The sequence below is a fragment of the Lagopus leucura genome, unplaced genomic scaffold (genome assembly GCF_019238085.1).
Source record: "Lagopus leucura isolate 7727_CA_CO unplaced genomic scaffold, USGS_WTPT01 Super-Scaffold_73, whole genome shotgun sequence".
NCBI lineage: Eukaryota > Metazoa > Chordata > Aves > Galliformes > Phasianidae > Lagopus > Lagopus leucura.
The window spans coordinates 88,538,545-88,610,633 of record NW_024962252.1 but is presented as its reverse complement, the minus strand read 5'-3'; the positions used below and the strand labels follow the sequence as shown (position 1 = coordinate 88,610,633).

Genomic DNA, 72,089 nt, shown 5'->3' with positions numbered 1-72,089 from the left:
TGATCCAGTACCCGCTTCAGCAAAACTCATGACTCAGAGCATTTCATTTATGCAGGGTTAAAACAAAGGTCATTAAAAATGTACCCAAGAGGCCAAGACTTGTTTAAATACACATTAAGGGATGTAATGTTTGAGGGAAGTGTAATTAAACTATTCAAATCTGATAGGAGACTGTCACTGTAGGTTTTTAAAGTACTCCTTGGGCTTCCAGAGTATTTGTTTATTGGCTGATCGATAAACAGGCTTGGTTTTGCTCTAGCAGAAATGATGAGGTAGAGAGGGATGGAGGGGGAATGAAAACAGTTATTTCAGGAAGCAGTTTCATGTAAGCTCAGCTTGTAGGAATCACAATGAAAAGTTCACATGACTGGAAGGCAAAAGCTTCTGGCTGCATGCCAAACAGGGAAATGAACAGAGTTTGCTGTAGGAGCTTAACCCCATTTGTGGATGGGAGGAGTAGCTGTCGGGGAGATAAGCATGTACTCTCTGCACCCTCCTGAGTGTGCGTCTCCACTCTGAACCCACATCACCACCTCATCCTCCCAAGGAGGCTGAGCTGAGGAAGATGATCCCAAAGGGCATGGTTTTGCATTGCTATTTGGGGCTGCTTTCTCTAGTGGAGATGCACTTTTGAAGAAGTTGCTCAAGGACAAATAATCCAGGGGCTTATTTAACTATTTGAGTGTGACCCTTTCCAGGTGTTCCAGAAAACAGCAGGCTGTGTTGTGCCATTGGACAGCCCCATTCAACTGATGCTATCACAGCCCCACAGTGCTCCAGCACCCTGAGCCAGAGCCAACAGAACTGTTGGGATGACGTTGCCAGGTCTGCATGAAGTCAAACCTTTCCCTGGTCACTATCATCACGTAGTACGTGTGGCATCCTATTCCTGCTTTAGCAAAGAGAGAGAAAATTTGGAATGGCTGGAGAACAGAGGGGCCATTCTTTCTCCTTGTCCCCTGGAGGATATATCATTTAATTTAGATACAAAGGCTGTTAAAATCAAAAGATTAAATTGGAAAGCTACTTAATGTATAACGGCCTCCAGCAAACATGAGGGGAAATCTCAAATGTTTTTAATCTTTCAATCCTTGGTGGGACAGGAACAAAAGAAAAACTGAAATTAACTTTATGCATGAAATTCAGTTTGCATTTAGAATTTTCACTTTGGGAATTTTGTTTTTGTTAACCTCTCAAAATCATTGCTTTAAGTCGAAGCTCCAAATGGAAAGGAATTAGAAGCCGGTTACAGAACATTCAGAAAATGTTTTTTTGTGTGTGTTTTCTTGGCTTTTTTTTTTTTTTTTTTTTTTTTGCTGTTATCAGTAACTTATTGAAAAAGTATTCCTAAAAGAGGCTGAGTGGGTGGGTATGTACTTACACACGTTTCAACTTCCACATGAAACAAGTGTGATTTTCAGCTAGTGATACTCTAGCTCTTGGACTGGAAACAGTTTTGCTTTTTTGCCCTGGATTTCGTGTATCTGTTAATACAGGAATCCATCTGACAGGTTCAAGCTATAAAATACATTTAGATTCAGGTTTTAATTTTGAGATTTTTGCATGCGTTTTGATAGGGAACTGGGTCGAGCCCCAAGCAATATCTGCTACATGGAAGTGTTTGTGGGTGTATATCCAGGAACATAGGGCTGAACTGTAGCAGGACTCCTCAATTTGAAGCTGCATGTTGAGCAAGCTTGGAAGTCCAGGGGTTTACTCAAGTAAGATACCAATTTCATAGATCAGAAGCATTCGTAGTTTGGCATCCAGCTGTGGTGGAAAGTCCTGGAGAACTGGTTGCCTGCCTGCCCTTTGACACTGAAATTGTATTCCAAAATAACTGAATTCAAAAGCTTTTAAGTTTGGACATGAAGATTGTAATGATTTTGGCCAAGGTCTCTTGTAATGAAGAAACCAAAGAATGTCCTTAGTGCAAAAGGTAGGATTAGAAAGTAATTTCTCAAGATGTTGCAGTTAGTTGCTGCATCAGCATTTGGTTCAGCCATAGCAAAGTGAGCCTCAGGATGTGTGCTTGTCCTGCACAAAGCACTTTTTTTTCCCCCTGCATCTACAGGAACTATTGGTTCCCAGTGAATCTGGGAAATGCAAATTCTTTACCAGCAGAGAACCTCATTCCTACCCTTCTGTGTATATCCGGTTTTGTCATAAGCCAATTGTAGTACATCATCAGGTACTTTTTCCTCTCTTTCACTGTATATGCTGGTTAATTTACAGATACCTCAAGAAAGTGCTTTAGGGCAAGGTTATTGAGTATGTTTTGGTTTGTGAATCTTCGGAAATGTACAGGCCATGGGTACTTCTAGAAACATCAACTATTGTTGAACAGCCTACATAGACTTGCTTTTTTAGTCTCCATGTGAACCCTGTAGCTGAGTTCATGGATGCAGACCCTGGCTCAAAAGCTGCTGCTACAAAGCTGTGATATGAGATGCTAACCTGGCAGCATGAGGGGTTCTCTAGGAGTCTGCCCACCTGAGCACACCACGCTTTGCAGAACAGCTTGCGTAAATGATTCCAGAAATATAGGTTGAATATTATAAATACTGCTCCAAGAATGTGCCGAGACTTTTTGATGCGGAAACTGGTACAAAGCTGCAGATGCACTGCTTAGGTCATGCTTGTGCCTGCTTTAAGTAATCAGAGCTGCTCTGCAGCAGCTGAAAAAATGAGTTTTCATAAATGAAGAAGAATGAAGAATTAGACCTTTTGGCTACCTTCACAGCTAAACTGCCTTTCAGAAATCCCTGGCTGAAATTCTGAATATAAGCGATGCTAGGACTTCATATAGCACTTGGGCATGTCTTTTAAATGCACAGATAGTTGTTTGTAGTAGAGGAGCCCCCACGCGTTTTCACACTTGTATGTAAAATTTCCACCCCTTTAGCAGTGATTAAACTCATGCTGTTTGACAACACGCACAAGCACAAAGTCACTGCATACTGTGCAAAACTGATCGGGGATGCCGTTTGTGTCTGGTGGAACGTATTTAATCATTTTCCCAAAGATATCCCTGTGATATGAATGGTAACAGGATGTTTATAACAGAGATAAGGCTGGGATGAAATCCTATCCCTCTCTGGGAGCTAATAAAAGCAAAGATTTGGAATTAAGTATCACTTTCTCTGAGCTGCACACTAACGAGGAAATGGGGTCAGAAGGGCAAGCTGCAACATTGTAGGCACTTTATCTAAAACATAAACATTACTAGAGTGCATTCTGACCAAATTAACTCTCTCAGATCTGCAATGTTAGCATTCCTGTAGTACTTAAGCCTGCCAGCTTTACTGCTCCTCTGACTGAGGGTTGAACTCCAAGTTGGGGCTGACACTTGCAAATAGGGCTCTTGGTGGGGAAGGTCATTGAATTACACAATTAAATTTCTTCCAAAGGAATGCCAATGAAAAGGAGAGAAGGGAATTTAAAAAAAAAAAAAGGTGATGGCAGTGTGGAAAGAATCTCTGCAGAGCCAGAGAGAAATCTACTCCACTTGGATGTGTGCAAAATCCTGAAAAGTAAAGCTTTCTTTGCACAAGCAGTAAAAACAGAAGACTTTGCTCTTTACTGTTCACTGCAGAGCACTTGGATCAGGAACGTTGGGCTTGAAATCCCAGCCCTCTTAAGTCCAAAGTGAACTGTTTGATTTCGAGCTGGGTGTTTTGTTCCTGTGCGATGCCAAGAGCGTCTTAAAATCAGAATGCAGCTTAAAGGGGAAAGCAGTTTGTCAAGGTAGTTGGGCAGCTATTCTAGGTCAAAATCTTTCTCGTTTCTTGAAGGGCATTGTGATTCTTGTAAGAGCTGCTCACAGATGCTCAAACCAAAAGCTAGATACCATTGTTCCAGGCATCACCCAGACGTCTCATCACAAAAGGCAGAAAGGACGGGAAGCACATGCTATCTCTGTACTTGCCACAAGGGATCGGTGGAGCTGATGCTATCTCCGCTGTGAGAAGAACAGCAAAGGCCTGGAAAGAGAAGGAAGGTATGAAGGGAGGAATGTGATATTAAAATTAGCACCTCCTAAAGATCAGGCAAGCCCTTGGGAGCAAAATTACTTCTCTGCTCCCTCCCCAGAGCAGAGGAGAGCAGTATGTGCCCCACACCGTTCTGTGGAGCAGATGGCTCCCCGCAGTCCTTGTGGATGTCAGCCAGGAGGTGTGGGAAAGCTCCAGGGCTCCTCCCTGGCCTGGCTGCAGCTGATGGAGTTTGGCATCTCCGACCTACTTGAAATGCTGCCCAGTTTTCGTTTAGTTATTTATGTAACTTTGCATTATGGTCCAAGGTAAAAAGAGGAGGATTTTCAAAATGTGCTCTGGTAAGAATTTTTTTGCTAGCAGCTTGAACCCTTAGATTTTGGTTGCTTTTAGTTTTGTTGTTGTTTTGTTTTAGAAGGAGCAGACCCTCAGGGTCTCCTAAATCCATCTACAGTAGCTGTCAGATCTCAGATCTTTCTGGGATCCCTGAGAACATCACAGCAAGGAAGTTGATGCCCTCCAGGGCAGGGTGAGTATGGTGAGGCAGCCCTGGAAGTATGGGACCGAGGGCACTTGGTGTCCTCATGTTTTTCCCACATAGGTAACCTAAAAGCATGGCAATTCCCCCAGTCCAGTGGTAGGAAAAAACACCAATGTGATTTTTGTGGGTTGTTTGTGATTGATTTTTTCCCAGAACCTGTACCAAATATCAGCTTGAAGTAAAATGTCCTCGTCTCAATGGTTTGAGACTTTTGTGATTATGAAAGTATCTATTATACCACCATTCTTTATTTTCTCAGTTCTTTATCACAGACGTGAGCTGCAGCAATCCAGTCACGCTAGCAACCGGGGAGAGACAACCTGGATCCAAAGTCCCTGTCCCTTTTAAAACACCAAAGCTACCTTTTTTTTTTTCCCCATCTCCTTCCTGAGGAACCTCTTAAGTTTGTAAACCTCCTGGTTTTTTGTTTTTTTTTTTGTTTTTTTTTTGTTTTTTTTTTTTTTAACACAATCACTTGAATTCTTATCGTAATTCTTCATCTATGGCAAAGAGCAGTGTAAATACCTAGAGTGAAATCTCAGCTCTTCCGGGAACAGTTAGTCCTTTTTTCTTTGTGGTATTTTGTGTTGTAGATAGCAAAGCTATCAGAAGAGGCTTTGCACAGCAGTGCGTATAAACAAGCCATCCCTTTGTTAACTGATGTCCATCAGAATCTTCTTTACTGCTGCAGCATTCCCTGACCGGGCATTGATGTGCCCTTGCAAGGTGCTTTGGCAGACTCCAGGGCAGCAATCACGTTGGAAGCTGAGTGGTGCTGTGGATTAATGAGAAGCACAGATTGCCAAGGGATTACCCTGCCAGTTTACTCTTTTCTTGCTTTGTTTCCCAGTGGCCCAGCTTGGACCAGCTTCCAGCTGGATCCTTTCCTTTTGGAAAAGGAATGGGGCTGAGAGCTGAGATTTGCTACAAATCAAGTATTGGGAAGGGGTGGAGGGGGAATGGGAGCAAGCTGAGAGAAGTTCTTCAGGTAGCATAAAGCCATGTTGCTGTCTGGAGAGAGTGCTGAGCACCAAAGAGTAGGACCAGGGGAAAACTAGCCATTTCCTCACATTGCTCCCTCTGGTACAGTGTCAGACAATTTTTCAAGCCAGGTCAGATGGGTTGTTTCACACTGGCCTTTTATATTTTCAGGAGCATGGGAAGTTTGAAACTGAACTGAAACATGAAAGCTTCTTAGGCCTGTCACAGGCAGTGTAACAAAGCTGTTTGTATTCAAGAGGAATTGCGAGTGTGTGTTAATCCCCAGCACTCGCAGGGATCTCACTAGGTGAGATCTGCTCTCCTTCCAAAGGTTTCCTTTCAGTTTTCTTTTCAAACCGCAATCAAAACTCTCCTGTATTTTGAGATTTAAAACATCCAGTGGTTCACTGATTTCATATAAAGGGCCTCTGTATGGGGTATTGTACACACATTTAAATGCTTGGGACTGGATGCCCCTTCCTGAGGTGAAGCTTGTGGTAGGAGGCTGTGGGGTTTTACTCTGGCCCCTCTGCAGAGGGAACAACGTGGTGCTGGGGCTTCTGACTGTGTGGGGGCTTGCTGAGCTGCTGGTGAGGCTGCTCAAGTGAGGAGAGCCAGGGCAGGCGTTGGACTGGGGCAGACATTTGTATTGCTGCAGCTCTGTGGCTGTGCAGGGAACTGGTCTGTCAGCCTTGCACTTCTGAAGTAGCCACCTTCTGCCAGCAGCTCATCAGGCTGCAGCGTGTCTGGTGCTTTCTGGGCTTAATATCTGGTGCTGGAGGTGAATCTGGGGGATGCAGTTGTTACATTGCTCTTCCAATATTCTGTAACTCACTTTGAGGGAGGATATAAATAAGGAAAGTATAGCTTCCTGCTTGTCTGCAGGGTGAGGTTCCCCATGTCCTTGTCATGCTGCTCTCTGCCTTCGCTCTCCCCTGGGCTGCCCACTTTCTATTTGTGTTTGTGTGGGTTTGAGATAGTATGGTCTTGCTGGGCTGGGGCCAGAATCATGCTACCCTTTCAGCTCTTCAGAGCAGCTGTCAGAAAATTGTTTCAGAGCTTGGTAATGTCAGAGCCGAGCTCAGCATCTCAAATAATCAGGGTGTCCTGATAAATAGATATGTCTGATGGCGCTTCTATACTTGGCTTTCTTTTCCTCATGGTTGCGAACAAGCACAGTAAAAACAAGCACAGTACAGATCAACAAAACATAAATCTGTCTTCTTAAAAAATTGCTATTGGTAAGCCAATCTCATCCTTCAGTGTCTAAGCAATAATTTTTGAATGCATCCTTCTGGCAAAACTAGATAGCTCATTATTACTTCAGTAGTTAAGTTATGTCCACTTACCCCAAATGACTGAGTGGGCACACAGGTCTATGAAAACTGCCTTTACTTTTTTTTAATAGTAATTACTGTGCAAACAGTGTTTTTATCTAACTGGACTATGAGCGGTTTCCCATTCCCAAACACCCTTACACAAGAACAGTGAGGTATTTCAGTTTGAAAACAACTTGTAGGTATTTTTCTCTCCTCTTGAATTGCACTCATATAAGAGTTAGTTTACATGGTATGAATTGTGCATGTAACCCTTGAATTCTAAACAATATTTGAAATGCCCATGTATTTATTAATTTGAAACCATGTAGGTGCTGTGGTATTCATGGAAATTGTTGAGACTGGCTGGTTTCTTTGAAGCCTGCTGAAAGATCCAGTCCTAAGATCGCTCTCTTCTGCAACTGTTACAGGCTTGATGTAATGGTAATTAGTGCTAGTGTCAACTGGGATCTGCTTTGTTGTCATTTCTGCAAGAATTAAGGAGTAACTTGTGCTGAGTATAGCTATACTTGACTGAGAATCTGTTTCATCCCAACCCCTTTGGGGTATTTTCTCTGCAGTAATTAAGTCTTTGTTAGACAAAGGAATCAAGTTTGGCTCTGTGCTGATTTCTGCAGAGAAGTTTAGTCAGGCAACTCTTACCCACAGCATGCACCCATAGGATCTTATTGCTACCTGACACCACTGGTGGTGGTACCAAGGCTGTCCAGCCAGCAGTCAGATGACTTTCACACAGTTAGTTTGCATCCGAAGAGCCTGAGATCCCCACAGTGAACTTGGAAACTGCTTATCTCCTATTTGGTTGGCTAGGCTGAAGATGCACAGCTTTCCTGGGCTGTAATAGGCCTGGGTTAATGCAACTCTAGGGAGAACATACATTCATTGGACGTATCTCAGTGAAGATCGTGGTACTGTTCGACATCATGTGTATCTCCCTCCTGTGGGACAGTTTGCCATAGTTAGGAAAATGAGGCCTGGGCTCTATTCCCACTTCTGTCATTGGCTTCCTGTGCCGCTCTTCATGTATTATCAAAGGTGGTGTTCCTGAGGAGGCTATTTGCTTAGCCCTGAGCTGTTGGCCTCCCTGGCCTTTGGTTACCCCAGTGCAAAACAGGACCTCCTAGACCTGGTGCTATTCAGTTGTACCCACAGTGGAGTGTTTGAGACTAGGACACTAGCTTTCTGATTTTAAAAAGCCAAGCACAGAAGAGGTCTAATTATGGCTGAGGAACCTAGAACATTGACATTAATGGCAGCAGTAAATGTAACATAGAAACTGAAACTCGCCTTCTCAGTGGTTCCTTTCCTGAATTATTCCTATTATTCTGACTAGAAAGAAGTCATGAGTATATACGCTGTACATACCATATATTTTTGCCTAAATTTAGTTAAAAGTTTTTTGCCTAACATTTAGTTAAAAGTTTTGGTGGGGTTGAGCCAAAACCCTGGCATGTTCTCCGAGTGAATGTGATGTAACATTTCCCTAATACTCTCAAAGGCAGAAAATCTGAACTTCAGAGCAGGTAAACTTCCTGAAAATTATTGTAGTCAATGAATTTCTACATTATGAGATCCTTCTCACACTCTTTGCCTGTGTGCCTTTTTCCTTTTGAAGTAGAAAGCATATTCATTTTCAAAGTAGATATGTGCAGTCAGCAATGATGAAAATGAAGGTAACTGTCAAAAATACTGCCAGAAGGGATTTCTCCACTTTAATTTCTGTTTACATTATTAAGACAAGTAAATTGTCTTTTTGTGGAATGTTTCCTTTTTTTCTGGAAGCACTGCTGATAAATGATGTAATATTTAAGGCCCTTCTCCACAGCTGCTAGAGGCCCAAAATTTCTATTCCCTACACTACAGTAGACACAGATGCCAAGTAAAACCTTACGCTGACTTTCCTGATTAAATGTTATGGTATTGCAGAAGGAAGTATGGAATCAACAAATATTATTCTGAAAATAATAGAGCTGTCCCACACCCCAGTGTTTTTCAGGCCTGTTGCTGCAACAGAGATTGGAAAGAAGTCATGTCATTTAATTGTTGTCATTGGTTGGAGCCTCCTTGTTCGTCTCTCTTTTTTTCTGTCTGGATAAGTAATATTTAAGGGAAAGCTGATTCATAAACTCACAGCATTTTAGATCCAGGATGCTGTTATGGCCACTGAACAATTAATAGATGTGGGATCACATAATAGCTCTCATTGACATGAAGAGAGAATCCACCCATCTTCAGTTGCATTGGTGTTTTACAGTGACTTCTGGTTGGATCTGCAGAAGGCTTGCAGTAGGCAGAAATGCTGATTTGAAGCATTATATTGATATGGTATGATGAGTTTGGGTTTTACTCTGCAGATCAGTTCAAACGGGAGAGGAGATGTTAAGTTATTCAGAAATTAGCTATGAACTTTCAAAGTACTTGCTTATCCAAACTTCAGTTCTTCATAAGAAAAATATCATTTCTGTGAATGCAAGAAGAAAGGGAAAGGAGTTGTTGTGATCAGCCTTTCTGAAAACACCCAAATCCTCACCCATAGTGTTCAAGATTCCACTAAAAAAAAGTTACTGCATGAATTCAAACAGAAGCAAGCACTGGACTTCCCCGTGGCACAAAAGAACCAACTTGTTACCATTAACATAGGTCAATTATTGTGCCTCGGGATGCAGTGTACCTGAAACGTATGGTCTTACATGAAATACAACCAAGTTGAATTTAACAGCTCCTTCTCAGGTAGCAGCTGCTCCAAGGAGAAGCTAAACGTGTGTGTGATTCATTGCACTGAGGGAGCCTGACTTAGATTTTGGTTTGGATGCAGCCAGCCTAACTTCCTGGTGCGACAGTGCTTCCCAGGAAAACTTTGCATGTTCTAGGTGGAGGTGTTGACTTCAGCACATGAAGTCAAGTGATGTTTAGCAACAGGCTTTGATGAGAGCAGGACCGCTTCTATCAGATCCTGAAGACATTACCTAACCATCTGCTTTCTAAATTCCTGGGAACTGCCCAGCAAAGGACTAATGGAGCCAGCCAGAAACATGCTCACACCAAAATGAGTTTTGCTGAACACCTGGAGCCAACACCTCGGCTGCTGAACGTGGGCAGCAATGACACTAAACTAATTTATAGCAGCTGAAGATTTGGCCCAGGAATGCTATTATATTTCTATTTAGAGCACTGCTAGCAATTTACATGAGTTTGTTATTAGGAATGGGCCAAATATTTTAGAGGAAATCATGGAGTAATAACAACCACAGAAACTAAATTAGTTGTTTTTAAGTTATGAGAGCATAAAATAATAGCATCTGACACCACTAGCCGCCATTCTTTTTTGCGCTGCTTAAAACTTCAGATGCACTTTGCCAAACCAATTGTTTCCAAATTCTGTCAAAAATATTGTCCTTGGGCAGAAAGCTTGGATGCTAAATTTCAACCTAGAATGATTTTTATGGCTGAATGACAGAAACCTTGAAAAGGGGATTTATAATGAATACAACCTTAACTACAGTGGAGCGAACAGTGCTGCAATTCTCATTAGCTGAGCTTTTTTTCCCTTTTTTCTCAGAATTTCAGAGGGTGGGGCTGACTATAGGAAGTAGTTGACTGGCATGTACTCTTCTGTCATGGCAGGAAAGGAACTCAGCAGCTTCGCTTCCTCTTTCATCTTTGGACATCTGTGTAGGTTCAAAGATTGTTGTGGGTCTGAAGCAATAGCGTTTCAGAACATTATTTGGTGCTGTGGCCACAAGTGTGGGCAGGCTGTGTGACTGTGGCATATGAGCTGAGTGTTAACTTCTGTCCTTTTATTAAATGAGGTTTACTCACTAGAGGCTGGCAGAAAGCTTTGGATTTGAAAACGAGCCTTACCAAAGAGGGAGTCAGAAAGACCTGAAAGCGCAAAGGATCTCCAGGTTCATGTTCTGCTCAGTTTTGCTGCTATACTCCATATTTTTCAGGCTTTGGGAAAAGTCTGTACTCTTTGAAAATGTTAAACACAAGTGTACAGGGTTAGAAGTAGGAGTGGAGAGCCAGCTGGAGGATTTCTTCCTGTTTATTTGGGCTTTTGCTTCCCATGAGTAGTGAGTGCAGTCACAGAGCTCTCACAAGTGGCTATGTGAATGCATCTTCCATCTTTAAGGCATTTCCTCAGTATGGCACAGCATTCAGTGCAAAAAAATAAGGCCTTTAAAAACAGTTTGTTATAGAAACACAAGGTTTTATGGCTCCATGTAGCCCTGAAGTAGGATTGTGACCTTCCTTTGAGATGTTCCCAATGTAAATAGCACTGTAGTTATTGAGCTTCACAACCCTCTGGTTGGGACCTCAGCTGCGGTGGCAAAAACCAGATGGAAACTGCAAGCCCGTAAGTAAGAAATGAGTTATATTGTCTGCTGGGTCTCCCCAGAACTGTCTCCTGGGATGGGAGGATGGCACATGTGGTGAGTAATGTCATAATCATCACAGAGCAAAAAACAAATCCAAGCAAAAGGTTTTAGAAGTCTTTCATCTCTACTTTCCCAAGCCACAAATGGTGAAATCCTCATACGGCTTGCTCAGATTGCTTTTGAAAGATGAGAACTTCCATCCTCAATGGGAGAGGTAGAATGGGACTGAAATTGCCCTGTTAATGAAGAAACCATTAATAATGACTTCTGCTAAAAGCTGTTCTCATGGTACCTTTTCTTACTGCCTTTGGTAGGAAGGGAGAAAGTTCAGTTATCCCAGAAAATCTCTCCCATCTGACTATAAAAATTATTCAAATTCTTACAAGATGAGAGAGGGTTTCCCCAGAATGAGTGGCCCAGCTCACAGTTTCACAGTATGCATGTACTCTGCAGTCAGTGGTTTTAAATGTTTTATCTGGCTGCTGGCAAGCTGCCTTTCAGGAACCGGCTTTTTTTCTGAATTGCTTTGTTGCTGTTATTAAGTAGAAAACAACTTTCTGGTGTTTATCTTAGGAAGAAGTAAATGAAATCTAAAATATTTAACTGTTACCTGGATTGGGAGGAGGTAAATTGTTCAAAGTGAAGACTAGAAGTTGAGTGCAGTGAGGTGTCATCACCCAGCCTTTGGTACGTAAATATGTTAGAAGCATCAAAGTAATAGGAGACTTGAGCTGGGATGTATTTCAGCAGCTCGCTGTAGGTTGTGCATACTCTGCTGCCATCTGGCTAGCATCAAGCCCTTCCATCCTACCTTGGCAGTACAACAAGGAAGATTTCCTTGCGTCTGTTTTGTGGGTAGCTGGGCTATCACTTCATGCTATTATATGCAAACACTTGCAAATTTTGCTGCTGTGCCACAGTGCAGAGACTCTTGCTGCAATGTATTTGGTTCAAAATCTGTGACTTTATTTTTTTTTTCTCACCTGGGAACGGTCCTTTAACACATTTGTGCAGCTCTTAGTCTTGAACAATTTTCTGTCTTCAGGGTTTGACCTGCCATTGTGGAGTTTGTGTGTGTGACTTCCATTTGACTGCTAATACGGTCAGCTTAAGAGAAAGCACTTGCTAGCATAAAGGTGTCAGTACATGCATTTTGCCTTTGGACCTCCTTTTCCATCTGCCTTGTGCTTGCATAATCCAAAGAAGCTGCACCAAGCCTATGCAGGGCAAGGGGAAGCGACTAAACACAGCCGTGTTTATTTGCTATTCTCTTACTATCAGATGCAAAGAAAAACTTCAAAGCGATACATAACTAAGTTAGGTGATACACCAACAATAATTAAAACGCCCCTGCAGGAAGTCATGTCATTGAAAAAACAACTGCTTCAGAAAGCAAAAACATTTTTCTGCCAAAGGCATGTGAAACTACTGTATCTGGGCCTTGACTCAAAAAAATAAAATAAAAATAAAAAAAATAAAAAATTGGCACTTGCTTCAATCCAACCCTGCTCAGGACAGTTGAATTTGATTCTGAGTCTGCACTGCGTGGTGCAGAATTAAAGCCCAGACAGTCTGGGACAGCGTGGTTTTGAGACATCTCTGAGCAGAGCAGGCTCAAGGAGGAAGAAAGGCTGTTGGAGGCCATCACCATGCGAGATGCCCTGCGGGGGGGCAAAGCAGAGCATTTTTATTGAATCAGATGTTACCTGCCTTCTGCCTCCTGGTCTTCTGCCCCATGTGAAGGAAATCAGGGTGCACTATTACCGAGAAGTTTGTGGGCAGTGAAGGGGTTCTGTGATCCCTGTCTTGGCTATCTGAGCATAAAGGGCAGTAACAGTGAAGTGCTGTTAAGACACTGCTGAGTGCTTACAATGTAAATCAATGATGTTCAGGTGGAAAACACAGATGGTTGCCCATCATGAAGCATCACATTGAGGATGGTTTGCACAGAGACAAAGGCAATAGCCGTGTCCCCACACTCCTCTGCACTACTACTATGTCTGTTTCAATTATGCCAACTTGTTCATGTCCTCAACCAAGAGTAAGACCCAAAGCCCAGCAAGCCAACAAAAAAAATGCCAATCAGGCTCTGGATCACACTGCACTGCATTTGTCATAGCTAGAAGAAATGCTCTTTTCATAACTCTTGTTTTTGTTATTAAAAATGGTCTTTGTCACTTGCTTTATGGCCCGTATAGCTGTAGTCCTCTGTAAATGCCATAGATGTAGTGCTCTTTTTGTTTTCTTGTTTCTAATTGTCAGGATTGGAAAGAATAAATGTTTGTGAATCAGTGTTACACAGAGTTTGGACTTAAAGTCAAGTTGCAGTCCTTATCTAAAAAGTAGCAATTGTAAAGAGAAGCAAATCATAGAATCACCAAGGTTGGAAAAGACCTAAAAGATCATCCAATCCAACTGTTCACTTATTCCCAATAGCTCCCACTAAACCATGTCCCTCAACACAACATCCAGCCTTTCCTTGAACACCCCCAGGCTCGGTGATTCCACCACCTCCCTGGGCAGTCCATTCCAGTGCCTGACCACCCTTTCTGAAAAGTAATACTTCTGATTGTTGAGATGTACCTGTTAGAAAAAAAAGAAAAAGCGATCGCTGCTTTAAAGCTTTAAAATGTAGATGCTTAAAAAAAAAAAAATTAAAAATTAAAAAAATAAAAAATTGAATGCATGTCACTTTGAAGAGAGGAGTTATTCAGAGCTTGAGCATTAAGCCCCAACAATGAAGTTAAGTTACAGACAAAACCCATGTTTTATCAATCAACTGCTACTTTTAAGTTTGACAGCTTTTGTAAGCAGGAAAATGTCAATTACATAAGATATTTGAACCTGTGGAAATAACCCATGGAAACACAAAATGTCTGTTCACACATCAAAATGATCCAGACTTGAAGGAAGTTAAAAACCAGAATGCACTAAGGAATTATCTGACGGAAAAATGGAAACTTTGTTATGAATTTTCAAGAAATATTGGCTAATTAATTTCTTTGGTGAGTTTATTAGGTTATTTAGGATTGGAGAAAATGAGGTAACTTCCCTATTTTTCCTGATGTGTAACAGCTATGGAAACACTTTGAAATGAGTGTCCCATCATTATGAATTCATTTGGTTATCCTTTTAATAACAATGATTGTACTCAGGCACTTTATATGAATGTTACATCCCATCTCTTTCAGGTGCTGCTTGGTCACTTCATTGAGCATCAGCTGGGTCTTATTAAATAGCCATTAAGGAAGGAAGAACTAACTACCTAGTAACAAAATTGAAGGGGAAAAAAGCTCTAAAAAACACATAGTCTTAGAACTGGAAAATTAGTTTTTACGGAGTAGAAACTTTTCTATTTAAGCTAACAAAAATACTGGAATTTACTGGTATTGTGTATTGATGGATGCAAAAAAAAAAAAAAAAAAACAACCTGTCAGGATCCTAGTTTGACAAAGCCCATTCAATTCGTTGAGTCAGTGTTCATTTTCCGCACTAAGACTGCCTCTGTGGGATGTAAACAAGACAAGAACTTGGTAATGAGTTTTATTAGATGCAACTGATGTAGCTGGAAAAAGTAGATAAACTTCCAAGCTTATGATCTACTCTTCAAATCTGAAGAAGTGTGTGATTTAATATAACATGTTTTGGAAAGTGTGTTAGAGCAAACTACCAACATCTAATAGAGCCAAAGTAGACTGACTATGTGCAGATCAAATAACTGGTTGCAAGTTTGCTGTGAATTCAAATGCCACTTTACAATGCCTTTAATTTACATATCAAGCTGAACAAATTAGGATGACTGTATATCTGCAGTGTAGATTTTTGATGCTGTTTTACTGCACTGATGAAAATAAGCAATCTGCTGTTAAAACTTTAGACATATGAATGCAAAATTGGTGCCTGAAATTGTATAGTCAAACAAATACATTTCCAGCAATGAGGAATACAGCTTGTAGCTTATTAACATCTCTGGGAAACATTTCTTTTTTCCATGGAAAATTTAACATTGTCACTAAAGACTAAACATTTTTAGTCTAACCTGGAAAGTTTTCAGTGTGAGGCTGAAACAAGAAAGTTTTTCAGCCAAAATCTTCCTTATGTTGTAGAATTTTTTTGTTTGTTTTCTGTGAAAAGTTTCAATTAGCTAAAACAGACTTTTTTTTTTTTTTTTTTTTGTCTTAAGAGCAAATCTGGTAGAAATATTTAATAGCCCAGATAAAATTCAAGTTAGGAGGAAAATAAGTTCTACAAGTTGAGGAGCCTCATCTTGCAACTGGCCAGAAGACGGCATTTCTGTCTTTCGCCGCAAATTTCTCTTATTCCAAGGGAATGGTGATGCAAAGCCAAAATCTTTTGCAAACCCACTGCACATCAATGCTGCACAAGTTACTAAATGTAAAGCAATTTTAATTCCAGCCCCATGCTTGGATTTGTCCTGCCCAGAAGGGGTGGCCATGGTTTATGAGTTTATTGAGTCATGAGTTACTCAAGAAGTAACTCAGAAACAATCTGGGAGCCTACAGGCTAGTTTACAGGAGTGAAGCAGCAGCACTGACAGCTCTGTCATTATCTCCTAATGATAAAAACAAACAAACAAACAAAAAAACCTTTGTACTCCCCCTCTGTAACCAGGGTGAATGAGATGTGCCCATGTGTTCTATTGAAAGGGTGCAGCTCTGCTGAGCGCATGGGAGGATAGCCACAGGCGTGTTTTGGTGGAGGGAAGGACCCAGGTTATGTGCTTGCTGTGGTGCTCAGTTGCACGAGCAAAGGATCCTCTGTGAAGCAAACCCCAAGAGCTCAACAAGTCTTAACTTTGTTGATGAGGTTTTCAGAATTAACTCTGGCACTGTGAACTACCCTCAGTAATTGCTCTTGTTCATGACGACACTAACTAGCCTTCGCTCCAGCCAGTGAATGTGCTGTGAGGCTCTGGCTACCTAAAGGAGAGCCTTTTTATGTTTATGGAGTGCTGTCTCCCTCTGATAGTCATCTTAAAGCAAATTCCCATCAAGCTGCCTGACATCATTGGATATGATTACTGACACCTGTTTAGTAAATAATAAAATTACATCAGATCTTTTCAGCACCAGGTTGTTAAAAGAGCCTAGTACAGATGTAACCTCCAGTATGAATAGGAGAATTCATTAGGCATCAAGGTCTTTAAACTCATTGGGACTAAACAGCACTTTACCTCACACCATAACTGTTAGCAAGTGATTTAGTGACAAGGGATTGATGAGGTACATTTCCCTGGAGGGCACGGTAAATAAATTTTTTTGTCCTGAAGCATTTTTGCAGAAATGTTTATGTATTCAAGTATCCAAAGTTAATTCATTTTCAGTAGTTTGACAGATTTTTAAATTTTTTTTCCAATGACCAATGAAAATCTTGTGTGAGTTCATCTCTTTTTACGGTATTATTTTGAACTTTTCCTGCATGATCTAATCTCACAGTGGAAAACTAAATAAAAGTTTATTGGTAAGCAGGAATGAATTCACTGGCTTCCTCAGCTGGCATTATAGATGAAAACAATGCTTTGACGTTTTGGAACAGTACTTTTCCATGGTTTTGTAAGTCATGATGGTGATGCTTAGCAAATCATTTGCATCATTTCCCTAATTGTGCCATAGCTCTTCTTAGGAAGACCATCAGTATGATCTTAGCTAATTTTCAGATGCCTCATTTGTATTGCTAGCTATTCTAGTTATCACACAGTCTTTCTGTTTCTCTTTCAAGGTTTCTTCATGGTCTCTTTGGTTTTGTTTCTTCTTGTTTCTGCAGAGGCTCATGAAGATGTGAGTGATAACATGAGGCGGTTATAAGGCAAGACATCTCCAGACATCTTCCAAATGGACTGAGGTAGGAGGATTTGTGTTGTTCATCTTGAGTAGTCCAAGCAAACAGCCTAACTCACTAAAAAAAAAAAAAAAAAAAAAAGCGTTTCAGTATTTGGCACTTCAGTTTGTATCAGGTAATATATCATCATAAATAAACTTTCCTTTGTGGGAAAACCTGAAAACTCACTCTTTTTTAGTTAATAAAATGGAAATTTTCATAGAGAGAACTCTTGAACTTTAATCATATTTTGAAACACTCAGGTTAGGTTTGGTGCTGGTTAATTAAGCAGCACTTTACTGTGTGCCCATTAAACACAAATACCACTTTAGCTGTGCTGATCTAAGGCTTCTAAATGGCAAAATGTTTATTCTGAAGCTTGATATATGATTATTATGACTAAATTTATCACAGAATTAGAAAGATACAGATTTGAAGGGTTGACTGTTCAGGTGGTTAAGGAATTGGCTGGATGGCTGCAGACTGAGGATTGTGATCAACTAATCTATGTCCAGTTGGAGGCTCGTGATGGGTGGTGAACTTCAGGGGTCTGTCTTGGGACCTGTGCTCTTCAGTATCTTTATTAATGGCATAGACAGTGGGATTGAGTGCATCCTCTGCAAGTTTGCTGATGAAGCCAAGCTGATTGGTGCACTTGACACAATAGAAGGAAGGAATGCCATCCAAATGGACCTGGATGTGTTCAAAAAGTGGGCCCATGAGAACCTAATGAGTTTCACAAGGCCAAGTGCAGGTCGTTGCATATGATTGTGGCAATCCTAGATATGGGTACAGACTGGGAGAAGAACTCATTGTGAACACCCATGCAAAGAAGGACTTGAGGGCGTGCTGGTGGATGGAAAGCCAGACATGAGCCAACTTTGTGCATTTGTGGCCCAGAAAGCTACAAGTAACTTGGACTGACTGGATCAAAAGAGCGAGGCAAGAGATGTGATTTTTTCCCCCTCTATTCTGCCTTCCGGAGTCCTTAGGTCATATTTCCAGGTCAGTTTTTCTACCTGTGCCAAACTAATACACCAGATCCTATGCTGTAAGGACACAAATTTCTCTGCTTATTGTTACTTTTTGCAGCACTTTTTATTATAATATCTGCCAGAATACAAGTCTTGTTGTGCCTTTGATAAAATGTTGATGTAGCAGCTTCACCCATTCGCAGCAGATGGGTGGTTAATCTCTTGTGATTATGATGGCGAAAAGTGAGAAGATTGTTTCAAACAAGTGTAGATTCCATGTTAGAGAAACAGTCTCCTAGACTAGGCCTGATGCAATACATCCTTGTTGCATGGTTCTAACAAAATGAAAGAAAGCTGCAATCCCATCTGGCCAATGTGCACTGAAGCTTCTCAGTCTCTATTTGCTCACTGAAACAAGAATGTTTCTGCATTATGTAAATGTCCTTCTTTGTTGTGGGTTTGTTGTTTTTTTTTGTTTTTATTTTTTAAGAATTTTGCATGCAAGCCTCAGAAGGTATATTGTGTTTTTACAGGTGAGAAGTTTGTGTTTTAGCAACTTCATACACATGTGGGAAGTTGCCCACTTCCTATAACAGAATAGCTCTTCCCAGCAACACTCTCTGATGTTGCTGCCAGATAGATATCTCCATGTGTACCACCTCAGCCTTTCTTAGCAGATGTAGGATACTGCTGTTGTAGCTCTTTCTGGCTTCAGTGCAGGTGTAGAGGTAGTGCTGGAGGAAAGGTATTTCACAAGGGCTTTGATCTCCCCCAACAGTCTGTGTAGTAGGAATCTCATACTTTGAAATTTGTGATCAAATGTTCGTTTCCACTGAAAGTTGCACTTTCAATAGTCAGAATCTCAAATGTACTGAGATGTTCAAATCACTTTGTGATGACTAAGCCCCCTCTGAAAGTGGGATTTAGACTTTTTAAGTCACGTAAGCGTTTCTGCAAATCACATGTTGGTTCATGAAGTAATGGGTGCTGATGCTTTCTTTGGCAGTCACGCTGATGTTCAGAAAGCTTCAGCCAGTTGTTTTCCAATCCCTCCTAATATTTTGAGTCAACGGTCATGTCTGTCAAACCTTTCCTATAGCACTTGCAAGCCTGAAATACTTTTTACAATGTTAATGAGGATGGGAGAGGACTTTTCCTGTTCTGGGAACAGTCTTAGCACAATAGTTTTCTTGTGTCCGTTTAAGATCTGTTCTGCCGACAGGGTGGAAAAAAAAAAAAAAAGGCCCCAGCAAAAAGTTGTTTGATTTTACTGTTTTCTGTACATGCATCCCAGTGGCAAATGAACTTTCATTTGGAGAGAAGTCCTGGTGAAAGAAGAAAGCAAGAAAAGCACCAGGATAACATAGAGGCTGTGAGGGAGACATTCCTTCTTCCATGAGGCCTATCTAAAACCCTGTTTGAAACACAGCATATCATGTTTTAATCCCCAAAGATTTCCTTCTGCGTGCTATTTGCTCAGTCTATTTGTTTCCCACCCACAGGAAGACAGAAAAAGAACATGGGGTCCTGCTCTTATGCATGGTGTCTTTTCCCAGGCGTTAGAAGATTTTTGACTGCGACAAACTTCCCACTCAGTTAACACCTCCTTATCTGAAGTCCAAGCGTTTGCATATACAGACTAAGCTGGAGCGTGACTGCGAAGCGCAGTAATGCCCAGAGTGGATGCTCTTGCTCAGCTCTCTCCTAGGGATTATTTAATGTCTTGTTTCCCAAGTGCATTAAGCTGGGCTTGGTAAATGCACTATCAGTATCCACCCATGCAGACATTGATAAGTATATATTCAAAGACAGCTGGCCTTAATTTCTTCACAAAGTTAGACAAGCTGTAGAGCAAAGATGTTTGAAAGTGTCCGAGAGGCTTAGCAACACATATGCCATCTGACTCTTCACAGGATTTGTGGTCCTCTGAAGATCATTTCTAAAGACAGCCAGAGTTGACAGAGTGTTTGCAAATATTAATGCCAGTTTTGAACAGCTGTTTTAGTCAGCCTAACTTTGTTCCCCTCTTTCTTGCCTGTGAGGATGTTTCTGGTTTACATGGATGTCTGTGGAATTCACACCAAAAGCCATGCATTCGCACCAGCACCTGTGCTGTCATGGGCCAGCCGAGAATCAACAGCTCTTAATGATCAGCGAAGCTGAGCAGCTTATTAACATCTCATAAACTGTAACAGATAATATCTGACAGCTATGACTAAAATAAAATTTATTTTCTTACTTTTCTAGGACTTACAAAAAAAAATTAGAAACACAAATGAAATGTTAAAAATTCTTGGTTATCCCCCACCCCACTTGCGTTTTTTTTTTTAAAGCAGCTCTCCTAACTCTAAATCCCTAGACTTGTAGTATCAAGTACATGTGTTCATGTTTGTTTTCACTCTGAAGAGGAAAAAAAATTGATTTCCTGTTGCAGCTATATCATAATAATGCAATTACAGTATATTTGGATTTGCATAGAATTGCAATCAGTCCAAAGAAATGAAAATCAAGCTTCTTAGATTTGCTCTTCATAGGCATCATTTTGGAAACCTAGGTCCCAGCCACAGTGCAGCTGAGCTATCATCACTTTGCTGTCTGTGTTCCTGCAGAAAGCAATGACCCTGGCTTAGGATGTATCCACAATTTTTCTGCATAGCACCCGATGCAATGTGGCTGTTGTCTTTGGGATATTTGTCTTTACAGTATCTATTGCTCACAATTTTCCTCTTGGTTTCAAGATTGGGTGTAGGCCAGATGGAGCTGCAAATCACAAAGGCAATAAATTTTGAGATATTTGTTTGTAGGGGAAGAAAAATCTGTAAAGAGACAGCTGAGAAGCAATATGGCATTGTGTCATCCAGAATACCTGGAACCAACTGTACTGGTTGTATGTGGCAAGAGTGGAACCATGGAAAAGCAGAGAGCGAGCTTTTGTTTACTTCCTGGGGCTCTACATCTGCCATATTTCTTCAGTAATCAGTCTATAACTGAACCTGGTTTAATACAGCAGAGCTTGATCTTGCTCATTTTTATGCTGTCATAAACAAGTTTTGATCATTGCTGGTTGCAGCCGCAGTCAAGCATTTGCTCAGCTATTGGCTTTGCTGCCTCTTTGTTCTTTTTATATAACACTGCTGAGGTTCAGTGCTCACATGGGTTATACCAGGTCAGCTTTTAATTTCTTTCTTTTTTCATTCTTTCTCTTTCTTTCTCTCAATTTTTTTAATCAAAAAGATTTTTATTGGTGCTCTGGAAAAACAAACACAACACCGCTGCTGTGAGTTTTGTAACTGAACCAATAAAAAATGAAATTCACTGATGGATTCTTTAATAGCAACAAGCAAGCCCAGTTTCTAAATGGATTTTATATTGTGCTGCTGCATATTTAAAAATAAAAATAAAAAAAATAGTGCAGTAACCCAGTACTGAGGGGGCTGCATGGGAGAGGGCACCCCCAGACCTCTTCTTCCTCATCCACAGGGCCTCAGGAGGGGTTTGGTGCTAAATATAATGAGGAGTGGAAGTTGATGAGCCCAGGTGCCCTAAGCCTGCTCTGAAGTACACAATTGACTCCATTTGGTGTCACTTTTAGTGGTTGTTTTTCGAATGCTCCACTTGCATGTGCCCAAGGTATTGCTTTCAGAGCCTCAGCAATTTTTATAAAAAAACATTTTAAACCCTTCAATTTAATGAAATGGTCCTAAAGAAAACATTTAGAGCAAGGTTTTCAAAGTCATTTAGGAACCTCTGGCTGGAGAAAATGCCAGCTTGGACTCTTGAAAGTATTGTAGCTTTTTATGTTCCCTGTCATTTCTTTTGGAGGTTTGTCCCAGAGCCTGGTAAGAACAAGGGGTAAGCTTACTTCAGGGGGAGAATCGCTCAAGACCAACCCAAAACAACACTGTCACCTGATAGCAGCTCCTCTTTCCACCCTGAGGATGCCCATGGGGGGTGCCAGGGCCATCCTATGGAAAAGATGGCTCAGCCTCCTACCAAGCACTGCAATGCAGACCAGAGCACGACAGTGAGTTCCTGGACATGTGTTGTCTGGCTCCAAAACAGAGAATTTTGTAGCTTTTCAAAGCCAACCTAAGGTCTTGCTCCACAAAGTGCTATGAAAGTTGCAGAAAGCACTGACTGGCTGCTGGCAGGGTTGGTTTATAGGAAAATAATCAAGGATAAGCACAACTGTAAAGTCCATCTGTTTCTGTGGTCTGGAGCTTGACAGGGTCACCTCAGAGACCATGGTTTTAGGGCTTCTGTCTGTGCAGGGAGAGAGCAAGGAAAAGACCAGAACAGTGCTGCACATCCTTTCCAGCTCACCTGGGGCTCAGCTGGGACCTGGAGAGCAGTGGGTGAATGGCAGTGTGCTGAAGACAGCATCTTGCCCCAGACAGATCATTCTGGAAGGAGACAAGGGCCCCGAGAAGGGACGGAGATGCTCATCTTTCACTGAGCTCACAGACTGCCAGGATGGGGAGAAGCCGGGAATATGCTGACAATTTGGTTGTGTGGGGCTTATCTATTCAAATTTAGGGTTATTATCTGCACCACGTTTTGCTCTGATTTGGTCCAAAAAAAACACATAGAACAGCTGTGGGGCTGTGAAAATTATTTTCATCTGTTTGGCTTTTAAAAGTGAATTTACATCAATCTTTCCATGCTTCCTCCCACCCACACCCTCCCCTCTCATTTTAGCAATTCTTTTAGAGAGGCAAAGGAGGAGAATTGGTCCCCATCCTGCTCTGCTCCTGTGGCCCATAGCACACCTAGGAAATGCTAGGTAACTAATGAAGGTTGTTGAGACAGAAGCTGCACACAGGCTCAAGCAGAGAGGTAGCTCCTCTCTGGGAGCATGCTGTGGTTTTTTGTGCCTTTTAGTTTGCCCTGTGCAGAGAGAAAAGCGGTGGATGCACTGACTTACAGGCAAGAAGGGACCAGGGAAGGCAGTGCCATGGCTTCCACTTCTCTCTCTTATCATTAAGAAGATCCAAAGCAGAGAATGCAATGCATGTAGGAGTGGCTTCAGCCTCTCCAGCTCCTTTGACTCCTCTGTTCCCAGCATGTCTGTTCTCTGGGGAATAGCTTTGGAGGGGAGAGGCCCCACTTGGGTGACATACATGCTCTGGTGTACGCTAGGGTCCCTCCTTTGAGTCACTGTGCAGCAGCCACTGCCAAACCCAGGGTTTCTGCAGATCTTTTAAAAGGCATGGTCCCCATGGCTGTGGATTATTTCACAGTATTGATTTGTCTTTTGTTGTTTTGTGTTTAACAGCAGTTTTTTTCTTTGTGTCCTTAACAAACCAGTGAGAGGAGAGCTCTCCTCCCAGGCTCCTGTGAAGGATGGATGTGTGTGTGCATGTGCATTTGTGTGTGTGTACGTAGATAATCATAGCCTGGGGAAGTACTTCTGGCTTCAGATGAAGCTACATTTTTGATCATGGCACTATCGAAGTTCATCTCCTGTGGACTCTAATTCCTAGAATCCAAAGGAGGGAAAAGGAAAAAATAGCATCAGGGGTTTTTTTGGTGTTTTTTTTTTTTTTCCTGTGCTAGAAGACCATTTAATCTTTGTTGTAGGGTGAGAAGGTGAGGCACCAGACCTCAAAGTAGAATCCTGGCAAACCTCCCACTTTGTAAACTCCATCCATAGGCAACACTCATCTTGTGCCAAGTTTGCTTAGCTAAAAAAAGTTTCAAAAGTGGCTATTTGGCAACAACTAGCACTATATTATTTTGTCTTAGCAAGGAAAAAAAATTGTATTGTGAATGACAAGGAAAAAAAAGGCTGGGGTCCCTCCTTCTGGGTAGGCTGATGCAACTTCATTTCTGTGATATTGCCCTCTTGTAAAGTGTTTCTGTATCCAGAGATGGAGCGCATCAAATAACAGACTGGTATTGCTGTCACAAAGCAGTAATAGTAGCATGCTCACATTCTTTATGCCACTCATCACCCGGTGTCTAAGATCAGTTGAAGTCTGTGGAGCTGAGCCAATTTTCCTTGGTTATCTGTCTTCCTATCTTGTTTCTCAATTAGAGGAAGTAAACGATCCTTTTGTTTTCATCTCTCCTTTCTTTGGGAAATGTTAAAGATGGGCTCAAATTGCAGTGGAGCCAGATGGCCAGTGGGGGTAAGGAGGTGATGCAGGGCCTTGGAACTGATGGCCTGGCATTCCTGAAGTCTGGATTTCTGGCCTGTCTGCTTTGCTGTTGGGCTCAGCTTTACAGGTCTGCAGCAAGCTGGAGTACTGGGAATGGAGGAATCAGGTTCAACTTCCATGCTCTCCCTGTAATAGCACCTGTTTATGATATTTGGCAAGCTCTGGGAATTAAGTTCTACTATTAATTATGTTATCTCTAGTTTGCCTTCAGAAGTACTTTTAGTTATTTATGAAAATCATAAATGAATAAGAGGAATAAGAGAGTAGGTGCTGGCCTTTACCGCACTCACCCTCGGGTTATGCCATCTTCTAAAGCATTCAGTATAAACTGTTGTCAGAGAACCTCTCAGCAGGTTTCCCCTTGGTGATAGCTGACTTAGATGAGGTAAATGGGAAGCAGAATAAATTAGCTCTGAGCTGCCGTGGCCAGATCGCTGCCAGTACGTGAATGAGGCTGTCTGCAGTGGAATGGTGTGCCCCATCGCTGCGTGCGCTCAGATTGCAGAACGAGGCGCTTGCACTTGCGGTTTTTCCCTGTTTTTAATAATGAATGACATTCCTGGTAGGCCAACATATTGTGGTGAATGACAGCAGCTTTCCCACTCCCTTCAGTGGGATTTTACTCTCGATGCGCTGAAGAGAATGTGAAGGCCAAGATTTTCCATGAGTGCAGATGTGAAGCGCTTTAATTTTAAGGCACCAAAAATCCCAATCTCCAAAAGAGGCATAACCCAGGGGGAGGGAGGGCAGTTGTTCAAATCTTGTTAAAACCTCATCCTGCTGTAGGGTCTCAAGTTTGGCATTCAAAATCATTAGCACTCTTTAAATTTGGCCTAAAAATCCCTATGAAAAGTTACAGCACGTGCTGAGTAACTACTTTTCACAGTGTAATAACTTGGCCCTTTCAAAGCATAGGTTTTAGAAGCGCATATTACCGACTAAAGGCTTGCCAAATTTCTTTTTTCCTTTCCATGCTCCAAGTAATGATTCATGGAGGCTCATCAATTTTGTCTCTAATAAGGTGCTGCTATCCTGTTCACAGAGGTAAAGGAAACTAGAGCAAAATTTTGAAGAAAGATGTTTTGTCTGAGAGGTTTGTCATCCAAAGCAACGCAGGAAAAGTGTTTTGAGGTGGAAAGAAAACCAGCATGTGATACTACAATAAAAATTGTATTTTCATGTGAATTTTGCACTTGCAGAAGTACCAGATTGATTGCATTGATGCCTGGCATACGGTTTGCAAAACAGTAAATAAACTGTTTGCTAACATGTACATGATGGACATGTATATCATGTTTTTGCATATGTGTGCACATCAAACTCTCCTGAATAACCTAAATGGAGGGCTGGACCAACTACTGTGAATTAGTGGATTCTTAAACAGTGAGAGTTCATTCATGGTTTGCTTATTAGTATAGAGTAGCTCATTAATAAAATCACTGTTGCTTCTGGTAGAGCACGGATGTGCCTGTCCTGAATGAGTGTGATGGCATGAAGCCCCCGGTGCCCACTCTTAGCAGCATCAACCTTTTGGGATGTTTCTTGGAAAGTCTGGTGCGTGAACGTTATGTCTCATTGGGTCACGTTTGTGTTCACCATGGCTTGGCTTTGTGCTCAAAAACAGAATCCAGAAACCTGAGCACAAAATCCAAGGAGGTTAATTAGGAACGAGGTTCAAAAGTCCCTTTAGCTCCTACAAGGCAGCCTTGACTGATTTGAAAAATTTCTCTTTATTCTGGTGCCTTTTCTGATTTCTGTAAGAGCAATTACATGAGATACGAGCTCAGCTCTTCATCTCTTTCTGTTTCCTTTCAAGGCTCTGATAACAAAATCTGACCCAGACCTCCACAGCCTAGTCCTTTTTTTTTCTGGAGTCTGAAAAAGGCCAAGTCTACCTCGCTAGAGACCTTAATTCCTGAGTCTTTGACCAGCCAGACAGTTTACTTCAGGGTATGATCAGATTCCAAGCCACAGTGTGAAAATGTCAAAGGTCCCTGGAAAATATGTAATTACATTTGAGATTTGGAGGAAACAATTAATGAAATGGAATTTCTTGGCCCTTTGCTCCATTGGATGATATGTAGTAGCTTGCCTGTGAGCTGAAGCCTGAGTACACGTATGGCACAAAAGAGTTTTTATCATTTTAAAACTTAATTATACAGGCTGTAATTAAGCTATATACAAAATGTCTGGTTCTTTGAAGTATATTAATTTTGGGGAAGTTCTCAAGCACCCAGTAGCTCCAGAACAATCATGAAAGAAGACAAGGCTTGAATAATGATGACAGTTGCAAGCCACAAATAATAGGAAAACCTTTCCAAAACAAAGGGCTTCACATTTTCCAAAAGTAGGAGCATTATTATTTGTGTGTATTTGCAATTTGTACATGCCTTGGAGGGACTAACCTCAACTATAGTGCTTGAAATAATTGTGGGATGACATAAATGGGCACTTTTCTATTGAGGCAATCATTTTTCTCGCAGCATGCCAGTTTTTGTTTACTATTCAACAAATGAAAACGAATAAAAGTCTAAGTCGAAAATAACCAGGACAGGGTAGTTGCATAAGATAGTGTTTTTTGTCTAAGAAAAAGAAGAGGGAGGTCTAAGTGGACATTTAGTGCATATATTTCTGTATTCCTTGCAGAGACTGAGGGCAATGTTCTGCTGCTTATCTGTGCAACACCTAGCAAGAGCAGTGTATTGCAAATGACAGAAGTATAGATCATGAATTTAGCATTGGTAATGAAAATATCTTCTTTGTTTCAGCCTTTCCTGTATGGCCTCTACTTTAATAACAGGTTTCTGAAACCATTTTCTTTCAGGCTCAGGTCTATATGCATTCAGAGATGAAGAGCTGTATTTCTTCATTTGAAGGGCTTCTGTGAGCTTTGAAATAAACACACTTCTCCTTGGACGTTTTAACTCTTTCAAATTCCCTCAGATCATTGACATGCTTTATCTGGCAACATGTGGTCCTGAGTCAGGATTTCGGCTTCTCTATCTTCTGCTGCACTCAGGTGACAGCATACTTTTGAGCACTTCTTCCTTCTTATGAACTCACTGACTCTGGTAAAATTTAAGCTGGTTTTAGTGTGCTGATGCCTCTAGGGAGCAGAGGGGAGATCTGTGCCTCTCTGAAGGAGGAATATGCACTGCAGGCAGGCATTCATTTTGCAAATAGCTATGCTGCTTGGGACAAGGCTTCTCACTCCAGTTGCTTGTTCCCACTCACCACTGGAGGTTTCCAATTTCATGAATCTGCTAGTAGAAGAAATGAGTTGTGTTTTTCCTACGCTACTTCAGGTAAAATCTCTGAACTTACCTTGTTTGGCAGACAGTGTGATTTGCGAGCCCTCAGATGCCTCTTCTGGCACGAAGAGTCTTCCAAAGCATGCCCACAGTTCTTCCAGGGATTCAGTTTCTAGTCCTTAATATTCCTCCTGAAGACTTTTCTTTACTTAGTGCTCTCAATAAAGGTTGACTCAAAATAACTTGTTTTCATTTGACTTCTTCTGAAACTACTGGAAGAGTTTCATTTAGCTGTGGTCTTTATAAATAGTTCCCACTGTAAAATCAAGAGCGAGATTCTTAGCTGAATAGGAATCTCTTTAATACTGACTGAACTCAGGTATGGAGTACAGAATTGTTCCTCTTTCCTTCTGTGTGTGAGAACCATCCATTTGCTGTTTATTCACAGCAATGTGGAAGTTAATGGCCTATTCCTGGCTTTCTTAGCCACGTTTCCTAAAGGCAAGTTATAGTCTGGGAAATTGGCTGTCAAGCCAATAAAATCATGTGGTTGCATTAGACCCCTTTACACTTAAATGGGCTTAGAAACAAAGATAAGCCTGGTTAAGTGGAAAACTCTCCGTATTTAAGTAACAGCCACTTATGTTTCTTTATTTTTCTTTCCTTCTCTCTTTTCTGAGGGAGTTCTAGGACCTGCCTCAATGAAGGAAAGCCAGATACTACCCTAACATTTGACTTTAAGGTGGAAGGGTGAGATCTTGAGGATACTTATGTGAACTCAGGTCATTTCCTTAAAACATTCATGTCCAGAGAGGAAGAATGTTCTTGAAGTGGAAACTTAAATAATCTTTCTTCATCCAAAAGCACATGTTGGACATGCTCCTGTGTATTGCAAAGTCCATGTACGTTTAGCTCTATTAAAACAAGCAAGTCCATGGTACCACACTGGAAGTTTATTGTACATTAAGAGTCACATCAGGGCAGCTGTCTGCATGTGATCTGAGTAGGAATGCACTTTATGTTTCCAATTACAGACAATGAGCAATTAATGTGCTGAAATGGAATGAAAGGGAGGGACTATTTACAAAACCCCTGCTTCTTTCTCTCCCTATAACCCATAAATCACTTTGAAAAAGAATGACGAACAATTCAAAAATTGCTCATAAGCTGGACAAAATTAATAATAGTGGATCTGTGTGCATTGCAACAAACCTCTCGTTTTCATAGTAGCAAGCAGGAATTCTCAGACCCAGGTCCATGTCCACCAGCGGCATCCCGCAGTGTGTCTCGGGCTGCAGCAAATAATCCAGTCTTTTAAGGTGAGTGTACGAAATCCAAACCTTTCTAGCTCCCCTCCTAATTGGATTTATGAAATTTTGGTTCCAGTGGGGGAGGCTCAGAAAGGGACAAATGGAAGGAAAGAGCTCTTTTTGGTGTGTTTTTAATTGCCCTCCAGTATGTTGTTACTTCCAGAGGTAAGAATTAAGCTTAAAGTCTCGCTGTGCCAGGAATGTCTAAAAACACAGTTAAGGCAGTGCTGCTGCGGTAGCTTGGACTGTCTATGGACATAAGGCAGACAAGGCTCACAGGTAAAGGCAGTCTTGTTTGTTAGGTCAGCTCCTACAGCTGGAACAGCTTTTGGGCATACAGACCTACACAGAAAAGGCCTGTGTGCCTGAAAATGTGATTATTTTTTCCAGCTGTTCTACCTGGTCTAATTAGAATTGGTAGGGAGAGTTAGATTCATTCTCTGGCAAACAGAAAGTAGAAGTAAATAATATACTTTAAGATGTTAGGAAATGTCTATTTGAACAGACTATCAGTTCTGGCCCACAGAGTTTCATTAGATGTTGTACCAGTGCATTTGGCTATGGCATATTAACCAGAGATACTAACCTTGATCTTGCTTCATGTCTCAGGGATCAAGGCAATGAAGGCTGTCGGCTGTCTGCTTGCATTGCTAGATACCCTTGCCTTCATCTGAAGGGATCTGGTCTTGCTTTTACACACTGCTTCCCATTCATCTCAATGACAAGCATTAGTATATGGCACTTAGTAAATGAGAACTAAGCCCACGAAGAGCATGCTAATTTCTCGTGCTTTCTTAATTTTCAGTTGTGTTTATCGTCCTCCTTGTATTGTTTATTGAATGGCATTGGTGAACTTGTGACTTTGCAGATACTTGGTCTGAACGTAGAGCTAACTTGGATAAAAACATTCTAATCACTAATTCTAGTGATTAGAAACAAGAAACCAATTCTATAGACTTTACAGCAGATCATTTCAGGTATTTTTGTTAAGGATTTTGGACGACAGATCCATTTTGGTAATTCCATCAAGCAAAAAGCTATAGTTGATTAGATGTGAGATGGCAGCTTGTGTGCAGGTGTATAGGAGCTGTTAAGTCATGGCCTGAACCACTGATTGAGCACCTGGGGAAAGGACCCCCTCAGCCCTGGGAGCACAGGTGAAGGCAGTTCAGCTGTGTGAGCAGAAGGGGTGGAGCCTGGCTGCACCTCTCTTGGATCCTGTTTAAGGGCTGACTGCCACGGGGGAAGGATCTTTCTCTTTTGGAGTTCTTTACTGTGAGCCTAGGATATGGGTGAGCATTTCATTTTTGATTGTTTCTTTCCACCATGATAATCCTTCTAACTGTAAACCTGTGAAACGCTATCCTAACCACTCCGCTTTTCATTGCAACAGTCTAAAGTGGTTGAGATCTTTTTCAAAGTAAATGTGCTGTGGTTGGAAAATGTTGATGTGTCAAATCTGAAATGCCTTAAAGAAAGGGTCAGTTTAAATCAATTTTTTGTCTGAACAGAAAACAAGGTAGGAAAGCTCAAAATTGTCAAAGCAAAGATTTGGAATATTTTTCAGTAAAAAACTTATAGCTTTCCCATCTAAAACAACATACTGTGTAGAATCACACTCTCTCTGTAGTAAAAATATTGGAAAATGTTATATGTCCAAATCCTAATGACACATTACAGAAATTAAACATTTCAGTTATTCTTGATTATTTTCTATTCTTTCACAGCCCACAGAATTGCTAAGATTTTCATCAGCATTCATGATGGGATGTATTTTCAATGCATTAAACATGAAGTCTGATTCTCAATGTGTTTCAGTCTTCTTGTGATGTTATTTGTTTAAATCCAGAAGTGTAATGTTTCTTCAAAGCTGGCAACATCAGAAGCTTCTGACTTGTAGACTTTGTTTTGAGTGTGGTCTGGCAGCTGGAAAGAGTCTTTGTCCCATTCTAGGGGGGGTAAGCCTGCTGATTTTAAGCCTGCAGTTCTTGCAAGGACAGTGCTTCAGAATCCCTTTCTGATACCAGGTAGGATGAGGTGTAGATCATTTCTCATATGGCCAAAGAGCTACAGTTGCAAGTAGAAACCATCACACCACAACCTTTTCCTTTTCTGCTATGTAGACACTAAACCTGTGACACGTGGTTGTCATCCGAACTGCCAGTGAGCATCCTCAGTGTCCTAACCAGGAAACAGATCTCTTTCCTGTGGCTAATGTTGTTCATGTGAGAAATAAAAATTTGAGAAACGCATAGGTTTGAAGCACTCCAATTGGCTGACAGCTGGAAGCTGAAGTCAGCCAGTGAGAGGAAGAGGCACCAAATGGCCTCAGGCACTGCATCCCACTGTAGCATGGAATGTGGAGAGGAGGAGAACCATCCTGTCCACTTATCAGGATGTGGGGAGATACATGAGGGCCCTCTTCTGTGCCCTCAGAACAGCAATGTGACCTCAGTGAGACGCTGTTCTGTACAGAGAGGAAGTGAAATACAGCTGCAAAGGCAGGCCTCCGCTCTGTTGCGTTTTATACCTGGCCAGGTAGCATAAGTGAACCTGGTTGCTGGCAGGAACTGTTTGGGCTTTGCCTGCTGAGCCAGGCTTTCACCTGGGTAATGCACACCAAACTTAGGTTTGGAGGTTCCTCTTTGCAATGTCTTCTCCAAATCTAGATTGCCAGAGAAGGGATGGTTTTGTTCCACTGATAATTTGGTAATCAACAGCTCTTCTGAACCAAAAAAATAAAGGTTTAGTAAAGAGTTTTGGGGGTTTTATTTTTGTTTGTTTCTTTGCTTGCTTTTCTAATTCGAAATTTAGCTTGGGTAGGTATTTAGTGGTTGTCTTAAGGAAAAATTCTCTGTTAAAGTACCTCAGAAATGCTGATTTACTGTAATCAGTTACTCAAGTTTAATAGCTAGAAATGGTTTCAATATTACAATTTTGATTTAAGTAATAGACCCATATGTTAGTGGGATAGCATCATAAGGAGATAATTTGGTGCAGGGAACTGTTACTTTGTTTTGGAATTCGATTAAGTCATAAATAAATACTGCTTTGTCTTAGAAAATCGTTCTCATCCAAACAGCCTCTTAAGACATTTTCCACCTGTTAAAGGACATGTAGTATTGGGAGTCTTTCATAACAGTGGAAACTGGCTCAAACTTTCAACGGGTTTGTAGAAAATAAACCAGCGTTGATTTATGAGTTGAACTATGACAGGGAACATGTAAGCAAATAAAAACAATGAACTGAGAAAAAAGCAAATATACTGTTGATTTGGCACCGCATGAATCATGCAGGCAAATCTGAGAGAAATAGGAGGAACGAGCTTCAGAGTGATGGATTGGGAAAGGGGATCTGATCCCTGGGTAATGAAATGTGAGGGGGTCTTGCCTTATGCTATTGACCTAGAGCTAGCCTGGAGGAAAGTGATTCCTTCTGACTATACAGTGTTAGTTAAAACAATCCCATGGGCTCAAATATCAGCTATTAAAATAAATTCAGGAGACAGAGGAAGCAATGTTTATAAGTTGGAAGTTTGAGCTGCTTTTTAAACAATTGTGGATCTACAGATTCTGAACTGGAAACATGATATGGCGGGAAGAGGGCAAGAGGAAATGACAAGAGGGTAAACTGGGGGTGAGGTGGTAGGAAGCATGGAACTAGGAGGAAAAGTTGCCTTTTTGGAGGTGGAGGGGCGAGGAGGCATTCCTACAGGACGAGGCAGAGAAGCTCTACACATTCTCATTTCACCTTTCTCCTTCCTAAGAACCATCACATGAGGACACCACAAAGACTCAAGCTGCTCCAAAGATAACATGAGCGTACAGCGCATCTGGGTGTGTTTGGGTTTTGAACCATGATTATGAGTGTTGGTTGCTATTTTCCAAAAGAATCTTTTTCATCCAGAAATTATTTGCACTGAAGCTCAGGTATTCTATGGAAAGTGCATGTGGCTTTGTCTGGAGAGGAAAAATAAACTTTAATCAGTAATAAAAACAAGAATGTCAATGTCATAACAGAAACCTTTCAATTTAATTGCTGCAACAGCACCAGCAAAAGAAATCTTTAACAGCAAAAATCTATTAGCTGACCACTGAGCAATTTTGGTTTTGGAACAAGCACATTTTTGTAATTGTGGCATTTCCCTTTATGATCATTTGAGTTTCTGTGCTGCTCCATTTTGGAGAACTGAAACTCTAATTTGGGTAGAAGCGTGACCCACGCGTACAGTGATGCTCTTGAAACGAATTCTCCTCTCTGGCATTACTCTGTTGCATGATATCCAAGCAAGTTGCTTTTCTGCCTTGCTTGGTATCTTCTGGCCTGCAAGCTGATTAAAGCAGGGGATCTCTCTTCTGCTGACCAAATGCTCTTAAGCAATACTGATCTCCCTTTGGTCTGTAACTACTTTGCATGTCTACATATGTGTACGGGTATATATATGTGTGTGCATTACATAAAAATACAAAAATGCAGGTAGGAAGAGTTTTGGTCTGTTCACAGCTCTTCTGTTGGTTCTCTAACAGGTGGATTTGATTGTTGTCCTTGGAGCAACAGAACTTTCTCTTTCTTGATGCTAGAGGTATTCTGGGATTTTTTCCAAATGATCTCTCACTATTTAAGATGTCATCCATGTCTGATAATGACACACAAGCAAATCCTCATCTGTTTGTATGCATATCTCTAGCACTTGTACTTAATATTTCCACACAGTAGCTTCAATGAGACTCTCATCATCTGCTCTGCAATTTATGAGCAGGATTCATCCTTGGAATTTCCCAACTAGCTGGATGAACGACGGGTTCAGAGACTCTTATATGAGATTCTTCCCAAAAAAAAGTGAAAGGCAATGAAATCTGAGCTCTGGCTTTCAGAGACAGCTTGACAAGTCAATTGCCCTGTAAGTAGTTGACAACAGTGACCCTGATAGTAGAAATGGTCCATTTCCTGTTTTAATTTATCACCCCATGATTCTGAGTAGCTGCTCAATAGCACAATCTTCAAATTCTGATATAGCATCAGTCCAAAATGGGTTGGTTTGTGAAGGGGAAGTTTGCAGTCCTAAAAAAAAAAAAAAAAAAAAAAAAAGCCCCAACAGTGTCTAGAGCTGAATCTGTTATATGTGAAGTCTCTTGTTTTAAAATTCCTTGCAAAATATTGGATGGCTGAGCTCCAAGGATGCCAGAAGGGCAGAGGGTATTTTGGAGTTTGCCTTATGCTTTCAGATTAGAAGCCTCTACTCCTTGTGTAGCTGGTAAGCGCACTGCTCCTGAGAGTCCTTTGAATCAGCCCAGCCTAGCTCACTCAACTGACTGTAATGGAAGCCTGAGCTCTTAACATAGGCATTGAAATTAGATGTTTTGAGTTAGATAAGTGAATACCCCCCGGTGCAATGCATCCTGATTTATACAGGAAGTCTGTGGCAGAGGCAAGAATTGAACCCAGCTTTCCTGTGACCATCTTTTTATTCCCAAGCTTCCAGTTAAACTATAATCCATCTTGAACCACTTACTAGAAATAGTTCCCTAAAAATAAATTGAACGTCTAAGCGATCAGGAAGTTTACCTAAACTTTAGAGGCAGGTTAATATGAAGAGTACTTTGGATTGACTCGTTGACTTAGCTCTTCTCACAGATTGCACAGTAATATGGGCACTCTCCTCAGAATTACCTCATTACTCTGTTCCTGGAGGTCAGTTGTTCCTGTGAGATGCGTTCTTCTGCATTTCACCCATCTGGCCTCATGAAAATCAGGCACCAGTGCGATTTGGGCAAATGATTAAAGAGGGAAGAAGATCTCAGGTGTGAGAGGTGTACTTTGTGGACAATACCTAAATGCTACTTATCTGAATGGCATAGCAAGCTCAGTTGTCATTCTTCTGCATCTGTGGGAGAGGTTCACAGCCCTTGCATGGCAGCTGGTGGGAGAAGCCTCCTGATAGTCAGCAGGAGAATGGTGTTTCTCAGCAAGCACTTGTGGACAGAGGGGAGGTTTGCGGCCTTGTGGTATCTTCTGACAGTGCTGAGGAGGGACCGATTTCCAGACTGGCTTTTTGTGCTGGTTGTGCTACCCATAAGGGCTTTGTTTGCCTGGGGAAGTCAGCCCATATCAAATGTCTAATAAATCTGAGAAGTAATTTGGCTTCTCATACTTGAGTTGTTTTACTTCTGAGTGCAATGCGTGTGCTACTAACAAAGATTAAACTGTTTAACACGGTGATAAGGCAATATTTAGCTACATCATTAAGTTGCTATAAATTTTCACCTTTTTTGTTGTTGATATTAAACTTAGCTTTGTGCAGACTGAGAGCAAATGCTGAGAGGTGTACATTAACAGCAGAACAGCCTGGTTTGTTTTGGAAGGTGCCGGAGTCACAAACATGTTGCTGCTGGTCCCAAGACCTGGTTGAAGGTACTCAGATCTCCCACACAGCTGTGGTATGAGCCTACTGCTGCTCCTGGGACCAGCGCTCAGTTAGGACTTTGAGCGTCAGGAAGCCCAGGGATCTGGTAGAAATCCTGATGGTTACCAAAGGTCTGCTGGTTGTCAAATAGGTGGAAGCTGGGGCTATGCCATTGTTGTGTGCTGGTTGGCTTTGGCATGTGGTTCCTGCTGTGGCCCACTGATGGGAATGCAGAGGGAGAGCTGCAGCACTGGCTTCGGGCAAAGAAAGTTGCAGTAACCTGTGTTCTTGGCAAGTATCCATGAGTCTTGGTGGTCTTCTGTGTTTGCCTCCATGTAGCAAACAATGTTGTTACAATGTGTATTTTATTTAGATGTTATTCACCTACATAGGTTCATGCTTGTGTGCACACGTGTGAGTGCAACATATTAAGAGTGTTGAATGCAAAATATATGAAAGAATTTAAACTCCAGTGAGGACATTGATTTCATTGCATTGAATGTTTTTTTAATCTGGAAGGGAATTGCAGATATCAGATACGTGGGAGGAAATGATCACTTGTGCATCATCCAGAAGCTGTCCTTTTTAACAGGAAGATTCATAAATCAACTCTGTTGGCCTAAGTATATAAAGCCAAACATTGCTTAAAAGCTGTTGGAAAACAGCAAAGGGGCTTTTTTTTCCATCCTAATGAAATCTGCGTGGGAATGTTCACATTAGGCAAATGCCTGCTATCTTTACAAGAAGAGCTAAATCCCTGCTGGGGACTTCATATACCAGTAAACCTGTAGATGCAGATAAGGTCTCACCAAAGTGTGACGCAGAGCCTGTTTCTTACATATAGAAATCAAAGTGGCCTTGTGTTTAGAGATGCTGTATGTTGCCTTCCAAGGCAAATTGTGAGCGTGGAGCATGAAAGTGGGAGTTTTGTACTGTATTCAGCAATGCACGATGAATCCAACCCCAATAAAATAAAAGCCTCACTCAGTAGCATGGGACACCTGCCAACCAGGAAACCTCTGAATTTGAATAAAAATAATGCCATTCAGCAGTGTCTGTCTGGCTGTGGTCCTCTGTAGAGTAAGTCTTGCTATCACCTCCAGAAAGCAGAGAGTGTGTTAATATATGCCTATTGCCTGGTTTTCCATAACACTCTATGGTGCCACACCTTCAGGGCAGGATTGCAATCCTTAGATGTCCAAAAGACAACAAAAGCATTATCACTGGGATGTATGTAGGTATGTTGATAAAGGAGCAGGCAGCTGACAGCATCTGTGTTTCTAATCAAAGGCTTCTTGGAGAATATCCCCTGTACCTGGCAGATGACTGCACGGCTCAAGTGTGTGGGCAGCCTGCAGGAAAATCTGTGTGAGAGAAAGATGGGGATGTGGGCTCAGCGGAAGAACAGAATGGGTAAAAAAAAGGCATGAGGGCACTGATGTGAACTCACGCTGTGGGAGCTCTCCAGAGACAAAATCCTCTTTCTAATCTTGGGCTTCCTCAGGAGATATATATGTATATGTCTGTGGGAATGCACATGCATAGGTACATGCACAAAACCACACATGCATAAAAAAGAAAATAAAGCACCCACAGTACTTACTAGCCCTTCAGCTAAGAGCTGCACACAGCTCTGTTCTAAGGCTTAAACCTGCCAATGATAAATGTGCTGTTATTCTGGCTGCAGATTTTTATTTCTGGGGATATCGATTGAATTCTTATTATGAAAGCAGAAAATTGGAGTTACATCTGGCGACTGACGCATGTGACAGTATCACTGCGAGGAATTCCAGTTTCCTGAAGCTTTTCAATTAACTTGGTGCACTTTTCCTCAGGTGCTGCACGCTGGGTTTTTCAGCGTGTGCCTGCTTCCAAGTTGTAAATCAATGAGGAGGTTATTGTACTTTCGTAGGAGCACTTGTGCCAGTAAAATGAAACAGCAAATAATAAACCCCAAGGAGATTTATATAGCCTGAGTTGATGAAACGATTACTTTCTCATTCCTAGGCTCTCTCAGAGAGGTGGGTTAAAAATAACTGAAAATTTACAAGAGACTAAAGCCAAATCTGAAAAGTACAACCTCAGCAACTTATTGGGCTTGGCCTAGCGAGTGCCAGATTTACTATTTGCAATTTCTTCAACTTGTTCGGTCATTTTTATTATTTTTTTTAATTTTTTTTTCAACTGCCCCCTCCCCAAGTTGATGACAAGCCTTGGCAAAAACATCTGTGCAAATAAAGCAGGGGAAAGAACGAAGGAACTTGGCAAAGAGCCCTGCGTGTCTGCTATGGCAAAAATGTATGATAAAAGCATCTTTTCCCTCAATAGCCCAAAGTCTCCGGGGGTCACTTCTCATGTGCTAGATGAAGAGCCAGTGAGGGTTACAGCTGCTGGGGACCGTAGCTGGGTACAGCTGTCTCCCCAGTGCGAGTAAAGCTTCAGGTATGGCTGAGAAACATCCATGGCACTTTCTGGGGTAAGCTAGGAGCCCGAACCTAGATAGAGTGGTAACACCAACCCCAGGACTCCAGTCCCTGTTCACAGCACTGCTTACTACTTGTGCACAGTGGCTTTTTTCTTGCTGCACAGATCCGAGAGCAGGGATTGACCCTACTCCCATCTCAGGGAACCTCAGGGTCTCTGCAGAGCGCTCCCAGTGCTGCGCTCAGAGCTTGACCAGAAGCATAGAGTGGTGGCTGTTTCAACAGCTGAGCCTGAGCTGCAGAGCCCTGCTGCAGCAAGGACTTGACACGATCAGAACGTGTAAGGCTTTACTGGGGCACTTGTGCCCCAACAACAGGAGTGAACAGCAATCAGCCAGCAGATGCCAAGGTATCAGCAAAGTGCTTGTCATCAACATGCCTAGGCCCAAACCAGGGCAGAGAGGGGTGAATAGTGATTTGGGCGCAATGGGGAGCACTGACTGTGTTGCTCTGAAGGACACGTGTTGTTTTTATCCCTACCTGATACTTTGGCTTGATAAATGCTCTGCTGACAGCGTTAGGATTAAGCTGACAGCACTTTTCATTCAAGCACATGGGGAGTTCCCAGGTTCAGCTGGAGCTGGGGCACTTGGGGTCAGAAAACAACATGGTGGCCATATCCTTCTGTCACCGCTGGTGATGTCAAAGCAGTGATGAAATACAGAATTCCCCTTGTGTTATGTTCTGCTAGTTCTCATGAACAAACCTAGCACAACCTCTTGCACAACAAAGATGCCTTCATGTTCTGATGCTCCTATGTTTGAGCTTCTTGGGTGCCTGAGAACAACTCACTCCTGACTCACTTCTGTGCACACCAGGGTCCCGCACACCTGGGGAGCAAGCAGAGGCAGTTGCCCCTGCACAACCCCTCCAAGGCCACCTCGCTCTCTGCCTACTGCCGAGACTTCCTGTGGTGAACGGTGACACGCTGCAAAGCTGTGCTTCAGGGAACAGCCCCTTCAACAGTGTTTTTTTTTCCTCCTTTTCATCTTCTCCTGAATCATGGGCAGGTGAACAGTGTGTTCCAGGTTGGTGTGTGAACTGCTGGTGAAAAAAGCTTTCATCCATATTTTTCTGTATGAGTGTTATCAAGTTCACTGAAAAGACAGGTGGTAAATGTAGAGATTGGTTTGTTTGCCCATCACAGAGATATTTTTGTCATAAATCAGGATGATCAAAGGAACATAAAGGTGGAACATAAAGATTTTCGTTCTTCCAATTGAAATCTCTTCTGTCGCTTCAATGCAGATAGCTCTATAGGCATGTTTGTTTTTTAGAAAATCTTTGTTGTTATTTACTGATAGCAGTGTCAAGGCATGGCTTTCAACTGGCCCTGTGACTTCCCCCAGGCCTGAGGGTGTTCCCCAGCAGTCACCAGCCCACATCTATCAGTGCTGCAGATCTTCAGCTTGAAGATGGTGGCTAAGATAAATGACGATATGCGCTTTAATGGACCAATTACCCTCTGAAGGTTTGCATGTGATTCTTATTTTCTACGTTATATAAAAGCTAAGGGTGGGATTTTCAAAACCACCCCGTGCTGGCCTAATTCCGCTCCCACTGAAGTCAATGGGGTTTACTTACCCTTGACTGTAATAGAAGCAGAGTTAAACCAGCGCTGAGTGCTTATGAAAACCACATCCTAAATATGCTTCCAGACCTTACCCATATTTTTGCTTTCATGGCACGAAATTTGTTTTCATCATATTACACGTGCTGGAATGCTGATGTCTAAGGGAAGCTACTAGGGATTGAGTTTGATATTAAACGTGTCTGGGCTCGGCTTTGTGGGTCACAGCTAAAGTGTTCCTGTAAGCATAATGCAGAGGCTCATCACACAAATAACACCAGCACTGTCAGGAGAAGTCATTGCTGCTAAGGCCCTGACTTGTCCCAAATACTCAGGGCTTAGGGAAGACACAGGAGGAAGTACCTCATCATCCAGGCAGACACATCAGGCAAGGACCAGACTCTTCCACCAGCCTTGTATGTACCCATGTCCTTGCTCCTGGAAGCAGCTGGGAGGAGAGTCTGCTGGGAGCATTTCTGAGTGAACTATACCAAAATGGTTCTGCTCATGGAAGTCAGTGTTCCCCAGTCATCCCCTTCATGTCACTATAGCACATCACCCATCAGGCTGACTGGCAGAATTCTGGATTTTGTGCTCAAGTATGAGGGTTGTTCCAAAAGTAATGCATCCCATTTTATGATGTTGTCCCACGATGTCAGAGGCAGGTGTTGATGGTATTTCAGGAGAGGTTGAGCCTTCTCACCAATATCCTGTCACATTTTGTTGCTGTGTGACAGATGGCAGCAGAGGGGCAGCCTGGCACAATTGCATTTGACATGAAAATGCATATGGAGAAAAGGGGGGGGAATTGAATTCTTCCATGTGGAAAAAAAATGTGCCCACTGACATTGCTAAATGCTTATGGAGACCGAAGAGTGGATGTCACACAGTGAGGTGGTGGGTGGTGCGTTTCAGCAGTGGTGACAGTGACAGTGGGCCACCTCCGCTTGTGCAGATTGTTACGAGTGCAGCATGCAAACTCTTGTTCATCACTAGTGAAAATGCATAGCTAACGGTGATGACTGTGTTCAAAAATAGTGTTTTGTAGCTGAAAAGTTTCTCTGTCAAATACTGCTACTGCACTCTTTTATCTGTTGTAGTTTCCATGGAAATAAATAGAGGCATTACTTCTGGGATGACTCTTGTAAAACAGGAAGTAACTTTGGGGCAGAAGAGGTGGCTGTGCCAGGGGATTTGCTGTGCTCAGCAGCAGACAGTTTGTGATGGGTATTATCCCAAAAATCTGTCATTTCAGAATTTTGTCAGCAACCTGATGGAGGCTGCAATAGCTCCACCAGTGGAAAGTCAGTGGAGGAAAGAGCTCCACCCAACCTTTATACCCAAAGGTGAAACCAGTTGGAAAGAGCTGCAATCTCTTTCAGTGTGGCCAAGAGAATCATTTTGTGTTCCCTGCTGGACTGAGCTTGGCTCATAGCTGATTGTTGCTGTCGATTCAAATCTCCCAAAAGGCCCTTGTATTTTCTTGGTAATAAATGTCCCACAAATGTTCTGAATTTCTGCACTCATTAGGGCTTAGGGAGGTGATTTGTCAGGACGAAAAACGTCTTCTACAATAAAGCAGCAGCTGTATGCAAAGGGTGAGGAGACATTTGTTGCCATGAGTTGAGTCTCCTGTCAGCAACCATGCCTCTCACCAGTCCTAGTAAATGTTTTATTGATTTAATATTAAATTAACTGCCCGGGCATAAGGAGTGCATTATTTTTAATGACATTCTGATATTAAGGACTGCAGTTTGCTAGAATGCACCTGTAAAATTAGTATCCCCTAGTATTCTGCAGGAGCCATAAAACGTAATGCTCTTTGTGTGCAGCAGTCTAAAGCTTGACATGGGTAATGTTACATGGCATTCCCTTGCAGCCTCTGATAGCTACATCAATTTCTGCTAGGAAAGGAAGAGGATTGAAGTCATCTTGGAAGGCTTATTCCAAATTCATTTCTACCTTGCTGTGAAAGGAATAAACAGCGCATATGATGATATGATCCTAATTTCGGAGCACTTTGTCTAACCAGGCATGGTAACACACAGCTATATCTACACAGCCAGTATCTACTTGTAACAGCAAGGCACCTTTTGTAGGAGGTCAGTGTTGGAGTCAGTGATTTTCTGGTGTTTTATTTTCTCTGTTAATGAAAGAAAGGAAAAAAAAATACAATAAAAAACATGAATCCAGTCCCAGATGGACCATTCTGGAATGTGGCTTTCTTTTAGTGAAAGAGAAAGAAGTATAAGAATGAAAACATTTCCAAATTTCAGAATTCATGCTACTTTTTTTTTTTTTTTTTTTTTTTTTTTTTTTAAACTGGGCTACAAAATAGGCAGAAGAAAATTTTTAGTTATCCAGAATTGTTTTATTTTATTTTTTTTTAACAAAACCAAAGAAGTTCAAATAACATCACCCGGCTGTAGTTCATTCCATACTTCTGTAAATTGGACCATAAAGAATCACTGAGAGCACACAGGTCATCTCCCTCTGGCTATGGCATAGCAGCCACCACTGCCTCCCTCCCACAGCTGTTCTTAGCCTATGCTTATTCCTACAGCAGTCCATTTTGCTTGAGGAAACACATCGTGGATATATCCATGAATTAGCTTTATCTCTTTGAGTCCACAGTAATTCTAGGAAAGTCACTGGCATTCAGGAGAGCTGAAGATCATGGCTGGTGGGGGGCATTTTTGGTATGGGATTTGCTATGCAGTAGAGAAGTGACTTTGTTTTTTTTCTGAGCACTTCAGCCTGTTTCTACACGGTAATCTCTTGTTTTTATCTAGTTCTGCTATTAAAGGACAAAGACAGAATTTTTCTTAGGGCAATAACATGCACCTTGCTGTTCTACAATTACCATCGGTTTCACTTAAAATTACCAGGATTGCTGTTTTGCTGTGGCAACCTTTTTCTTTTTGTTAAAGTGCATACCTAGTAAATGTTGCATTTGGTTTTATTAAGGTTGTAAAAATGCCACATTTGAGTTGTTTATATTTTTAACTCCCTCAGAAACAGTTAATTACAAAGCCAAATCTTCTTAAATGACATTCAGATGGGGATTCTAGGAAATCCCAAGATTTCTGAAGAGCTATTTCATTTTGATTTCACAGTGATGAATCACAAAGCTGAAACAACAACAAATACAGGACAGACCAGCAAGAATAAAACCATCATCTCAATACTTGTAAGTACTCAGTTATAAAAATAATAACATTAAATTAGATGTTCATAATGTTATGGAGTGAGGTAGGGTGAAAATTTTGTATTTTTTGTCATTAAATTAAGGAGAGAAGAGCTAAGGGAGTTCTTATGTAATTAAGTTATTGAATTAATTTCAAGCAGCAACTACAGGTAGCACAGCAGTCTCAGCAGGTGGGTCATGGTTAAAATGGACACATCTGATATAATGCCTCTTCCAATTGCTTCCTCACAAAATCTCTCTGTAAATCTTGTTTGTAAAGACCACTGATGTTCTCTCTTCTGCTTGTTTGCTTGGGCACACTAGTGGATGAAAATCAGGTTTTATCACTCCTAAGGGAAATGTTGACAAGAAGTGGTTGTTTCCGTTGTGGTTTCCACAGAAAATGCAGATTTCCTTAAAAAAGAAAGAAAATGCACTGAACTTACTACTTCCTTTTTTAACATCAAATTTTCCAGGGAAAAATAATGAAGACAACACAGAAAATTGAATCATAGTTTACAAAACATCAAACACTGTATGCAGATATTGCTGATTCAGTAGGCATAGTTTCTGTGGAAAGTCTCAGAAGAAAAATGTTCTGTGAGAGATCCTTTGAGCTGTAATAGTTGTGACCTAATTATAAGGAATTTATCAGAAAGCTACTCAGCACCTTTCCATGGCCCTGAACCTCCGTGGGCAAAGAGAAAGCCATGTAAAGTGGATCTGTGTTAAGGCTCCTTCTGACATCAGAAGTTATTAGATACAATCATTGTGGTTGGAAAGGACCCTTCAGATAATCAACACCAACCACCAGCATAACTACCAAGTCCATAAAGCCAACTTCTAAGTTTTTGTATCATAATGTCAATGTGCTCTTTCTACCTGCTTTCCCTCATGTTGTTCATGACACAAATTTGCCACCTTTCTTTTAACATTCAGATGCGAACACTTTGCAAGAGGGCACAAGTTTTGCATTTTGTGCCATTTGCACAGACTTTGCAAAGATACAACAGCTTAGCACTAGTTCTAGCAGGTCTTTTTGTGACTAACCTGTCCATGTTGTGCTGGCTCTCAGCTCAGCTTTGAGACTGAGGATTAGAAAATTGTACCAAAAAGATGGATGATTGTCGGTTGATGGCTTTTTAGTTGACAAATATAGATAATTCATTGCCCAGGCAACTTGAGTTGACAGAATCAAACCATACTTTTTTTCAAAGGATGTGGTGGATTTACTTATTCCTGGTTCTGTGTTTGATTTACTACCACATGATTTCATTAAATAAGAACTTTGCATGAGGATTCCTGCCAACAACTTCAGGCAAGGCCCGTATTCCCCACAAATCCCTAAATTTGAGGGTGGTGGGTGGGGGAATCATCGTATTTTTTTAGCAGATGTCTGTGCTGCCTGTGGACTAGAGTTTGGGGTGGTTTGTTATTACCGCTGTTGCTCTAAAGCCCTTGTAAAATGATGCTTATTTTCCTCCCATTAGATAATGAATTTGAATTTTTCCATCTAGTAAAGATGATGATAAGTTTAATACGTATTAATTCTCTAATTAATCACAGCATTGGAAGGAATAAAGAAGAAACCTTCAAACAGGCAGTATTTCAGGCTTGAACTGACTTCAAGTTCAGGCAGGGCTGCTTGGAGCTCTGTCTTAGCCTTGTCTAATACGAGAGCACACAGCTCATGTTTGCTGGCATTTGTAAGTAGGTAGAAGTGTTTAAGAAGGTTCCTCCCCCTAATGTCTGGATAAAAAATCGATGTCCTGGTAGCTCAACTGACCAGATCACATTAAATTTTGGGGGAAGAAAATGAGAAAATGCAAAGAAGAAGATGCCAAAGAAAATGCAAAGGGATAAGAAAAAAGTGATGTAAATTGGCCAAGAAGTCAGTTACACTTCTTGGCCCAGGTTCTGAGGTGGTATAAATCATTACCATCCGGCTTCAGTGCAGCCATTCTACTTCACAGAAGTTTTCAAATTGACCTGTTGTTATGTTTGAGCAAAGATACCAACAGTTAAACTTACAGCCCCATAGAAATTTAGCCCACTTTCGTATGCTGATTTTTGCCCTCAAATGCTGTCAGGAGGACTTGTCCTAGTCTTCAGCATTGGGGTGCATTAGGGGCAAGTTGAGATCTGCTGAAGGTCTAGTGTGGAAGAGAGACATGTCTGGGACTGATCTGGGTCTCCATTTCTGAGCTAGGTCCTTTGCTCCAGACTGATTTCTAGATAACACCTGGCACGGAGAGGTTTGAGGTGTTTTTGTGATCCCTGTTCACTGTAATCATCCTCCACACACTTCTGTTGTTCTGAAATGCTCCAGAGAGCCTCCAGAGACATTTTGAGAGCTGTTCTTTAGTGTCTATGCCAAGTGTATCTTACCTGAACCTAGGAGGCTGGGCCAGCACGCACAGCTCTCTGACTAGGCTGGGAAGGCCACCTGCTAGCAGTTAGCTTCAGTACTTCTTTTTCTTCTTTATTCCACTGTCCTTCTCAGCCATTTCAGATCTTGGCATCAGGTGACAAATGGCACCATCGACTGACTGCCATCCAGCAACCCATGCTGTTACTCCAAAACCAATTAAGTGTTCTGTTCGTTGTCCCAAGTAATTGTGATTACATCATCTCCAAGTGACATCCAGAGTGAAGAGAAAAAATGGCCAAAACAGCTTAGTGCTTTGGGCTTATTGTTTAAATGTTTAAAGACTTTGCATCTGGAAAGTATTCCATTAATTTGTGGCTAGCACCCATATATCAAATCCATGAGCTTCCAAGTAAACAGCTGTCACTGGAGCTGCCATGGAGGGAAATTGGCACTACTAGCTTGTGGTGAGTAGAGAGGGAACATTCTGGTGAGGACTAATTCAAGGAGGAAACATTAACCCAAATGTGTAAAGGGCAATGAAAGAATTGTTCCTTGCAGCTCCTCAACTTTTCATCTACGTTAGCGTAAGACACAATTGAGGCCTCAGACTATTATGTGTGCTCACACACGTACGTGGATATATATATATATCATCATAGCCAGAAAGATGGGATTGCATGCTATAACTAAATACCGTAAAACAGCCTCCACATCATCCCCTCTGAGCTTTGGGTTTCCTAGAATATCAAAGTTTTCCTTGTCTAGCTTTCCTCTAGCCATAGGAAGGGGTCGTTCCACTCTAGCCCTTCCCCATCACTTGAACAGACTATCTGGGCATGCACAGGACATTTCTTCTGTATGTATGCATTAAACTGATTATTTTGATACCTTAAAGTATCAAATTCACTGTGTGTATGGAGCCTGGCTGGGGAGAAGCAGGAAACTGTGGAGCGCCTGCAAAAGACAGCAAGCAGAAGCAAGCTAGAACTCATCTAGCCTGCATTCTGCTCCCAGAGGAGCGCCCAAGACTCATGTTTCATTGATAAATAAAGCAGTGTGCTTCTAGGGAGGTTGAACCTGCCTGTGGGTTGATCGTGGGTCCTAACTTGAAGATAGATCCTGCAAGACAGCAACAGCTGCTGTTTATAGCACACCGTATAATGGATCAGCAGCACTGCTTCGATGTGACTGTGGCATCATAATCACTTGAATTGAATGTATTCACAAACTGATCTCGTCTCACAGCAGGCTGTTTCCCACCAGAAGCTGTTGTGGCCTGGCAGTAAGTTGGCCTTACCAAGCCTTGGGAACTAATTCAGCCTAAAATGAGATCCACAAATTAAACACAACAAGATTTGTTCTCAGCAAGTACAGTTTCCTGAGGCTGCGTCCGCTGTGTCTGTGCATACAAGACATAGATTGTGTGTGTGAGGAAGGAGACTGTCTGTGTTGGTCACCACCTGTTCTTAGGTTGCTTCACATAGCCATCCTCTGGTTGGCACTCAGCTGGGGGAAAAAAATAAAAATAAAAAAAATGAGGAGCCAAATTCATGCTTTCCTCATGAAAGACATGGTAGAGCAAGGATCTGTCCAGACATTGGTGTAGTGGGGAGACGTGTAGGTGTTTGGCACAAAATCTGAGCTGCTTTGGGGCAGTTGGCAGTGTCGGTGCCGAGGGCCCAGGCTGGAGTTGTGAGTTCATGTAGAAGCCACAGTGGCTCCAAGCAGTGTGAGAATTCCTACCTGAAGCCAGGTGCAAAGCTGAAATAAGGACTCTGCTTCTGTTCTCAAATGGTGCTGTTGTTGGCAGAACCGGTTGTTGTGCAGCCTGAGGCAGGGGGGTGGGGGCCGGTTATTTTCAATTACATGTTAGATCAGTGTGTTTTCCACATTGTGCTCCAAGTACATGAAATAATTCATTAGGAGGAACTGTGCACACAGATGGGGGACAGTAGTGATATTGCTACTTAGGTTTTCCTGAGAGGGAGGATACAGAAATATTTAAAAACACCGCAGCAAGATGCCATTGAAAAAGGGCAGCAAGAAGAGCAGTTTCCCATCCCATTTCCAGAAGGGAGGATCTGAGGCCAAGGAATGTATGGTGAGTCCACAGAAGAGATGGCCTCATCAGACACAGGGGAATCATGGATGACCTAGGATGCAAAGAAGAAAACAAAAGGAACGCACTTTCTCACTTCTGCCCGACAGATGCACTGGCATATACCGTACTCTGGCTCTTCACTGGACTTGGGATTTACCTTCTGTTTACTAACTAGCCCAAAGTGGGTTTGAACTGGTGACCTAAAGGTGAAAGGCTCTGTACCTTATTAGAATTACTGTGAACTGCTGAATGAGTCCCCCGTGGCAGTTAATATTTGATTATGTTTCTAGAAAATGTTTAGCTTTTACAATTAGTGTCAAAGCAGTGGTAAGCCCCTCTTTGATTCCTGGGTGTAGGCTCGTGCTTTTCTTAACCTCACACATATGCTGGCATATTTACAGTAAGTGCTCAGGGGCTTGGGTTTTTTTATTATTTTTTATTATTATTTTTGAATTAAAAATGAAAGTTCCCCAGGGAAATTATGCAATGGGAAATAGCCACTTCAATAAACTTGAGTCACACATTTTATTGATTATGGTAAATTTAATTAGTCCATTTAAACGTTGCTTACATACAAAAAAATTTATCCTTCCTACATGTTTTTTCCTGTTTTTGCATCCCTCTCTTCAGAGCCCCCTGCCCCGACCCCCCCCCCCCCAAAAAAAGTGCTATAAATTATTCTTAATTTTTGGTGGAAAAATAATCAGAGCTAAGCTTATAATTCTAAATTTAAAAAGAGCAAACATACAATAAATCTCATTCAAAACATTCTCAAACAGTACTACTAATTGTTAAGTAGAAGTAATTACTACTTTAATATTCTTTTGCCTCTGTCATATATTATGCACACTTTTTTTTTTTTTAAAGGGAGACAATTACTTAAGTACAGAAGTTAAAAAAAAAACAACCCACAAATAGATTAAAATAGATGTTTCTCCAACTCAGTGCTTTATTAGGTGATATTATTCATATTCTTTGTACTCAATACCTAAAGACCTCAATCTTTTTCAGAGGCCACTGTACTAGGGTCCTTAGAGGTAATGGTCCAAAGCAAAAGAGCTTCTGGTCCCTGGGTCATCCTTGGGTTTTAACCTTTTTTCTTTAAAAGAGATGTGACTGGGTTTGTTTCCTTTTTTCAGAGCTGTTGTTGCTTCTTCTGATCTCCTGAGCCACTTCCAATCCAGGTAACCATCTTTTTTTTTCATTCTTAAGCTTCCAAACAGTCTCTTCTTCCTGAGGGAATTCATTCATTCATTCCCATCTTACTCTTTCTGAAGATGGGGATTGTTCCCACAAATAGGAATCTCTGGGACTGAGCTCAGAGCAATTCACTGTGGTTAGAAATTGGGTTGCAGCAAGGGGAATTACTGTTCTCTAATACAAAAAAGTGAAAGTAATTCACAAAGTTCATCTGTCCCTCAATCCCATGAAGGGACTGTTCGGAGCCAACCCATGTCAGCCTGTCATACCATGACAGAGGCCTATAATGGTTTGTTCCTTCTTGAAGCTTCAAAATTCAATCTGGAATGCAGTATTTAGGGTTCTGGATGCTGAAGCTGATCTGTTTTAAAAGCTGAAATAAGGCTAGGGTTTGCACAGGTCTTCATTACTTCTAGACACGTTTTTCATCTAAGTGCTTTCTCGGGGCCGTCTGAGCTGGGTTTGTGTGATCTCGCAGCTAAACAAATGCACATCTAATGTAATCCAAGAGGAATACATTTCTCTGAAGGTAGGTGCACCTCTTCAGTTAGTGAGGTGAGCCTGTGAGAAGCTGGTGAGAGCACGCAGATGCTGAAGGAGATGCAGCAGGGCTGGGGCACAGGAATCTTGGGCACTGCAAGTGAGAGGTGTCTCCTCTCTTCTCCCCTGGTTTCTTCTCCAGTTTCTCTCCTGGTGGCACATTTGGCTGCCACCACTGTTGAGCACTGTGATCAGTCCCACATACTTCTGGATGTCCCTTCTTGGCAGAAGATGGGCTAGGAAATACTCCCCAGAGGCCTCAGTGCTCTTTCTACCTTCCCACATGACAGTATAAGTGACTCAGTGTGTCTGGAGCATCTCCTTTATGAGGAAAGGCTGAGTAACCTGGATCTGTTCAGCCTGGGGAGAAGACTGAGGGGGTATCTGATTAAAGCTTATAAATACCTAAAGAGAGGTGACAGGCAAATGGATGATGGTGGACTCTTCCCAGTGATGTGTGGTGATAGGACCAAGAGCAATGGCCTAAAACTTGAACACAGGAAATTTTATATAAACTTATGGAAGAGCTTCTTTACAGTAAGGGTGTTGGAGCACTGGAACAAATTGCCCAGAGAGGTGGTGGAGTCTCCTTCTATGAATATATTTAAGACCCAGCTGGACACCTACCTATTTGATGTATTGTAGGGTACATGCTTTAGCAGGGGTTGGACTGTGATCTTGAGGTCCCTTCCAACCCTGCAATTCTGTGGCTCTGTAATATATAGGACGTTTGTCCCATGACTTGAAAAAAAAACTACTGGATAGTCTGTATCTTGGTAGGTTTCTGATTTATTGCTTTATTAAAAAATATAACTGGATTTAAGTACTTACGTATTTCTGAACGACTTACCTTAAGAATAACCACACTTTGATGTAAACTGGCTAGGTTCCCTTGAGTTTAATGGACTTACTCCAGCTTGTGCTAGATGAGGATTAGGCCCCAAGATTCATACAAGCCCACTTGTGATGACCTTGAGATGAGTTTAGGTTAAAGATGAGTTTGGAAGCAAACCGAATCATGAGCTTGACTGATTTAGTTTGTTTTGCTGGCAAGTTCTAGTTTTCTGAGAATATGACCTTGTTATAATATGTATTACACTGAATCCTTCACTTAATGAGCCCATTGCCACAGATGTCACTCCCCATGCCATAACTTCCCAAAACATTTCAATTTCCTTCCCCAGAACTGTCACCACGCTTGCTCTGGCTGCCGTGAGGAGGGAACTTAGCCATATAGCAGATCCCAGGCTCGGCTCTCAGCCTAAATGACATGCAGAAGAATTATTTTGCAGACGGACAAACGTAGGACATGTGTTCCTGCTGGGATCGGCACTCTGCTCTCCCCTCATGGCCTCCCTAACAAGAGTGCGAGAGCTCAGACCAACAGCCAACTCCTCAACAACAAAAGCTTCCTTGTCAGTACCTCTTACTCAAAACAGAGCAGAGAAGGAGATTTTTTTGACAGAGCTGTGGATCACAGTCTCATAAGAACCAGCTTGTCACCTAGTGCTGTCAGCAAAGCTCTAGATGAAGTTAAAAATTCACATACTTGCTCCCTGCCTCAATTCCCAGAGCTGTGAGGATAGTAGTGTCTCTCTGTGGTCCATCGGTTCTGTGAGGATTGTTAAGCCAGGAGACACGATGTGCAGCTGCTATGGTGATGGTGGTGATATAGACAGGAATATAAGCAGTGCTCGAAATGATGTATGAGCTTGAAACCCATAGCAAGAAAGAACTTTGACATTTCACTTTAGAGATTAGGAATTGCCCCAGGAAAAAAAAAAAAATCTTCCTTCTGTCCTAAGAATGGAGCCCAAATCTGATGTCTCTACTCCTGCTTTTCAGTCTTGCATAATGATCTACATGAAAACTTTAGAGTAAAAAAGCCAAATGCTTCATGCTCTAAATTCTGAAGTGGAACGATTGCGGTGCTCTTGACATTTTTCATTTTCCTTTGGATGTTTTCCTTTCAAAGCAAAGTGTAGTCATAAAGGGATCTGCTGGTGGAGCTCCCTGTTTCAAAGAAATACATGTATATTCCTTATATATACCTTACATAACCACATATGGATATGGTGCTTTCATATGGCTCTTACTAAGTTTTTCCAAACATTCCTATTTACTGCTGCTTCAAAGAAGACAGAGTCAAGTGCCCTGTGGAATCCTCACTCTCCCAGCACACACAGGTCTCACGGTTGAAAGGAAGCTGCAATATTATTTCTTCCCCTGCCCTCTATTATTATTATTATTATTAACAATAGCACGTGATGATCTGGTGAGGAGCCTCATACCTTCAGCTCCTGTGGGAATTACTGATGAACAATATTCTCATAAAGGTTATTTGTCCACAATGTACTAGTAGTATGGTCAGTTCTACCCACCTTCCAGCTCTTCTCCAAGTGCAGGAGAAAGGTCAGGATTGTCAGAGGAGATGTCTGGGAGGAAAGTGTTCCTTTTGGGTGGGGGACCCTGGGGTTCTCTGTGAGCAGGCTTAGATAGAGCATGTTCTGCCATGCCTAAATCCTGGTTAGTGCTGAAGATGCACAGACACCAACATGCTGACATGTTTCATTGCACAGTGGCATGGTTGCAGTTCTCTGTGAATAAATATCTCTTTTCCCTTTGTTTACAAGAACACCATGGTTTCACAGTGGGGGGAAGACTTCATTTTTCCACATCTTTCTCTTCCTTTTGATTCACTAATTTTTTATGCTCCAAGATAGGCTCACTTTTTAAGCTTTGTTTCCCTTTTTTTGGTTGATTTTAGCTGCTACTGATTATTTCAAGAAAAAAAGTTTGAATGCCTTATCTAATAGATGGCATATGTGCATGGCTTTCATCACTTTGCCATTCCTCCACAAGATTTCATCACATTTGCCTGGAATTTCATCTGTAACACACACCATAGAGCTGGTCCCAAGGAAAAGAGACAGTGGCTCACTACATGACATCTTTCTCTTAAGACACCATTTCCTTCTGCATGGCCCCCACTTGCCAGATTGGCAAGATGGGTTCCCCCCTTTGCCACATATTGAGAAACATGTGGCAAACAGCTTTATTGCCAAGACCAGCCTAGCAAGCTGGGATGGATGAAGAAGTGGTTTCCAGCTGGAATGATCCTCAATATTTTAAGTTAGACTTTCTTGGAGAATGGAAGAAGAGATTGGGTTTTGTTCCCTGCTTATGATTCACCGTAACTGGCAGTATCTCCCATGGCACAGAAGGATACCAGAAATCTGATGTAAAAGTTTCTCCTCCAGGAGATCATAATGGTTTCTTAGTCATTGAAAAAGCCTAAGATGTCTTCAGAGTCTAACACTTCTTAGCAGCTAATCTGAAGCGAACCTGAAGAGGGCAACTGCGTAACCTGAGAGTTCTTACCCAGCCCTGTTGGACCACATCACAGCAGAGTTTGTGGTCAACTAACAAGTGTGTCACTGCAGAGTTCAGGCATGCCTTGAGACAAGAGTAACTACTCGTGCTCTATCTATCCTACGTACTCCTTTTTTGAGCACCTCCCAGACATTACTGTGTTTATCCTCTTAGCACCTCTGTAATTATCTCTCTTGTAACAGATGGGAAACAGAAGAACATGGAGATTTTGCAATTTGAGCTGAGCCAGGCAGGAGCTCTTTGGCAGAAGAAGAGGCCTCCCGAGGGGTGAGTAATGTTCTTTTGACAATCACATTAGACTTCTGTTTGTATCTTTATGTACTTAGATACGAGCCCAGAATAAAGCGCAAAGCGTCTTACAGACAGCAGTCAGTCTTTGAATGTGGCTCTTCAGGGAGCAACAGCTGGGCTCTCACTACTGTCCTTCCCAGCATTTGTCATAATTCCCAGAGACCAAACCTGCAAAACAGTTGCATTCTATTTCACTTTGAAGAATCAACCCTCATTTATGCAAGCAATATAAACATCTTTTTAGCTTGACATACACACAGAAAATTCAGAACAGATGCAATCTTTTTGTACGGTATTTTTCAGAATCATTTTGCACACTCTATCTTAAGCACTGTAACTGGCAGAGTGAATCAGGTGGCACTTGGCTTTAAATATATGCTTATGGTCAGCCCTGTTTCCAGTAATATCAATGGGAGCATTGCCAAGTACTAGAATATAGCACTAAACCTTAATCAGCAGCAGTGGCTGAGTGCAAGAAGTGCTGAGTGGAGATGCAGACCAACTGGACATCCTTCAGGTGAGGCACATACTTAGCTGAATGGAGGACTCTAGGTAAAATCAAATGGAGCAGTGGAAATCAGATCAGCAAGGCTACATCTGCCTAACAAACATCCTTCCCAGCATGTGAGTCAGTGGCAGGTTAATTAGACATAGATAGGCAGGGAGCAGCAGTTATGACAGAAGCTTTAATAGATAGAATCATTTTCAGCACAATAATATTAATTAGCAATTGCGATAGAGAACATGAGGGCAGGTGGAGCACTTTCTGTCAAGGTATTTTTATAAAGAATTAGTGTATAAACACCCATTGTAAATACATTGTTCTTGTCAGGTATAATAAATGCCTTGGCACGTACCAGCCCTTCTCACAATGGAAAGATAATTAAAGACACAATTGCACACTACTGTGTTTCTCCCAGATGCTAACTGTGTCACCAGAGAGATCTAAACAATTATGTTTGGAAAACAGTGTGTGACTGTTAATAGCCATTTCCAAAACGCAGACAGCAGATATATTATGAAAACCACTGTGAGTATTGAGCCAGATGTGGAAAAAAATAAAGAAAAAATGTATTTCTGAAGCAAATGTGGAAATGTGAAGTGGCAGTTATGTGCCTAAACATTGTGGAGGAACTTACACCTCCAGCTTACTGAAGCCAAATTCAACCTCAGCCTCCAAATATTTACATATTTCAAGAATTTTATGTTTTCTTCATATATATGTTCTTCTTAGAAGCTTAGATAAGAAGAGCTGAATCCTGAAGACATTACTCATGGGAAATTTCTATTCATGTCATTGAATATTCACTACTGATAATCCTACTAATAATTGTTACGAAAACTGTGTTATATGACCTGTGGTATTTTATTATATATAACACATATCATACATTGTATAACTATATTACAGGTCTACATTACATACCTGTAATATTATATTCTAGTAATTAAACCAATTAAAGTGCAGTTATGATCTCACTAAACCCCAGAAATATGAGATGTCAATCGATTCCCTTTTTATCTAGATTAGAAAAAAAAACACGTTAAGTGTTCTTATGTCTGTGTCTTCATTTCTGACACACAGATAAATACAATCCAGAAGATGACTGCAGAGGGAAATGTGACCTGCAGCATGCACAATCTCCACTGTGAAACAAACTGCTGCTAGACCTGTACGCCTCTTTAGTTCCCACGGTACGTCTGAGCAGGCTTTTCTGTCACAGTCAATGTGTATTTAGTAATATTGCATAGTTCTTACAAATTTGGTATAAGCAATGCAGAGCCCTCTGTCCAGTATGTAGATTTTGCACATCGTCCCTCAGAGGACACAAGAACAACGTAGATGAGCCAAACTACCTCAGTGTGGTCACATGCCTTTTTCTTAGGTGCTGAAGTCCCTAAACTGGTCCCTGCAGAATCAGCAGGCCCAGCTCTCCCTCTTGGCTCTTACAGGTTGAGAGATGATCCTGAATTAACTCTTTTGAAGTTACCCAGGACTACTGTGTGCCTGCCTGGAGCATGACATTATATTCTGAAATGAACATACTTGGGGCAGAAATCTTCATCCTACTCAAATTCTCCCACGGTTCTTATAGTGGGGCAAGATATTGGGCAAAACCCAGTTGCTGGGAGCTTGTTTCCTGGGGCTGAGTAATGGCAGTTTTGGGGTTTGTGCCTTCTATTAAAAAGAAGCACTTGCTACAGCTGTGTTCATGATCACTAGAGGATGCATAAGAAAGAATTCAGATTATACAGAGAGACATTAGAGGAGTGGCAGGGACATAGGATTAGTTCAGCTGGGCTCTGGTTCTCACACTGAGAAAGCATTTCTCACGATGCCATGCACTTTCATGCAGCATTGGTGTAGTTCTGTTCCAGGCTGCTGGGGACAGGACAGCGTTCACACTTTGTCTGCAGAGCATCTGCCCTATCATCAGGCCTTGATCTCAGCTATCATCTTTATGGGGGACTCTAAAATAAGCAATAATAATAATTAGGATAATATAAATGACCGACTAGTGGTTGTTACCTTTTAATATGCTCCAGAAAAGCTCCACACTTCAGTTTCAGCTCATCCAGAACTGTTTGTATTTTTATTGTCTTTCTGATGGGAGGAGAGTGTTAATGCCAAGAGCTGGAGACCACAGGGAGAAAAGAATTGTGAACTGATTTTTCTATTGAGACCCACAAGATTATGATCAGAAAATGAGGAAGAGAGGAAAATGTGGACAACATTGTTATTACTAAAATGAAAGAATTTGAATATAATCATAGCAGTTAGGGAAATGTGTTTTTAAAGACCTTGAGAGAGGTCATAATGAGAGTTTACTTTGTAGATCTAATCACAGTTTACAAGACCATATGCCAGTTCCCAGTGGTGATCATAGGGAACAGCAGGACACCAGTAATTTTCCAGATGCGGCTTCCCCCCCTAGAAAGAGAACAAAACCAATGAGAAGAACTGGAGTGACCCAGCCTCTGAACAGTTCTACATCTTTTGTCTGGGATGCCCATCGTTAATAGTTTTGCTGTTGCCTGGTAGCATCAGGATAAATTCTTCTGCAGTGTGACCACAATAGAGAGGGAGAAAATCAAAGAGGAATAATAGGACTAATTTTATAGAAATGTCTTTATGCAACAGGGCTGAAGTGCACATACTGTGAAATCTTATCCAGGTATCTGATGAGCATTCAAGTTTCCATTGGTATTCTGGGTGATAGTGAGGATTCTGGGTTCCAGCAAAGCATTGCTACCTTGTGAAACATGCCAGTGTAGAGAAGGCCACAATCTAAACTTCTGCTCTTTACCGTAACTTCAGTGGTTGCCTGCATACTTGGCCCACCTTGGTCAGATCCATCCACCATCTATGTTGGGTCTCAGCATCACTCCTATTACACTGCAATGTGAGCACTTTCCTGGTCAGAGCATACCAGTAATGGGACAGTTCACCTGGGACTTTGTGGAATCAGCAGATCTTCTCCCTTTTTTGTTTTAAGAGAGCTCTGGCTGGAGTGACATTTCTTTAGGAGTGGGTGTAATAGGAAAAGATATCTTGAAGACATTGGAAAAACAATATTCAATAGGAAAGGAACCTCTGAAGTCTTTTGGTCTCCTCTGCACATTGTTCTTGCAGACTTACACCCTTGGTCCACACTGCTCTTTACCTCTGTCTTACATGCTTTGTTTTCTGGTTTGTGATTGACATCAGCCTGGGGAATGGAACTGTCACAGATGACACAGAGGTTTGTGATTTCACCAGTAAATTTCACCAGTAAAGTTCACAAGGAAACCAGTAACTGATCCATAACTTACTTGGTCTAAACTAGGGAGCAGACTAAGATCCACAAGAAGAAGCCAAGTGCCTCAATAACTTCCACTCTATAGGTGCTAGCTGAAGTCTAGGCATTATTTGCACAGTTGAGAGGAACATACTCCATGAGAAAAGCATAGCTCACGATAGCCAAATCTTTACGAGGGAGAAAGGCGTGGTATTTCCTAATGAGCTGGAGATAGAAGGAGGAAATTTTAGTCAGAGACATCGAGTGGTCATCTAAAAGCAATGATTCATCAGAGGACGCTAAGGCCTCCTTTTGCTTAGTCAAATGAGTGCTGCCTGGCCATGCTGCAGATCATGACAGGAGCTGCTGAGTCAAACAGGAGACCAGCTTCCAGCAGGGCTGTGCTGAAGAGAAGTGTGCTGCTATACACGTTACTAAGGATTGGTGAGAGTCTTGGAGAAGAAAAGAAAAAAGCCCTCGTGGGAGATGGTCTATTTTTAATGAGCCCAAACCTCTTCCACAAATTAAGTGAAATATTTTAAAAGGAAACAATATTACTTTGGTTTTATTTGTTTCAGCTACTTAGTTACAGCTCCACGTGGACACAATTAATGGAGGAAATAGAGTATTTTATAAGCCCAGGACTCTAAGATAGATATTTTGTGACCATGTGAAATTCTTTGCCGTAATCACCACACATTCCTTAAAAGAAGGCTGTATATTGCTGAAAATTATTAACCTCGCTTCCAAAAGATTGTGTCTAGTCACTGAATGGCAAAGGTTACAAATTGTCACGGCATTAGTCAGTGATGAATTTTGCCCTCTGATTTTCCTTAAAGTCCCTGCTGTCCATTTCTGGCTCAGGTCCATTCTAATTCTGTTCAAAGTATTTGCCTGCAAGAAAGAGAGAAATGACCTTTCCACTGAAGCTAGTTTTATTTCCCAGATCCCTTTCAAACCCTTTGTGACTTCATGTAAATCACCTGGATGTTCAGCACCTGATTTCTCCATTTTTTAATGGAAGGAATATGATTTCCCCCTTATTTGCCCATTTACATGATGAATTTTTCAGGACAGTGAATCATCTTGTTTGGGAAGTATCTAGCAACAAACCGTCTGATCTCCGCTGGTCAAAGAAGAAAAATCAAGGTAAAACCTAAGGATGAATGTTGTGGAGATGAAGAGTTTCATCTGTGCTTTGCCATGCATTCTTGGTGTTAGAAACAAAGAAGTCATCCTTAGAAAAATAATGGGTTTTTATTCCTCTTGGGGCTTCCTGAAATATCAGAGACAGGATCCATAAAATACCAGGTCTGGGCTTTCTGGCAGGAGTGAGTGTGACGGCAAGGTGTGATTTCTGGATTTCTGAATGGAGACAATTGATCAGTTCCTCAGATGATACAAACCTATGTACTTCATTATCCAGCCATCCGCTTCTCACAGGCAGGCCTCAGCATTCTCCTCTTTAGCTCTCAGATTGGCTTTGCTGAGAAGATTTCATTGCATCAGACTATTACATGGAGGTAAACATCATCTTGTGGATGCAGTAATCTGTGCAAATACCCTGATAGCTAAGTGCAGCGGTGGAGTAAATAAGCAAACAGTCCCAACACCCCTTCCCCTCTACCACACCAATAAATATAGTTTACTGTACACATCACTCTTTGGGACCACGTAGGGGTGGTGTGAATCCATTAGCAGGGCAAGGGTGAGTGACTTCTGACTTCAGCGACCCTTAAAGTTAATCCAGCATTGTAGAGGCAGAATTAAATGTGATGAGCTCAGAAAGTGTGATAAAACCAGATTTAAGTGCACAGCTGGGCAGCAACCTATAAAGGCAGAATTTAAAACCATAATAAAAACTCTGTAATCTAATTACGACGGTAAAGTTAAAGGTGAGCTATTTGCAGCATGATTCACATGTACCACGGCTAACCTCTGACATCTTGAATATATTATGTGGTTTCTTCACTACAGGAGTAATTTTTTAGTTTCTCTCTTGCACTACATGGTTCCCCAGGTTTTATTCTCAGCACTTTGCAAAGCATCTGCCTTCCTGTGTTTCTCGCTTGAGGCCTCTCAGGGCTGCTTGTCCCCAAGCTCTGGGCACCCAGCACCCAGGCATGCAGGCAGGCCTTGTGGCAGGTGCGCATATCCAAGACATCACAGAATGGGCCGAGTAGAAATCACAGCAAGAGCAGGTGTATTCCAAAGCGATTTCAGCCTATCCAGTCCTCATACCATCGGGGGGAGGATGGAGAAGAGGATACGGGCTGAATGCAGGATATGCAGCCAGCTCCCATTGAAGCTTATGCTCTCATATCTTCATTACAAGTGGCACCTAATTAACACCACCTCCGATATGCAGTCCCCTCTCTGATTTCTGTGCTGACTTTTCCCAAAACCAAAGCAATGGGAAAAACAGCTCCTTGAACTCTGCCCAGTTTTCCTTCAGCACTGCAAGTGCTGCTGGTAGACAAAGCTCCTTTTCCCTGGCTGATGGGGTTCAGAGTGCTCTTGCTGGGACACATGCTAACAGCCTTAAGTCCAAGTCTAACCTCTGCCACCAGAAAAACCACAAGAGGCTAAATAATCTAATATAAAGGTCATTTTCCTGGGTCCTATTAAGTGTCACCCACATCCAGTGAGCACTACATATATGGGGATGTAGCAGTGGGGTCTAAGCAAGTCTGCTCAGCGTGGTAACAGCTGGGAAGCTGCTTTTTACTGTAGGACAAGCAGCTGGGAAGTTCACTCCTTTCCTTCAGCCAGTCTGTGTCAAGACAGAAATTTCAAGTCATTGAGCAATTTATCCCATGTGTTTGTCCTGACTTCTTTTTTCTACACATCCAACTAAAACAAAAATTTCAGATGAAAATCTCTTTATATGTGGTCTGATAAATTATACTGTCATTTTTGAACTAATAGAACTTGGTGGCATTTTATAAATCAAATTACATTTCATTTTTTTCTGTTTTAATTTAGCCAAAAAAAAGTTTCCTTTTAAGTCTGATTGACACCAAGCAATATTCCTAGAATGTTCTGCTCGCAGTTGTTATTCATGGAATTGTTTGTGGAATCAGCATCCCAGAATAAACAATGTCCTCTTCCAATGCCCTAGATGATAAGGCCCCAGAAATACTTGCATTTGTGTAGTGGATGTAGTATTATTATCTAAAGCAACAAAGAAATACTTTCAGGGAAAAAAAAAGAAAAAAAATAAGATTTGTGTTAGTTTGAGGTTTTCCCATATACACGTCTGTTACACATAAGATTACTTCATCCAAAACTCTCCTTTTCTTCGTACAGCCACATAACAACTGTACTGGGCTAGGATGCTCCGTGGAAGACAGCATCTTGTAAAAGCAGTCGGGGTCTACCAGAAAACACCACAATAAGCACCGCAAAACACAAGGAGTCCGCCAGCTGCAGAAAGCCAACAACAGGATCAAAAGAGAAATGTCCCAAGGTACAAACAAGGTGAGATCCTACTGAGCCTAAGCCAGCAGCCACCCACTGCGTGCTCTGGTGGGTTTAGAAATCCCATCCTGTATGGCAGCTCCTGCATGCCTGAGCTCACTGACAGAGTAAGGCAGCATTTAACACCCTCAGTCTGCAAGGCACAGACAGGAGATGGTAAATACTTTGATAAGGAAACTGGAGTGAAAATACCAGCTTTAGGCAATCCAGATTTTATCGGGGAAGTATGCAGGGATGAGTAAGTACCTGACATGCCGATGTACCTATGCACAGTGCCAGCAGTCTGCCAGTCCGAACATCTGGCCTTAGGCATCACGCTCACATTTTCACACCCATGTGATTTTGGGGTACATTGTGGAGGCAGATTTTTGCATGGGGTTCTCAGTTACACGATGGTAGTGCCCAAAACGAATCTGCATCTATGTCTGGAAGCACCTACAGATTTGACACTGGATAACTACTTTTTTGCTATGAGAAGCTGCTTGGCTTCGTGAGGCTAATTATTCTGCTTAGCAATGACATGCATTTCATAGCATGGCAATCCACGTGTGACAGGTGACAAAAGCATGCTGTAATTGAAGGGCTCATCAAAGTCCTGAAGAAATGAATTCCTGAAGAAATGAATATTGTGTATTGCTGTGTGAATGGGTGGTGTCTTCTGGCCCATTGCTGTTAGTTTGAGACCTAGATAAGACTGGTGCCCAGTAACATTCTAGTCTCTATAGTATGAGTATGAATCATGGGTTCTTCCTGGGGGCAGTGCTTAGTGTGGCTAATGACAGCCATAAGAAAGAGTGAGGCCCAGGAATGGATAAAGAATAAATTGGCTGCACTGTGCACAAAGAGGGCCAAACAGATGTTGGGCCTGATCCAGAGTCCATTGAGTTAGTGGAAAGGATCCCTTTGATTTCATTGGACACTGTATCAGACCATTACAGCTTCTCAGGAAGTGGTGGAGACCAAGGGTAATAACTTGTGGTGACTGGGATGGTGTGTGTTGCATAGGTGTGGGCTGTGAGGTTTTCATGGTGAAAACAGATGGGTCTTCAAGACCTGTCCATTTGGCCTGGGAAACCTTCCTGCCCCACCTCCCCACCTAATGGGAAGCAGTCTCCTGCGGTTTTGGTCCTCTAGCCAACATTCTGGTATGATCTCATGCAGAAATGCCCTTCTCCCTTCTGACTTCCACCTCTTCCTCACTGGGGTTCCGGTGTGATCCTGAGATGTTCCAGACCGGTGACTTGAGCTGTCCACAGAGAAGGAAGGAATAAGGCCTGCTGAGGACTGTTCACCAGAGAGGATTTTTGTTGAGGACCAATAACAAAAATAATGTAAAGCAGGTGTTTCTGCAGTTGTGAGACATTTAAAAAACCAGCGTTGTCCAGCAAATCTCCCACTCACATTCTCATCCACGTGATGGGGCAAGGTCTCACACAAAGGACTGCAAGTAGAAAGTATCTCTTTGTACTAGTTGGCTTCGGGCTTGTACTAGGGCCTCTCTCCTCTTCTATTGTCTGTGCTTTTCTGTTTATTTAGGTGTGTGCCTTTGTTTCTGTTTTTACATTTAGCACAAGTAGAAAGGAAATGGGATTTTGTACGGCTTAGGAGCCTAGGAGCACACCGTATTTGGAATATGGGCCTTTATTTGTCCTCATACCACAGATGCAGGTGTTTGCAGGCCAGATCCTCCACTAGTATAAACTGCCCCAGCCTCCAGGAGAGCTCCCTCCGTCTGGCCAATGCATTTGCGGAGGTTTGTGATATCCAGAGGTGCACTTACGGGCTATACTCAGACCAAACTGATCTCATAAACCTCCAAACAGGAGTGAGAACTTGTAGCTGAGTAGCAGCAGCCATTTTCTCCTGGTGGCAGCTCCAGAGGGAATGGATCAATTGTTGCATACAGAGGTGCATCAGTAAACACGAGAAGCTGTTTCATTCAGGCTTGTTCATTTATTGGAAATGCAATTTTGGGAATAGTTTAGTTTAATCTAATTTATGCCACCTTGGAGAGGGGTGAGGAAGAAAATTATCAGGGTAATGTCAAGTCTTTTCTCAGGACAGACCCAACAAACACAGAAGCTTTTCTCCATGTCTCTTTGTCAGCAAGGGAAATCCTCATTGTGGAGTGAGATTGACTAGTGTCACTGAAGGGAAATCCTTTGTATTTCTCCTGAGAGAAACTCTGCTCTGAATGGAGTTTGCAGTTCACAGAGCCTGTGTAAACTAGCAAAGTTTGCTCAGCACTGGGACTACTACACTGATTTATTCTAATTGAAAAGACCTGGCTGCCAGGCTAAGTCCCCAGTGACTGAAAAAAGGGAAACATCACTCGCAATTTTAACAAAAGGACAAATGAAGACCTGGGAAACTACAGGCCAATGAGCCTCACCTCTGTGCCTAGGAAGATCATGGAGCAGATCCTTTCAAAAGTTATGTTAAAGTACGTGTCAGATGAGAGATATGAGTCAGCATGACTTCAGCAAGGGCAGATTGTGCCTGAACAGCCAGGGGGCCTTTTATGATGGAGTGATGGCACTGGTAGATAATGGCATAGCACGGCATGGGGGTTGGAACTAGGTGATTTTTAGGGTCCCTTCCAAGCCAAGCCATTCCATGAAGGCCAACCTGAGTTTCTCTTCACATTAGATCAAATTCCACATAATCCACATCTGTATTTTCAATCTACTCCCCAATCTTTCATTAAAACCTATCAGTTCTTATACAGCTGATCTCCAGATGTCTTCATATAGACTTCTTTCCCCTTTGCGTGCACATTATTGCCAGTGTGAGCAAAGGAGTTCATAATGGTGGTGGTGCACACACTACAGTGGTGGCAATCTTGGCTCGTGCTGAACTGGGTCTTCAGTACATAGCAAGCCTGAGTCGTGACTCTACAATAACCAGCATCCAAAACATAATCTCTCACTCCTCCCGATAATAACACACTTCTAGCCCTGTTTTAAAAAGAGCCGGCACTGAAAAACACTGCTGAACTTTCTGTGTGAGGTAAGGGTCAGGGTACAGCTGAATGAATTTCCTAGCAGAAAGGGTTTGCAGCATCTTGGCGATTGTACCAGAACATAGCCAGAGAATGCCTGGGCCCTGCCTTCCAGTCCTCCCTTTAACCATACTGGCTTGTTTACGTTTGGGTGGTAGATGGGTGGATCCCTTACTGCAGTTTTTGGCTTGTATCTGTCCATGTGGATGTCAACGTAAACTGCTGCAATTATATCATAATCGAGTCCTGCTATAGGAAATGATTAGTCGGTTCATTTTCCATAAATACTGGCTGGCTTCACCTGGCAGTGGCTGGGAATTGTCATGGCAGATATAAAAACCCAGAGAATATGAGGATTCATAACTTCATGTGAGTTATGGTGTTACCCAGGTGACAAAGTCTAACAAGACTATGGTATTAAATTTAGACATAAACAGGATGCCACAGGAGAAATGTCAGCTTTTAGACTGGGATTCAGATAGATTAAGCAAAAGCACAGGTACTTTGACACAAGGGCAGTATTGCTGTCCTGTTTCAGTCAGGAAGTTGATTTCTTATTAAAGTAAGCCCCACTCTAATGAAGGAATTGTAAAATTTCAGATTGAAGTTCAGAAACATCCAGGCTTTATAATAATCCAGCTCTTCCAATTCCTACCTTTCCACTACAGCAACCTTTGCTCTTCCGTACCCGCTGGTTCCAGTGGGTGGAACTGAATATAAAATGTAGCCAGCGTATTAACTTTAAGGCTATTTATTCTACAAGTGAGCTCTAATTCCAAATAACACTGATGCCAACTTTTTTTTTAATCCCCCGGGACTCAGGCATACAACACACTTTCCTTTACTGGAGCTCATCATTCTGTAACTCCAGAAATTGTAATATAAACTTTGGCTACTATGCACACGTCAACTTGAAAACACAGCAGTGATCTGGGATTTTAATTCAAGCAAATTTGAAAGTGGATTAGAAATGGAATCCAGCTGCACCTCTAATAGTCAAAAGACAAATTAGCAGAACATTGGAGCTGAAATTAACTCTGTCCTTTCAATTTCTCCCCCCACCCCACCCCTTTTGCTTCAGAAGGGGAAATACATAGACCAAGAATACCATAATTAAAATGTCATTTACTCCTTACCTTGGTAGAAGCTTTCACCAGCTGAGATCTCAGTTTCCATCCCAGGCATTTACCTACAGCACACGGTTGGAGGAGGAGGGGTTATTACTTGTTTTAAGAAATTAGAAATCAGAGGCACGCACAGTCTGTCTGTTTTAGTCTTCAGAAAGCGTGTTGCCAGGCTCTACAGGTTATACATCATTAGTGCACGGAGTGTCCAGGAGAGCCCAAAGCTTGTGCAGGTGTGTTGGCAAAGCTCACACCACTTCCCTCCCTTTTCCCTCTCTGCTGCGCTTCCAGCAAGCCGATACTTGAAACTCAATGCGGCAAAATCGCAAAAAGCTCTTCTGAAGTTTGTTAGCTCAAAGCTCACCCAGCAGACGTGACTGTGAGATGGCGCATGGAACCTGGAAAGGACTCACTGGAAAAACAAAACCATTGAGTCAAAAGCTTAGTGTGTTTTTCCATGATCGTATGAAAAAAAAAAGTGCATGTGTGTTTTTTTAAGCACTTTCAGATATTAGAAGTTTAGTGAACACAGAGACAGTTTCTTCTGTTGTTTTTTTTTTTCTTTTCCCCTGCTCTTGAACTTTCGGAAGGACTATAGGGAATATATTCCAGCCTGTTTTCAATGACCCATTCATATGGTGGTTTTATTTCTGTTTTTCCCAAAAGGGAACAATCTTTATTCTATCTCTGCTCCTGGCATTAGCTGCCATTATTTGTGCATCCCACTAAAATAATCAATAAAGTGGATGGCATCTGAAAATAATTATACACGCAACTCTTCCCTCGCTTCCAAGACAGAGACAGAAGCTGGGAAAAGAGCCTTTGCATATTCAGCACTTGTTAAAGAAATGAAATATAGCACTGTGTGTTATTACTGTATCCTGAAACCTGGGCATTCAGCAGCAGTTTTCTTTTGGCTCTGGCCACACAGCACCTGATCACAAAGCTAATCATCCTTGCTGTCTTTCCCCGCTGTGTTAAGTTGCCTTGGCTTGCACTGCACGCCAAAGGTGAGAACTGTCAAACGGGTCGCAAATGTAACAGCAGCAGTCTGTTGCCTCCCTTGGGAAGGAAGGATTTAGCTGGGTCCGGTATCCTCCTTTGTTTAGGGGACAGCACCACAGTTGCATTTTTATAACCAGATGTCCTGGCCCCAGGCAAGAGCATGGTGACAAGTGGGTGGCCTGTGCAGGGCGTGGTGTCTGTCTGTAGTATGGAATGAGATTTTCCAGTAAAAATCATGTTCAGTCTCAAGTTAAAATGGTGAGGCTCTGTCTTTATACTATGCGTGGCAAAGTCACCTTTAGATATTCCTAGGACTCTCGCTGCCAAGTGACCTGATTCAGGTTCTCCGTAACCTTACGGAGTTCTATCAGCCAGGAAAGTAAATGAGTCATCTCACTTTAGAAGATTAAATAATGACTATTTTTGGAAGTTTGTAGCTTCAGCCTCTCTTCTTGTAATAGCTAAGACAAACCACTGACATGATCCTGAGCATTTTTCCTCTGGCCTCCCCAAACAGCAGCTGCATCAGGTACCAAGGGCTGGGCCTCTAAACTGCACAGGTGGCAGAAAAAGGAGAGGCACAGATTTTGCCAGGACAAGTTGAAGCTGCAGAGTAAGGCTTTCTCTTTTTAGACCTTCAGTTCTGGAGAAACTGTGCAGTACTGTCACAATGGGAACTTGGTGCTGGCTGTGGCTCTAGGCAGTGCCTGTAATGCTGCTTTTACTGATCTTTCCTAATAGTCTCATTGTGGCCTCCACTAAAGACAAGAAGAGAGGTGAGATGGACCTAATGTGGTCCTTCCCAAATATTTAATGTACACTTTTCTCTCTTTCACTGTTAGAGCAGGGAGGCTCTACAGTAGTCATGTAGACATGATTATAGCCAGGAAAACCTATAATGTCTACAAGGGCTAGAAGCTGGAGACATTGGGAGTTTGGCAGCAGCCTCCCCAGGGATGAGCTGAGGACATCAAGCAACTCCCTGCTCCCAGCTGCTGGGTGCCATCAGAGCTATTTCACATATCTAGAAAGCAACAATCACAAGTGAGCAATTGTTTTTTGCCACTACTAGAGGGTCTCTTTTATCTCCTGATCTAGTTGTACAGGAGAAGTGTTTGTTCATGGCCTGCTCCATTGTCCATCCCCAGCTTTTTTTCCATAACAGTACATTGTGAAGTTGTTTAAATCCTCCTGCCAGCCCCAACAATGCTTCACACAAACCCAGCATGTCAGGAGCTTCCAGACCACAGAAAAACCAAGCCCGCTCAGCCCAGTCCTGTTTGTTGTGAAGTGTTTGCATAGTGATTAGCTCATGCACGGACATACACAGCCACAAATCTCTAGGTTGTCTCACAGCCCTTTCATTCAATTAAGTCTGTTGACTTAGTCTCATTTTGAGCACTAACTGGATTTAGATAAGGTAGTGGAAACCAAAACATCAATTGTGTGATTTCTGTCCCAGCCAGTATGTAGATCTGAAGGGAATGTTTGTGCAGGCAATAATCGAGGTAGTGCAGTGATTAGGACAAAGTCATTTCATGTAGGCTTCCATAAAGTAAAAACTCTTTGCTCTAAGTACAAGCACAGGCAAGAGGGAAGCAAGGAGAGCCGTTTGCCTCCACAGACTCCTTCTTTGCCTTGTTTAATGTGCTGTGTTGTCAGCAGCAGCTGCTGGCAATGGAGAGGTTGTGGTCTGTCTGAAGGAGCAGCCATGGTTGGGCTGGGGTTGAGAGCTCCCAGCAGGCAAAGGGATATGCTGGAGCATAGTTGGTGTAAGGGACACCACTCCTCTGAAGCCATAGGTACAGAGATGTAATCATTTAGGATTTAGACATTTATTTTTTGTCTGCAGGAGACAAAGTTATTCCAGGATGGTTTCTCTCCACAAGCTTAAATTTACCTTCAGTTCCTTATGAGTTTGAATTAACAAACTCAAACTTGCTTTCCTCGCACATATGCATGGGAAGAGGAGATGCTGATAACACAGACTCACCATCTCTGCTCTTTAGAAGGCAGGTGGATGATATTTCCCTGTATCAGAGTGGGAGAAGAAAGCTATTCTATTTGCAAGCATACAACTTTGTGATGCCCTCCCATGTCTTCTGCTTTTCACACACTATAGTGAAAAAACATTTTGGAAAACATATACATTGTTACATATTTGTCAAATGCACATTTCAGTGCAAGATTTTTTTTGGTCACATTCTCCTTGTGATTGGGAACGTGGTTTGTTGGCATTCCTGATGTCCTGCAGATCTTCAGCAAGAATCATGGAGGAATAGTGCAGGAAAAGTTCTCCTGAATATGTTACTTCCTAGGCATACGAGGTATTTCCATCAGTGACTTGGAGGGCAGAGTACTTTTGGCTTTCTTGTGTCAGTGTATGAAAAGAGCAACAGAAGTTCATCATGCACTGTAGGCTTATAGCCTCACTCTCTGTGCACTCAGCCTATGATGGCTTCCGTCAGCTGCTGCCATCAGAAGCAGGGCAAATAGTTAACATTCACTTCCTCTGGGCTGCAAGGCTGTGGCTGCTGCAGTCCTGTCGCACAGTGGTGCACATCCCTATGACACAGCTGAGCAGCAGCAGAGCTGTGCCCAATACAGAGCTCTGCCCAGGCATGGCGGATTAGTTGCATGTGTAGTGTGCAGCTTTGGGACTGAGCAAGTGGCTGTGTGCATTGTGTACACACACACAAACACTTAATTGTTGGCAACCTAAGATATATTAAACATCATCTAGTAGCGATGAAAGATGGCATCCTCCCAGAGTTTTGCATACCTGTGAGCTAATCAGCCTTTTGTGTGAAAGCATAGGTGGGGACTCTTCTAACAATACAAAGTTGATTAGCTCATCATCTTGGCTTTAGAGGTATACTTCAGTGCTCATCCTGCTTTCAGAGCTAGGAATAATCCAGGTTCAATGCAATGGCATCTTCTTATAAGAAAATAAAGGAGAGAATGTAGATTTAGGGCTTGGTACTCAAACCAGTTTCTTAGTACAGGTGTTGAGTGGATATTTACCCATTATTTACTAGTATCAATCTTGGCTTCAGGTCTCCTTTGGATAACTGTTGAAATTATATACATATATACATATATATATATGTGTATGTGTGTGTGTGTGAGACATAAATAATTGCTACTTTTTCAGCCATTGGTAAGAATAACACGCTGGAAGATTAGATACAAGTGATTCACAGTCAAACTGAGGATGCATCAACAGACGTCTGTTGGTCACAGTTCATTTAAACATGTCTGTTAACAGTTTGGATGATGGAGCAGACAGAGCTCTTACAGTAGGTTAAAAGAACCAAATAGACGGGAAGGTCCCACCTATGATTGGGTAGAGAGTTTAAGTGTTCTAAATAAACTTTTCTTCCATGAAAAGGAAAGGTACTTAATCAAAATACACATAGGAACCTGGTTATGGTACTGACAGCATGCTAGGAGAGCTGGTAGAGGACAAGTTCCAAGTCTACCATGTAACACTGTGGCCAGAAATACATTTGCTATTGGGAGAGATCACAGAATCACAGAATTGTAGGGGTTGGAAGGGACCTCCAGAGATCATCCAGTCCAACCCCCTGCCAAAGCAGGCTCCCTACACCAGGTAGCACAAGTAGGCATCCAGGCAGATAGTGATAGCACTTTTCGTGTGGAGATCTTTCTGGCACTGGAGAAGCCCAGAGCACATATTAGTGCTCTGTACTTCAAGTAAAGATGTAAACACAGGAGGAAGTCTAGAGAATAGCAGAACTGATTCAAAAAAATATGATCTATAAGGGATTATTTTTCTGTTAGGTTTGTTTAATCTAGAAAAGGCTGAGGACAGTTAAGAGAGACTTCATATGTGAGGACAGTAGCTGAAAGGAGTATAAAAGGATGTGGTGATCACTGGGTATATCTTCATGGAGAAGGGGAAGATCTAATTGGCTTTATTTGCAGCAAAACAGAGGAGGTAAGAGCTTAAGAAAGCTCTATCCAAGGAAAGGGAAATGATAGAACTGATGGCTCAGGGAGGTGTTGGGATCGCCATCACCAGGTATTTTAATGAGTTAAAATTACAACGGGCACAGAGAGACACAGAAGGATCTCCCCATATCAACATAAGTTTGGATAAGCTCATTCTTCAGTGTATGCTACTTTGACCAGTATCATGGTGGACTGCAGTTTGGTTGCTAAAATAGAAAATGTTCTGGTAGGTGGGTATATTTGCACAGAAAATGTTGATAATACAGGAAAAATGATATTGTTGTCAGAAATAACAGCCAAAAGTTTTTGATGTTCTACTTAAAAAATATACGTTAAGGAAAGTAGATCCTTTAGCAAATCATGTTCTTCCATTAAACAAAATATTTAGATGGAAAAATTTGCAATGATTTCTGTAGATTCTGTGGCACAGGAAAATCATCAGACATCTGAATTGCAATTGTTGAAACTGGAGATGATTGTTTTTTGCCATTTGGAATTAAGAAGAGATAGCACATTTTCTCTGTGTGAAATGGGAAGACAGGTAATGAGATTGTCAGGGAAGCCTGGAAGTGGCTTCACCTGCAAAAAAAAGGCAGTACAATTATCCAGAAAGGTTCTGTGCAATGACTTGTCAAACTAAGAGGGAAATGGTATCTTTCACAACGTCAAAGAAGAATAGCAGTTAAGAGACGAGTCAGAAACCCAGCATTCAAAAACTGTTAGTTCTGAAAGGCCTGCCCTTACTCATACTCAATCCAGGAAACTGGTTAGTGGGATGTGAAACTACCATATGTTTTTGCAGATGCTACAAGTATGTATGCTTTCCTTATGTATATATGCTTTACACCCACTTTTGAAAATGGGTCAAAGCCTTCCAGTCCTCCAGGAGAAAAACTCACGAGAATGTATAGATCTGTGATGCTGTGATTAATGTTTCTGGACAGTAATTTTGCATTCCCCTATTGAGGATTGCAAAAACAGAGAAGAGTGCAAAAGGAGATCCACACTGAAGATGAAGGCAGACACATCTGCCTAGCTGTCAGATTTCACGCCAACAAATTGGAAGAAAATTAAAAAACCCAGGCCAGATCTAGTCCTTGCTCTGGGAGTGCAATCAGCTCTGAAAAGCTCCTACACAGGTATTTATGCTTGGCATAAAACCACCACTGCAACTCCTCTTTCTCACTGCTCTTGCCATCCGTTTAATGCAAATATGTCAAGTAATACGAAGGAATGAGGTCTTCTGGTTAAAATCATCTTGGGTTTGTATCACTTGAGTTAAGAGGTGGTTGCAGTGTCCATCTCTGCCTGCCGCAACTCGCCAGCAGCCCTTCCAAACATTTCAAGTCACAGGCTTGCAGCTTAAATCAACAGTACTGCAAGTGTGAGAGAGGGGGACCACAAATGCTTGGTAGTTCTTTTCACCAAAACCATGGGAGATTTGCATCCTGACACCACACTTCTGTCAAGCATGGAAGATGAGCTACGTTCAACATCATGTTGGTCTAACATTTAACTCTCCGGCACAAACAGCCCCAAGCTGCTCTGGAGTAGGAGAAATATGACACTACCAGTTGGTTCCACATTGCCTCTTAATGCAGAGCACAATACAAATTGTGTTGTTTGTACTCCATTACTCTGTTCCAAATTACAAGCCTTATCTCACAGGAAGCTGGGGACAGCTCTATAGTTTTAGAAACCTCATGGTAAAAGGGTCATTTTTTAAATATAGTGTTTTCCAGAAAGGCTGTCTTAATAATATAGTGATGTTTAAATCCTCTGCTTCCTTTAATGCTATTTTCAGGTTGTTTTTTTTCAAATTAAACATTAGGCTTAGTAACATGCAAGAGATGTTAGATTAAAGAGACAAGGCTTGGGTTTTCCGTGTCTTGTTTTCCATGCTGTGTTTTCTATGTCTAGAAATAGCTATTTCCTGGGTGGGCCAGGTAAATTCCAGCAAGGTTGTTGTCACTGGACTTCTCACAACTTTCTGCATAGCGGAGAGAGAGAAGTGACTGGCTGCTTGAAGAAAAATCCAGCCAAAAGCACTGTGCCACATCCTTTTCAGAGATAAATCAATATTGTCTGAGTGGCACTTATGACTATTTTCATCAGGATCAGACCTTTTACATATGGCGAGGAAGTAGTAAAGATCACAAAGGGAAGGAAAGATACAGAAGCACTGTAATACTTGCAGAAAGCTATTGGGTTTTCCTATGGAGCTGTTGTGATTTTCTCTAAAGAATTAAAGCATGACTTTCTCAGTGCTCTTTCCCTTTAAGGAAACACACTGAGCAGCATGTCCTGATAAGACAACAAGCACAGATGAGCAGAGGAAGAATACTGTTGTTGTGAAGACACAGGCCCAAAAGGCAAAATGTCTGGATTTTATTTGCAGCTCTGCCACAAACTTCCTGGATGATTGTAGCCAAGTTAACCAGGTCCATTTTTTTCAAACAGCTTCCATGCCCTTTCTGCATATGCATGAAGCACACGTTCACCATTCAGGGCATTCAGATATTCAGATACAGAAGCAAGCAAGAGCTTCACAGGAGCTGTGCTACTCCAGATCGAAGCCCACCTCATCTGTTGGCCCATCCTTGGCAGCTGATGGAAGTGGGTGCCCAGGAAGGAAAGCAAAAGCAGAGTGAGCAGAGCTGGATACATCCATGCTGCGCCTTTCCAGCCTCCAGCCACACCAAGGTGTGGGACTTCCAGAGCAATGAGTGGTTTGTATGAAGTTAGCAACCCTCAAAGGATTTGTAAACCTGGGAGCATGAGTTGTCCAGGATAAGCTCTCAGGGCACCTTGGGAATTTTAGCTTCCTTGGAGCAGGACTCAGCAGTTCTACGTCAGACCCTCTGGGTCACACAGGGCTTTTGCTGCTGGTACAAAGGAGAGCCTTCCCATCGCTGTGTCAGCTCCCCGCCTCTCACAAGGAAGTGATGCTGCCTGCCAGGGAGTTGAGGCTAAACACACTGGTGTTTCCTCATGCCTTGGAAGGGAAGTCTGGAGAGAATTATTGCTGTGATGTATAGGAACTTTGCCAGCACAATGCCCTGTAATAACAGCTACTTTTCCTTCAGGTCATTAAGTTACAATTTTTTTTTGTACTCTTGCTCATGACAAGTAGATCCTGAGTTTAAAGAGATGTTTTTCTCCTCTTTCCTTTTTAATGACTTACTAAATATATTTTGCAGGTTTTCATCCTTTATGACAGTACATCCAAATTTCCCTGTTCAAATTGTCTTCTTCTAGATCTTTCCTCAGAGCCAGATAACTAACACATTTGTGCCCTGTCTTTGTGGCTCTGAGAACTAAAGCATTAGGAGATCTTCTAAGAAGCACTACAAATGATGGAACTGGATTCAGAACGAAGGAAAGTCAATCTGCTCTCAGAGACAGTCTCACATCTGCCTTGT

At 41.9% G+C, this 72,089-nt stretch overlaps 1 long non-coding RNA gene across 1 annotated transcript; it reads left to right on the top strand.

The window, feature by feature from the left end:
• Window positions 1-17,054: 17,054 nt before the first annotated feature.
• On the top strand, window positions 17,055-52,245 carry LOC122189988. Its single transcript, XR_006182054.1, has 3 exons — window positions 17,055-17,092; window positions 48,019-48,063; window positions 52,195-52,245. It is a non-coding gene; the product is annotated as an uncharacterized LOC122189988 (long non-coding RNA).
• Window positions 52,246-72,089: the final 19,844 nt, after the last annotated feature.